General features: G+C 48.5%; 1 protein-coding gene across 4 annotated transcripts; it reads right to left on the bottom strand.

Moving 5' to 3' along the window:
• Window positions 1-39,009: 39,009 nt before the first annotated feature.
• Window positions 39,010-53,232, bottom strand: SPRY4 (sprouty RTK signaling antagonist 4). 4 transcript variants are annotated; one of them, XM_027081752.1, is made up of 3 exons: window positions 53,048-53,232; window positions 49,925-49,989; window positions 39,010-43,590 (listed from the first exon to the last, which is right to left on the bottom strand). In XM_027081752.1, exon 3 carries the CDS (start codon window positions 43,541-43,543, stop codon window positions 42,644-42,646), a length of 900 nt encoding a protein of 299 aa, XP_026937553.1. In that variant the 5' UTR covers window positions 43,544-43,590; window positions 49,925-49,989; window positions 53,048-53,232; the 3' UTR covers window positions 39,010-42,643. The 4 variants fall into 4 exon arrangements, with proteins under 4 accessions (XP_026937553.1, XP_026937552.1, XP_026937554.1 ...); XM_027081751.1 differs by lacking the exon at window positions 53,048-53,232 and having other exon boundaries at window positions 49,925-53,017; XM_027081753.1 differs by lacking the exons at window positions 49,925-49,989; window positions 53,048-53,232 and adding an exon at window positions 43,808-47,318.
• Window positions 53,233-71,170: the final 17,938 nt, after the last annotated feature.

The raw sequence follows: 71,170 nt of genomic DNA, 5'->3' as shown, positions 1-71,170 counted from the left end.
AAATGATTATAGACACACGCTAGCATGAATTGCTTTTTCCCGTTCACCCATTCACTCAATAAACGTGTATTAAGCACTTATTTTGTGCCAAGCATATATCACAACCTCGCTCAGTGACAAATGTCAGGTTTTCTTTTAAATTTACATTTTGTGTATTTTTAAAATTAGGTAATACTTTCGATGGACTGAAATTCCAGAGGTCACCCAGCTATTCAGTTAAAGCCTCTGCACCGGTGGCTACGACATTGTCTCTCAGCTCCAAACCCATCCTTTTATACTCAGCTTTTGGATGCTGCAGCTGGGGCTCTGCACAGAGCATTTCTGCTTTGTCAGCCGCCTCATGGGAGATTCTCCCAAGAGCGGTGTCCGGGAAATTGTAAGGTCAGAGGAGGCAGAAGAAACTTGCTCCTTCTGTGGGCTTCCTGTCTGCTTCCCGCTCTGTGAACAGCCCTCACTATTGCTTCTTCCTCCTGCCTTCCTGACACAGCTGAACGCAATTTTGTAGTTTTTCTAATACCAGCCTCCTGGTACTGCCCTGGCAGACACAGCACCAGCGATCGGTGCCCCCCACCTCAGAGGTATCCTGGCACAGGATGGGCGGTCCCCTCCCCAACTTCTAAGCTTGAATCATTCACTTAATTCCAACTCTTCCCTTGGTCCCCCCCATACCCACGCCAAGGGGTGGTGACAGCTTCCTGCGGTCGTTACTGCTATGAAACCTCCGAGTGTTTACATTGCAGTTACCTGGTTAACAATTTTACATCGTATTAACGATTCTTTATATTAAATTTTCTCAGATCAAATAACTTGTGTGGTTTCTGTTTCCTGGGTAGATGTTGGCTGACCTAGCTTCCTTCCCACATCTGTCCCCGCTTCTCCCTGGAGGCTACCAACAAACTAGATTCTTGTGTATCCTCCAGAGATCAAATGCATTTTTTAAGTCAAATAGTTTCATCAAATGTGGAATAAGATAGAAACCATCAAACTTTGTTAATAATTAAGGTAATAATAACTAACTTTGTTGTTAGTACCAGGTTCTGTGTGAAATGCTACTTTGTGTGGAAGATTTGATTGTTCACCCTATTTTACAGATGAAGAAACCAAGGCAAAGAGTGATTAAATATCCCACTCCGGCTCACACAGTTAGTAAGTGTCAGAAGCAGTGTTTGAATCCAGGCACCTTGGCTCCAGCATCCTCACACTTACCCACTTTGCAATATTCCTCCCCCCACGGTGGTGCTGAGAGTGTGGGCTTTAAATCTAAGACGGGAGGCTTGATTCCTACTTACTGGATTGTATCTTTGAGCAAAACTAACTAATCTCTTTGGACCTCAACCCCAATATGTGTAAAAAGGGGTAAAAATATCTACGTCATGGGGCTTTTACAAGATTATGTGAGACAATATATGAACGCATCTCATCTAATACAGCGTAGGGCATATAGTACTTACTCTGTAAATGTTAGCTCTTGCAGTTAACGTCATCACTATGCCTTCCCTATTCACTCAGTGGGTGTCTAGTTTCTCCTGTTTTTTTTTTTTTGTGGTACGCGGGCCTCTCACTGTTGTGGCCTCTCCCGTTGCGGAGCACAGGCTCGGGACGCGCAGGCTCAGCGGCCATGGCTCACGGGCCCAGCCGCTCCGCGGCATGTGGGATCTTCCCGGACCGGGGCACGAACCCGTGTCCCCTGCATAGGCAGGCGGACTCTCAACCACTGCGCCACCAGGGAAGCCCTCTCCTCTTTTAACACATGTATGCAGTGGTGTGCTGGTAAATGCTCAACAACCAGCTGTCTGAAATTAAAACAAAGCCCTAATTCGTAGCTTGCACTGATTTCCGGGGTGTTAAGACTCCCACCGTGGCCAATTTCAAGCTACCAACGCAATAACAATTGGCTGGGACTTCCCTGGCAGTCCAGTAGTTAGGACTCCACGCTTTCACTGCCAAGGGCACGGGTTCAATCCCTGGTCGGGGAACTGGGATCCCACAGGCCGCATGGCATGACCAATAAAAATTAATTAATTAAATCCTATTCTTTAAAAAACAAAAAACAATTGGCTTACAGATTTCTTAAAAATATAACATTCTTCTCTTGAGACCTGGTCTTGAGGGGGTGCAGCACACCACCCCACCTAAGTCTTGGTGAGAAATCCGAGATTCAAGCATTCTTTGTCTAATGAGAGCTTCAAAGGCATACACTTTCCAACCACTTAGGGTTCAGGAAGGCAAATCTGAACCGCTGAAGAAGCCCTGCCTTTTGCTCTTGCATTCATGTATTCCGCAGATATCCCTGGGTTCCTGCTATTTGCTCTATCTGGAAAGAGTTTTTATTCAAGAATGTAAACCTGCAGCTGCCCTACTGAACGGGCTTCGTTCCTGTCCAGGGAGCATCCTTTTCCCTCCTCAGCCTCCCTTGCTTCCTCTCCTCCCACCAGTATCTCCACCAGGAGCCTGAATTGCTGTCTCCCATGACTCCTCTCTGCCTGTGCTTCAAATCCTCTCATGCACTTGAGCTGTCCCTCCCAACTCCCCCAGTGTCCAGCTCTGTTCAGGGGACACCCTCACATTTTTCTGATTAACTATGTGTTTACCCAACCTCCTCTCCCTCTGTCTCCACCTCTCACTAACTGTGCCCTCGGCTTCTCTCTCTCTGCCCAGAGTGCAGTGTCACCCACCAGACATGTGGGTCCACTCCAGACCAAATGAAGACCTTGAGGGGTTGATGTCTTGTCGTGTAGTGGTTTATAGAAAGTCGTGTGGAGTCAGATGAACCTGGGATCAAAACTCAGCTCTGTCATTTACCAGCACTGTGAACTTGGGCGAGGCGAGTTAACTATTTAAAGCTTCGTTTTCTTTCTCCCTTCCTTTCTTCTTTCCTTTCCTCCCTCCCCCTACATCCTTCCCTTTCCCTCTTTCATTCCTTAAGAGTTGATGGCTATCTGAGTCTGTTCAGGTTGCTGCAACAAAATCGCACAGACTGGGGGGCTTATAAACAATAGAAATGTATTTCTCACAGTTCTGGAGGCTGGAAGTCTGAGATCAGGGTGCCAACATGGTCGGGTTCTGGTGAAGACCCTCTTCAGGATTAAAGACCTCTCACTGTGTCCTCACACAGCAAAAGGGACTAGAGAACTCTCTGGGATCTCTTATTAGGGCACTAATCCCATTCATGAGGGCTCCACCCTCATGACCCAATCACCTTCCCAAAGCCCCGCCTCCTAATATCATCACATTGGGCATTAGGATTTCAACATATGAATTTAGGGGGACACAAACCTTCAGACCATAGCAGTAGCCACACTTTTATGTTTTAGGTTTTTTCTTAAGTCAAAGTACCACCTGTACATAGTTTAGGTAGTACAAGTAGAGAAGTACAGAAGTAGAAGTACAAGTACTTGGCCTTCCCTGGTGGCGCAGTGGTTGAGAGTCCGCCTGCCGATGCAGGGGACACGGGTTCGTGCCCCGGTCCGGGAGGATCCCACGTGCCGCGGAGCGGCTGGGCCCGTGAGCCATGGCTGCTGAGCCTGTGTGTCCGGAGCCTGTGCTCTGCAACGGGAGAGGCCACAACAGTGAGAGGCCCGCATACCGCAATAAAAAAAAAAAGAAGTACAAGTACTTCTACAAAGCTTATTTTATTTTATTTTTGGCCAGGCCATGCAGCTTGTGGATCTCAGTTTCCCTACCAGGGATTGAACCCAGGCCCTTGGCAGTGAAAGCATGGAGTCCTAACCACTGCACCACTGGGGAATTCCCTACAAAACTTATTTTAAAATGGCAGGTCTCCCCTAACCCCATTTTCTCCTCCCAAGAGGTGACTACTTTGAAGTCCTTTAGCTCTTTCTTTTGGTAATTACCTCTGCATAGCTAAATAATATACTTAGATTGATGCTTCTTGATATTTCAGTTTTAGGCATTATCTTTGACTTTACCACTGTGAAACAGGACCATACGTATCATAATATAAACTGTGTTTTTCTATTTGGCAATACTTCCACGTGGAATAAAATCAGATCAAATAGTTATCTGAGAATTCTAGATGGGGACATGAGGATTGCTCCTTCATCCCATCTTCATCCCCTCCCACCATGTACACACTCCCTGCCCTGCCCCCCATCTCCCAATATAGTTACATCTAATATTTATTAGATCAGTATTCAGCATTTATACTATTATGACTGTGGAATGCTATTCACAGCTGAGCCATGCAGTATTCTAGGAATATTTTTCCTTTCCTCTGTAATTGTTGATGTTTCCCCTGGAGGTCATACTTACCCTAATTTTGTTTGTTTGTTTGCTAAGTATTTGATACGATTCTCATAAATTCAACCCAAGGAATCCCCAATTGTGAGTCTCCTGTCAATACATTAAAATACGTGAGACATTCTGTTGACTTCGCCTCAGTGAAATCCCCACAGCTCCTCTGACCATTGGGCCTGGCCTGGTTTTCTCTGGGCCTCAGGTACAACTATGGTCTTGAGGGCCCCCTACACTGTCATCCAGGGCTCCTGTCACTTTCCTCTGCTGCTGGATCCACTTTTGCCAGAATCTCCTGTCTCCTGGTAGATCACATCATTCAGCAGCTTCCTTAGACTGCACATGTCTGAAAATGCCTTATTCTACACTTACCTTTAAGTGATAACTTGGCTGAAGAATTCTAGCTTGGAAATCATTTCTCTGCAGAATTTTGAAGACATGGCTTTGTGTTTTTCTAACTTTCTGAGTTGCTGTTGAGTGACCTGATGTCATTATGATTCTTTGTCTGAAACTTGTTTTTTCTCTCTGGAATCTTGCTTTCTCTTCGTCCCCAGTTTTTAGAAATTTCACAGTGGTGTGACTTGATGTGAGTCTGTTTTCATATTCAGGGCACTCTGTGGACTCTTTTAATTAAAAATGTCCATTCTGATAAATGGTTGCTTTGTGCTGTGTCATCTTAGCTAAGCTGCAACCACGTCTCCCAGAACCCCATTCTCTATCTGGTGTCAAGCTAGTGTTGGCCACAAAGGACATTTTGTACCAAATCTGGAAGGTGAAAATAAAGCAGCAGCCATATTTGTATGCTCTGAATGTTGGCGTCCGGTGTCAGGCACTGAGGCATCTCCTAGCTCACCTGGCTGGTTTGGGACAGCACCTGGACTCACAGCTTCATTAACCCCCACCATATCTGTTCCTACAGCCTCTCCAACTTTTCTGGATGGTGTGTGTGTAGCTCTGTGGTGGTGAAAGGGTGCCAGATTCTTCTGTAGGTCACCCATGGCATTCAGGTTGGAGGGAGTGAGAGAGAGACATGGGTTCCAGTTTGCCCTCTTGGGTTCCACCTTGTCTTTGCTCTTTTCCACACCCAATTTTCCTTCCCAACTGCCAGTCTGTAGAGACGTTAGGCTCAACACTAGTTTTCAAAGGCAGCAGTTTGCATAGACTGCTCCACCAACTCCACGACGGTGGAGGGCCTAACTCCTGTAACAAATTCCTTATCCTGTATCACTTGTGGTGGTTCTGTTTCTCTGTTCAAACCCCGACTGACTGACTCATTTCCTTAATGATTGACTCTCCTTCAGTTTTTCTATTCTTTCATTCTAGAAACCCTGTTAACTGAAGAATGACCTCCTAGATAGGTCCTCTGCTTTTCTTTCCCTTTCTCTCTTACTTTCCACCTCTCTGGTTTTTATTCTTCATTCCAGGAGAGTTCTTCAGTTTTATCCTCCAACAATTCTACTGAGTTTTCAATTTATGCTATGTATTTGTAATTTCCAGGAGTTCTTTTCTATTTCTTGGTATTCCTTTTTTTGTAGCATACTGTTCCTTTTTCATGAATGCAAAAATTCTCTTAACACCCTGGAAATAGTAATGATAGTTTTTAAAAGAGATTTCCTCTTCATGTACTTTTTCTGCTTCCTCCAAAATGCTTTTTTTATGTTTGCTTTGGTCTCTACCTTTCATTTGGCTTTCCTCAAATGTATAGGGACCCTTGTTTGTTCATATTTAAGAATGAGGTATTTTTTTGGAAGCTCTGCATGACTGTGATCTTTGCTGTATGCTGATCTAGCTGGCTCCCTCATTGGGAAACTCCTGGTTTTAGTATTTTGTATCTTTCCTCTTGGGCTAGTCAAATTCCCCAGAGAAGGGGTTTCTCTTCTGTTAGGAGAGTACAAGACTGACTGCCAGCTTTCTGGGAGCCAAGGTAGAAAGGAGGGCTGGGGGCTCAGCATTCAATGTGTCAGTGTCACCAGATCCCTCTGTTTTCCCATGGTACCTTTACCCTCAGTTGTAGGGTTTTCTCTAATTCAGACCCCTCCCATTCTACCCTCTCCTGAGAAAAAAGCTTAGCCTTTTGTCCAGGTGGGAAAGAGGGAGTCACATGGCTGACTAGAGTGGGTGATGGGATCTGGGATCCACCACCTTCATCCTTTTTTTTTTTAAATTTATTTATTTTTGGCTGCATTGGGTCTGTTGCTGTGCATGGGCTTTCTCTAGTTGCAGCGAGCGGGGGCTACTCTTCATTGTGGAGCGGTGGCTTCTCTTTGTTGTGGAGCACGGGCTCTAGGCGTATGGGCTTCAGTAGTTGTGGCATGTGGGCTCAGTAGTTGTGGCTCGCAGGCTCTAGAGCGCAGGCTCAGTAGTTGTGGTGCATGGGCTTAGTTGCTCTGCAGCATGTGGGATCTTCCCAGACTAGGGCTCAAACCCATGTCTCCTGCACTGGCAGGCAGATTCTTAACCACTGCGCCACCAGGGAAGCCCCCACCATCTTCTTAAACTAACTTTTAAACCAACCAGTCCCCTGATTTTAGCTCCACCCCACCCCTACTTTAGGAGATAACTAGTGCTCCCTATTCTGACCCCTTGGGGAAAGTCTGAGCTGTAATCTGACTGTTGCTTGGCTTTCCACACAGCTGACTTAGGATTCAAATTTCTCAGGTCTGCAAAGTCCATTCATATTCATTTCAGCTTCCAAAAATTTTTTGGTGTGAGCTCAGTATCTGTTTTATTTACCTTGTAGGATTATTAATTGTTTTCATTTATTACTTTATTCATTTATTCAACAAATACTTATGAGCCTGTACTATGTGCCAGACATTGGTTGACTTTAGAAAAGATCAGGGTTTCCCTGGTGGCGCAGTGGTTAAGAATCCGCCTGCCAATGCATGGGACACGGGTTCGAGCCCCGGTCTGGGAAGATCCTACATGCCGTGGAGCAGCTAAGCCCATGTGACACGACTACTGAGCCTGTGCTCTAGAACCTGCGAGGTACAGCTACTGAGCCTGAGTGCCACAACTACTGAAGCCCATGCACCTAGAGCCCGTGCTCTGCAACAAAAGAAGCCACCTAATGAGAAGCCTGCGCACCGCAATGAAGAGTAGCCCCTGCCCGCCGCAACTAGAGAAAAGCCCACAGGCAGCAACAAAGACCCAACGCAGCCAAAAACAAAATAAATAAATTTATTTTTTAAAAATCAGTTAACTCTTTTAATGTAGTTTTAGATGGGAGCAAACACATTTATGTGTATTCAATCCTTCATTTTCACCTGGAAGTCAAAATCTTTTCTTTTTTTTTAATCAGTTAAAGAGGGTAATAATATTTATCCATGGGGTTGGGAAAGGATTCATTGAGATACTGTATATAAAGTACCTAACATAGTGCTCAGCAAATAATAAGTGCCCAGTAAATCGTAATCACTGTGGTTATCACTTTAGTTTTTACTTGTCTAAGGTAGACCCAGTCTGGATGGTTAGGAATTATATAGACATTTTGCTTTGTCTAGGGCAGTATGTTCAAATAGATCATGCACATTGTGGTTATGTTGCAAATGTTAAATTTTGGGGGGACCTCTCCCATTAGGCCATTAGAAATGTGCCCAGAGGACACAGTCTCAGCTTACGGAGAGCCTACGTGCAATTTGGATGGAGAGGAAATCTTATATAAAAATCCAAAGTCAGATAGACATCTGGTCCCTTTTTCTCTGCAATGCTATTAAATGGGAAGAACCTAGGAATCCTGAACTTCTATTGCGTAGTCATGATGAGGTCCAGGAAATAAATAGTTTCTGTAGGTCAGGAATTCAGGAAGGTCTTGGCTGGGCAGTACACACTTGCGGCCTCTTATGCCACTGCAGTCACATGTCAGCTAGAGCTGCAGCCATCTGAAGACTGGAGGATCCAACATGGATGACGCACATTCCTGGCACGTTGGTGCTGGCTGATGGCTTAGGGCTGACATGTGGCTCTTATATCAACTACCTAATGCTGCATAACAAATTTAGGGACTTACAACCAATCATCATTTTTTTAAAATAAAAAATAGATGAGGGCATAGGGTGGGTTCATTGCAAGATAAAACCTTGCTAGGAAATAGCCTCGATATTCATGAGGGCACAGACAACATGAAATGCTGACAGGGATGTGGAGCAACAGGAACTCTCATTCATTGCTGGTGAGGGTGCAAAAAGTTACAGTGACTTTGGAAGGCAGTTTAGCAGTTTCTTACAAATCTAAATATACTCTTACCATATGACCCAGCAGCTGGGCTCCTTGGTATTTATCAAAATGAGTTAAAAACTTATGTCCACACAAGAACCTGCACATGGATGTTGGCAGAAGTTTTATTCATAATTGCCAAAAGTTGGAAGCAACCAAAGTGTCCGTCACTTGGTGAATAGACAAACTTTGGTACATCCAGACAATGGAATATTCTTCACTAATAAAAAAAAAAAAGGGCTATCATGCCATGAAAAGACATGGAAGAGACTTAAATGCATATTACTAAGGGAAAGAAGCAGATCTAAAAAGGCTGCTTGCTATATAATTCCAACTATATGACATCCTGGAAAAGGCGAGACTACAGAGGCAGTACAAGATCAGTCAGTGGGTGCCAGGGCTCTAGGGGGCGAGAGGGATGGAGGAATAGATGGAGCACAGGAGATTTTTAGGGCAGTGAAACCATCCTGTGTGATACTGCAATGGCGGATACATGACATTAATGCATTTGTCAAAACCCCTTGTATAGGGCTTCCCTGGTGGCGCAGTGGTTGAGAGTCTGCCTGCCGATGCAGGGGACACGGGTTCGTGCCCCTGTCCGGGAAGATCCCACATGCCGCGGAGCGGCTGGGCCCGTGAGCCATGGCCACTGAGCCTGCGCGTCCGGAGCCTGTGCTCCGCGGCGGGAGAGGCCACAGCGGTGCGAGGACCGCGTACCGCAAAAAAAAACCCTTGTATATACAACATAAAGAGTGAATCTTAATATAAGCTATAGACATTAGTTAGTAATAATATATCAATATTGGTTTATCAATTGTAACAAATGTACCACACTAATGCAAGATGTTAGTGATGGGGCATTATGTGGGAGAGACGGAATAGGGCATATGGACTTTCTCTGTACTTTCTGTTCAATTATTCTATAAACCTAAAACTGCTCTAAAAAGTAATATCTATTAAAAAAAAAAAAAAAGGATGGGGATATGGGGTGAGTTGGTTGCAAGAGAAAACCTTTCTAAAAAATACAGCCCAGATGTCCCTGAGTGCTTTGTGCCAAATGTTCTCTGAGCAAATCAATTGTGTGGTAAAGATACTTTAAGGATAATGATGTATTTGGGGTAATACTGCACCATCCTTAAATGAGGTACTGGTTTGAGTGACTTTGAGATTGTTTGGAGATCTCTATTTTTAATACATTTGAGCCAGAGGAAAGAAAAGATACTGATATTCATAACTTTTCTCTCCCATTCTCTCTCACCCCGGCTCTGCTCTCTCTCTTTATTATTATTACCATATTTTCCTTCAAAACCTGTGCCATGAAGCCCCAGAGACCCAAAGGAGACAGGAACCCTGTTCTAAAAAGACAGAGTGAGTCATGCTCAGTGAATAGGGATTCTCACAGAGGGGCATTGTTCAAAGCCAGCACTGATACCCCCAGCCCCCATACCCACCTTCATGACTCACACCATCACCTTTAGATTGGAAGTGCAGCTGAGGGCACCGAGCCCAGAGAGCTTTCCGGGAGGTTGACAATACCTCAAATAACCCAACTGGCCACTGACGGTTGGTACTGCTCCATGTACACCTCAGGGAGGACCTGTACCGGGCAGCGGCCACAGGACCAGTCCTTGACTGGGGCAGATCTAAAGCCCCCTCCCTATACATGGTGTTCAGTGGTCACTGAATCTCATATAGAATGTTCCCACTTCAAAATTTTGTTCTTACTTGCTGAACACTTTCTTGAGTTCCTTAGACAGACACACTCTGTGCCTGTGTATCAGGGGTTTTGCTAATCATTGGGGTACAAAAATGAATCAGGAACAGTCAGTGTCACCAAGGGTTTACACCTTTCTGATGTGCTTACAGAGACAAATGGAGTCCCAGAGCTGGCATGGGAACCATGTGAGACTCATTGCCTGCATTTTCTGATTGTATCTGTAGCATTGATTCCATTAACAGTCCTCTGATAGTCCTGTGGGCCAGTTGTGCCTGCCCGTGCTCAGGTTTGGGTGGCATTGGCCAGCAAGCCTAGCTCCAGGGGTAAACCCTGATTGGCCTGGATCAATCAGTGTATCCCATCCCATGACCATGGTCATTGTTTGGAGAGGGGCAAGTGTCCCCAGTTTAAGCCCAAAGCAGAGAAGGAATCTTAACCTGTGTAGGAGCCACTAGAAAAACGCTCTTCCTTCTCCTCGAGTGGGAGGTGTAAAGGCATATGGTTTGAAACTGTGTTGACCATTTGGCTACTATGGGAGGGTGAAGCTGACACTGTGGAGGCAGAGCAAAGAGATGGAAAGATATGAAGTCTTTCTTGATGTCATTTGAAATGCTGGATCAAACCTCACCTGAAGGCAAATACTCCATGACATTTTTAGCTACATTAGCCTATACATCCTCTTTATTGTCTGAGCTGTGTTTTCCCATCATTTGTAACTGAATGTGTCATAATTTATGGTGAAGAAAGAAATATACGGAACAGGATAAGAAAAGTGGTGGGTGATATTCTATTTGTCTCCAAGGGGCACAAAGAATTTGTGCATAGGTAGCCAAGGAGTTAGGAAAAACCAGTGTGTGAAAGTGATAGAGCTCCCTGAGGCTACCCAGCATGTGAACCCCCTCCTATGCTTGGGGATCCCCCACTGTAAGAATCCTGATGGTGGGATCTACCTCCTGCTCCAGAAGCCCTCCCCATCCCCTGGAGGTCAGGGTACGGCCAAGTGAGTGACACTCAGCCAATCACATGTTCCCACTGGGGCTCAGGGTCCAGGATAGGCAAAGCAAAGAAGCAGGAAAAGAGAATTCACCCCAGGCAGTGGCAACTACATCCAGTTTGCAACAGCAGCAAAGTGTTCGACGGTGTGGGGACAGCATTGGTGTCATCTGGTGGGCGACTGGTCCACCTGGATTCCTGCTTGTTTTCCAAGCTCGATTCTTTACCTTTCTGGAAATTTTGTGAACTACCTTGTAACCTCTAAATCAATCCCTGTTCTGCCAAAACAATCAGAATTCTTTTCTGGTGTTTGCAAATGAGAAGTGACTCACCGAGGCAGAGGTCAGTACAGCTAGGAAAAGAGGGACTGGTCAGGACTGGTCGGGAGAGGAGGCTGTGAAAGGCTCCTAGAGAGAAACAGCCTCCGTGTCAAGTGCCAGGGATGTGGGGACAGACGCACCTGGATTGAATCCCAGCTCTGTCATTTACTCCATGACTCACTGTGGACAAGTGACTTGATCTGTCGGAGCCTTGGTGTCTCACCTGTGAGAGGGGTGTGGCAGTAGGACCTACCTAACAGCCCTGTTGGGATGATTAAATGAGATGATACAAGTAGCAGTCTCAGTCCGGATTCTGGCACAGACCCGGTCTTTAGGGACTGGTAGCTATTGTAATTACCTGTAGCTCAAGAGGTGACCTTGTTCACATGGGACTCCATTGCTCCCTTTTTTTGAGCCCACACGTTCTTCCTCTTTATTCTTCACTTATGGTGGGAAGGGAGAAAATAGTCCTGATGTGCCGTGGAAGACATTTCAATTGAATCCAGGCACGTGTTTGCTGGTAAGTGCTTAACAACTAGCTCCCCAGGGAAATAAAAGCACTGATTAGTAGCATTTGCCAATTTCCACAGTGTAAATACTCCCAAGCAGCCAACATGATGTTGCTAAACATGGAAGTGGGAAGAGATGTTCTCTAGCCATTCTTATGAGCTAGCACTGGTGTACCACTCAACCCAGGGAAAGATATCTTAAAAATGCTGGGGAAAATAGGGGTTCCTAAGCTCTGACGCAGATTGTCAAAAGAAACTCCTTAAGTACTGTTGACAAGATGGGGGATGGGCCCATATTGTAACTTGACTTAAAACTCGAGAGTTCTCTTTCAGTCAGCGGTCCCCAGCCTTTTCGGCACCAGGGACGGGTTTCAGGGAAGACAATTTTTCCACGGACGGGATAGGGTGGGGGGAGGATGGCTCAGGCAGTAATGAGAGCAATAGGGAGCAATGGGGAGCGGCAGATGAAGCTTCGCTCACTCACATGCCACTCACCTCCTGCCGTGCAGCCTGGTTCCTAGCAGGCCGCGGACCAGTCTGCAACCCGGGGGTTGGGGACCCCGGCTTTAAATGATACCCTTTAACATCCAACACTTAGAGCCAGTCGGCTTCCATCCCCTGACTATTCCTTATTTAAAATCTCTCCTACATCCATCCACCCCTTCCTCTTTATGTCCACAGTGGCCACCCCTGCCCATGGGCTCACCTTGTCAACTCTGAAACATTAGTCCATTCCTTCTATACTAGAATGGACCGAGTCTGCCATCCCCAAGCCAGCTTTCAGTATATCATCCCCACTCAAGGTTTACTGTCCCATCCACTGTAAATGCTGCTGCCAGGCTGTTGCAGCCTTCCTCTGGCCCCACTGGGTCTGGAAGCGGTCTGAGTGCGAGTGTCAGATCCTCTGCTTACTAGCTGTGAGCTCCTGGGCAGATTACAGAAGAGTCTCCTAGCCTTAACATCCTTACCTCTAAAATGGTCAACATGGATGTGGGAAGAGATGCTCTCTAAAATAGTGAGAATAAAAGAACTTTCTGAGGGTTGTTTTGAAGATGAAATAAAATAATTCTGTAAAAGGTTTGCTATAGTACCTGGTCCTTGGAAATGTTGCATTGAATATCAGCTCTACGGTGGTGATAATTGTTATTGCTGCTTTTGCTAGTGGAAAATGGTAGCTAGTGGAAAGATGATTTTCCTCCCACCTGGAGTTCTACCCCACTCTCCTTTGCTATTCCAACACCACTTTCTCCTCAGCTTTGGTTCTTTTTTTTTTTTTTTCCAATATGCTTTTCCTCTGCCCTCATTAGCTCTTTTTCTCTGAGCTGCCAAGGCAGTTACACCCCACCATGGAACATTTAATTCAATACTGTCCCTCACTGTTCCCCGTTGATGCCAGTCATGTCTTCCTGTCTCCTCTGTAATCGCCTTGCAGGGAGTGGCCTGTCTCCGGCATTTTCTTCTCTGAAGGGTCTTGAATCAGCCAGCACAGCGCAGCGGCCAAAGTGGCCGATGCTGTTAATGGCCCGGAACTGTGCCTGATATCTTACCTGCATCATCTCCTTTTATTTTTTCCGTTCAACCAAGATTTATTTGAGCGCTATCTATGTGCTAGGCCGTGGCGCCGCACAATGAATGAGTCTCGGTCTTCTGCGAGCCTGCAGCCTACTGAGCGGAGCTGGCCTTAAACACGGGATCACGCAAATCGGGGTCCAGTGATGGATGGGGCCAAGTGCTGTGAAGGGAAAGAAGAAGGTGTTGCAGGAGGTTGAAACAGGGGCCTGATTTAGAGAGGGCTGGGTTGGTTAAGTTAGAATTTAAAACTGGAAAGAGTTATCCAAAGAGAAGATTTTCCAGGAAGCTGGTACAATGAGTGCTGAATGGAACGGCTCAGAGGGCTGATGACCTAGATAAGACCAGAGAGCCTGAGGTCCAAGCAGGAAGGACTGTCATGATGGGCAGGCACGTAGCCCAGGGCCTGCTGGGCTTCCTAGGCTGGGTTGGGTATTTTGGTCCCTCTAAGAGTGGGAAGCACTTTTGTCCTCTCAGAAATCTTATGAGGTAGCTGCTATGATCAGCCCCATTTTCCAACAGAGGAAACTGAGGCCCAGAGTGATTGAGTCACTTGCCTGGGGTCACACAGCTAGTTGGCAGCACAGCCAGAAATGTCATTTTTGCCCAACGTGGCCGGGACCCCTAACAACTGAGTGACTGATGGCGATGCTGACCACTGTAAGACCCACCAGCCTCATCCTTCCCACAGGCTATTTGGAAAGGGCCCTCTAGTTGGGGCTTTTCTCTGGGGAGAACCAGCCTGACACCAGTCGGGCACACAAAACCAGTCTGATGGGAGTAAACTGTCAGCAGTTCTGATGTCATAGCCGGGTGTGTACAGCGCCTGGCTTGGACGCACTGCATCCCACGGTCACGTCCATTCCCGGGCTCTGCAGAGCTCAAGAGAAACTCTGCCTTTTTTTGTTTTGTTTGTCAGAAGTCTTGGGCTGTGGAACCAAGACAAGGAGGTGATGGTTTAGGGCGAGCAGATTTTCAGAAGTTTCGCTGGGATGGTCTTGGCCGAGAAGCCGAGGCACAAAGGGGCCTGAGGAAGTCTCATGGAAACAGGATGTGCTCGGGAGTCTGAAATAGGCAGCGTTTGTCCTCACAACTCCTCTGAGTCCCCTTTGGTCTAAGACCTCCTTCCTTTCTCACCGCCCCCCGGGGAGATTTGGTCTGGAGCCCCTTCCTTGGGCCTCCCTTACTGCCTCGGCTCCCAGCCTGGCCTCCACGGCCCCTCCCAGAACATTAAAACTTGCTTAAGTTGCTAATAGGTGATAATGACACCTCCCAGGGCCTGGGACCCTGGCGGTAGTTAAGAGTGGGAATTTCAGGCACCAAATGGAGCAGGCCTTTTGGTCCCCCTCAAGTCACCCCGACACCCCTGGCAGATAACCCCTTTTATTTCCAGAGTCTTCTGTAGTTGGGATAATTCTCTTCATCCGTCAGGAGCCTCCCAACCCCCAGCCCTTGTTTTGTGGAGAGGAAGGGGCCTGCAGTTCAGTGAGCAGAGGGGCCGTTGGACCAGTGAGAGCCGGGAGGAGAACAAGGCAATTGAGCCTCTCGGCGGCTTCCTGCCAAGGAAGGTCCCTTTGTTCGCTCTGAGCCTGGCCCTTTGGCCGCGACATGACCAGAGGCCTTTGGGTCAGGAGGCTCGCCCCCTTTATGGCCTTCTAATGGACCTTCCTTCCGGCCACTTGACCAAATGCCCCTGCCTGCCCGGGAGGGGGCGGCCCGCAGCTCTCCCTGGTTTCCCCAAGGACCCCTCGCCCCAGCCTCACCCTGTGAAGAAACGAGCACCTTGGGGGCTGGAAGAGGAAGACGCAGCCTGCTTTCCCACGGGCTCTTTTGTCAGATGGAATTGGAAGATTCCCTGTCTCCCTAGCCCTAAGGAGGTGGCCTCCGTGCCTTCCTCTTTCTTGTTTGGCTGTCTATCAGTTCACAGCTTCTCCATGATGTATGTTTTCAACTCCACCCACATTTAGCCAGCACAGGTTGGCCTGCAGTTTACATAATGCAGAAATGGTGTCAGCAGGTCCCAGGAACCACTGGTTACCCCCAAACATACATCCCCCAACAATACCTTCAGCTCACTCTAGCCTATCCCCCTGCCTTCTTTGGGTCCCCCAACATGCATCTTGTATCCTTCCCTCCTTTTTCCACTCTCATAGCCACACTCTAACTGAGCACCTACTTGGCTAATCTCCGATCTAAGCTATCCTGTAACTGGCTAGCACATCTGTTTACCTAATCACAATTGCTACCTCTAGGGAGCCCTTACTAATTGCAGCTAACATCCTGTGACAATGTCCCCTGAGTCAAGAAGTGTACTAGAAACTCACATCAAGCTGCCCGGTATTACCTCCACTTTGCACTTGAGGAAACAGACCAAGTCACACAGCTCGTAAGTGGCAGAGCCAGGATTCGAACGCAGTGAGCCTGGATGCAGAGCCTGCCTCCTAACCGACATTAACACAGCATTTAAAATATTTTCCCTAAGTGTTTATTATGAAGAAAGCCCTAGCGGAGGTCCTGAGGGCACTTAAACAGGAGTAGACGAAACGCGGGGGAGGTGATGATAACAAAGGTCATCTGAGAAGATGAGTAAGGCAAGTCCAGACATGACCTACAGCAGGAGAGGGAAGAGTACGTGCCACAGAGAAGATACACAGAGGGCCTTTGGTACAGAGGACGGAGAAACCGCATCCGTTTGGGAGACTCAGGAAGTCAGCAAGAGTTCCAGGGAGGCCGCCGGGTGGGGGATGGTTTGGAAAGACAGATGGGGTTTGTGGCATGGTGCTGGGGGTGAGGAAGGGCCAGACTGGAGTGGAGGAGGGCGGTCTGACGCCTGAAAACTGCAGAATGAAGGGTGAGAGAATCAGAGCCGGGGTAAAAGCGTCCTGATTACAAGACACAGATCCCTGAGAAGTGAGCGTGGTAGCTGAAGACAGTGCACTCCCTGGATTCTAATTTCTGCTCTAGGACTTGCTTCCCAGCTCTGTAATCAAGACAAATAACCCCTCCCCCATGTACCAGTTTCCTCATCTGGAAAGTGGGTATAATTCAGGGCCAGGACCAAGGTGAGGTAGGTGAGGCACTAGACCTGAGAACAGAATTTAAAAGGTGCCCCACCTCCTCTACCCCATCCCTGCCAAAAGTTCAGAGATCAAGACAAATAATAGTGGCTTCCCTGGTGGTGCAGTGGTTAAGAATCCACCTGCCAGTACAGGGGACACGGGTTCGAGCCCTGGTCCGGGAAGATCCCACATGCCGCTGAGCAACTAAGCCCGCGAGCCACAACTACTGAGCCCACGTGCCACAACTACTGAAGCCCGCATGCCTAGAGCCCGTGCTCCGCAACAAGAGAAGCCACCGCAATGAGAAGCCCGCGCACCACGACCAAGAGTAGCCCCTGCTCGCTGCAACTAGGGAAAGCCCGTGCATAGCAACGAAGACCCAACGCAGACAAAAATAAATAAATAAATAAATAAATTTTTTTAAAAAGACAAATAATAATTTCATGCAATGTTTTTCAAGAGTCAAAATCAATGCTAAAAATCCATGATGAACACATTGTCAAAAATGTAAACAAAGAAGGACCACACAGAGCCATATTGGAGCCTAAGGCAAAAGAAAACATCAGTAACACTGATCCTGGTTTTAGTTAAGATAAAGGCACTCAGCTTACCCTGGTTCTGGTCCTGATAACAGCACTAGGCACTGGGTGGCTGCAAGGATTCAGTGAGCTAACACATGGTGAGTGGCACGGCATCTGGCCAGGGAGTGCCTTGTAGAGTCTAGGAGTCTGAAGCCAGTGGCTGGGGGGAGATGGAGCTGTTGGAACAGCGCTCTGCAACTTTGCCCGTGTGCGACCCGGGTGGCAGCCTGTTTCCTCATCTATAAATGGGGACAGCGTCTTGCTCATCGGGCTGTTGGGTAGCCTGGGATGAAAGATGCTTGGTGCTTCACGCAGTACTCGCACGTGGAGACCAAGAATCCCCTGTGTTACTCAGTAAGCAGACCGGCACACCATACAGGCTTTCTGGATGTTCTTGGTGAATTACTGTTTGTTGGCTGTTTTGTTTTGTTTTGTTGCGGTACGCGGGCCTCTCACTGTTGTGGCCGCTCCCGTTGCGGAGCACAGGCTCCGGACGCGCAGGCTCAGCGGCCATGGCTCACGGGCCCAGCTGCTCCGCTGCACGTGTTATCTTCCCGGACCGGGGCACGAACCCGCGTCCCCTGCGTCGGTAGGCGGGCTCTCAACCACTGCGCCACCAGGGAAGCCCTGTTGGCTTTTTTTTAACTGGTTTTCATGTTATTAGACGCTGGGGGGAGGGATTTAGCTTTTTTCCGTGGTCCTAACCGCCAACCCCATGCCTTGCTCGTATCCTCTGGGGCATTTTCCTCCACCACCCTCTGTGCTGCTGCTCCTGACCTGACTGTGAGGGATTCCAGGACCCTGACTCCTGGAGTTCTGCTGCTCTGACTGTAGCCCTGTCCACTCCTGCCCCTTCTCTGACCACGTCAGGATGGGTTCTGGATTATCTGGGTATTATCACTTGAATGCTTGGGGGCCTTGGCCTGGCCCTTCCTGGCTCTCCCTCTCCCTCTCCCCTCCCTCCCTGTCCCCCTCTCTGCTGCCCCTCCAGTGGGAGCACTGCCACTTGGGCACTGACAGCCCATCTTTGATGCCCTGTAGCACCCACCTGTGTGGTACGGTTGATAGTGCTCTTCTCTGGTGCTTAGACTGAACCCCTGTCATTCAGTGACCATTGTCATTAAAATGACCCCTTTAAAATCCATCCCTCCCACCACCTACAGTCAGACTGTTGCCTGTGAGACTAGCAGAGCCATTTCCCACTGGGTGACCTCAAGGCCATCTCAGAAATGTGGTCTGATTCCCGTACAGGAAGGTGACATGGTTCCTCCCCTCCATTATACCGGTTCCCAGAGGTAAGGCAGTCTGGGCTAGAACCTGGCCTCCGCTTTCTACTGGTTGTGGAACCGTGAGCAAATCATTGCATGCCTCTAGCCTCAGTTTCCTCATCTGCAAAATGGTGCTAATCCTGATGGCTTGCTGTGAGGATTAAGTGAAAAATCAATGGCTGCTCCCATGTTGGTTATTTATATTAACTCACTTGGTTAGAACATGAATTGAGTGAATTCACTCACTGGGCATGTACTATGTGCACAGTAATGTTCTAGATTGTACAAGGAAATACAAAGATAGTATACAATGCCTGCACATAGCGGTTATATGGAGAGGGAAAGAAACATGAGCGGAAGATTGTACTGCGAGAGTGAAGTGTCTGACAGGGTAGGCGCACAATAGGCATTTGTTGAATAAATCAAAGAAAGAAAACTAGGAAGACGTGAAAACTTAGGAGAGATTTCCATGGTGCAGTCAGGCAAGCTTCCTGGAAGAGGTTGAATTTAAGCTGTCAGTATGTCAACATAGTATTAAAAGATCTTTTTAGCGGGCACCAGAGATATAGCAATACATGTTACAGACAATACCCATGGCTTCAAGGAGTTGACACTTGAACAGGGAAGACAAATCATAGCAAATATTTAAGAATAACTCATCGTCACAAGTGTAAAGAGTGTTAGGCAGAGATGCGGGGGGACCATCAACTCCTGGAAGATAGGAACAGTGCACAGGAGTTTTCTTTTCCCCTGTGCTTATATAAGCTAGACCTGAAGGAGAAAAGTTTTTAAGTTTACAGATACATTTTAAAGTTTATGTCTTTTTTGGAAAGGTATTACTTGCACGTGGTCCAAAAATTTAAAAATGCCAAAGGGTGTATAGTGAAAGGTCTCCATGCACCCCCTCCCAGAGAGGAGGATGCCACAGTGCCTTGGGTATCATCCCAGACGTCCAGCCATAATCCAGCCCTGAGGAACCACAAAAGTGGGGTCACGCCATCCTTACTGGTTAGCACTTACCTTTCTGTTGGAGATTGTTCTAAACCAGTACATAATTTTTACGGCTGATTTGTTCTATCACAATTGGTGGACACTTTGTCTTTTGTTTTCTTTTTTACACTTAAAAGACTTTATTTTTTTAAAGCAGTTTTAGGTATGCAGAAAAATGAGCGGAAACTACAGAGCTCACACGTTGCCCCTTCCTCAATTTTTCCTTTTATTAACACTTTATATTAATGTGGTACATTTGTTACAATTGATGAGCCAATATTGATACACTATTATTAACTAAAAAGTTCATAATTTACATTAGGGTTCACTCTGTGTTTGTTTTACATTCTGTGGGTTTGGACAAATGTGTAATAACATGTAGCCACTATTACAGTATCACACAGGACAGTTTCACTTCCCTGAAAGTCCCCTGTGTTCTAACGCTTCATCCCTCTCATCCTCCCTGAAAACACCTGGTGAAATGTAGTTTTTTCCAATCAAAGTTATTTGTAGTTCAGCTTTCAGAGCCTTTATAACCTGCTTGCAACTCTCTTTTCCAGCCTCACCTCCTGCCTCTGTACTCTGGCAGCCCAGCCTTTCTCCTGCTCGCTGAAACACACCAGGCACTGAAACATACTGAGTGCCCTGGCCCACACTCCTAGGGGCTGCTATTCCTGCAGGGTACACTCGCATGCCACCTTCTCTAAGAAGGCTTTCATGGTCCAGTCTTACCTCCCGGCTCCCACAGCAGAGTCAAGGTACCCTCTTCTGTGTGATTCTTTTTTTTTTTTTTTTTTTGTGGTACATGGGCCTGTCACTGCTGTGGCCTCTCCCGTTGCAGAGCACAGGCTCCGGACGCGCAGGCTCAGCGGCCATGGCTCACGGGCCCAGCCGCTCCGCGGCATGTGGGATCTTCCTGGACCAGGGCACGAACCCATGTCCCCTGCATCGGCAGGCGGACTCTCAACCACTGCGCCACCAGGGAAGCCCCCTGTGTGATTCTTATGTTAATTTATTCATTCATGCAACAGATACTTAGGGAGTGCCTTCCACATGCCAAGCAGGGCACTGGTGCTAAGGATCTGGAAAGGACTTGGGCATAAGGCCCAGCTCACAGATGGCCGAAAGTTCCTTGAAGAAAATAAAACCAACTAATGCCACGAAAGATGCCAACATGGTCAGGGAAGGACTCTCGGATGTAGTGACATTTAGGAACCAGAGGGGAGAATATTCAATGTGGAAGAAATAGCATTTGATGCAAACCTGGAGGAACACCTATGATAGCTCACAGAGCGGCCTCCCGTACTCTTCACAGGAAGCGAAGAGTCCCTAGTCGCGAGTTAACCTGTGTGTGCTCAGTGACCAGCACGGGGTCAGGGACGCAAAGGAGAGCAGGGGGCCGGGCGGGGCCTGTCTCTTCCCAGCACCCACTCCCCACCTCACTCTCCCAGCTGGGCGCTGGCAGCTTTGTTTGCTGAAGCATCTGAGCCCTGGCTACCAAACCCCAATTACCTGAGAGAAGGTTATTGCCTCTTTAAAGAGTTCAAAAGCCCCAGACTTCTTTATAAATAGCTCGTATCCTTTCACCAGCCCTTAAGACTTGGATTTACGGCCCACTTCCCCAGAGGCAGACGGACCAACAGACAGGTTACTTCCCTTGGAGTCCGGGTTCCTACAATTGTGGGATGCTCCCACTTCCTCTTTGCATTTTATGACCTCCTGGCTGGCTAATCCTGAAATGGGTTACACGGGAAGGAGGTGAATTGTGTAGGCCTGCAGCTGCCTCGGAAGCCAGAGGGCCAATGCAGACTCAGGAAAGGACTGGCAGGGGTGGGGAGGCCCAGGCAGCTAGGCCCCTTGTCCACGCTGGCTCCTCTGGTTCCCAGGGTCTTTCTGCAGCAAGACACCCAGAGCAGAAGCCTCACTGTGACTGGTCCCGTGTGGAGTCTGCCCCAGCGGAACAGACAAGAGGCAAAAATAACCGTGGTTCAAATATCACAATCTGGTGGGACAATGTGGCAAAATTAATGAGGAGTCTCTTGTCACCAGGAAACATCACTCTTTCCCTTTTAGGGCCCCGGCATATTCCTTGTTGCCCTTGATTTTGTTCTTACAGAGCTTGGGTGAAGTAGATCTGTGACATCCTTATGACAGACAAGGAAACTGAGGCAGAGACTAGCCCTGGTTGCACAGCCGAGCGGTGACAGGTCCAGATTCTGATCTTGGCTTCCAGTGTAGGGTTGGGGGTCAGAGGCACCAAGAGCAGTGGGAGGTCAGGAGAGGGAGTGAACTTTGGGACAGGTAGGTCAACTTCCAAGAGACCGTGAGAAGGGCCGGGTGTTCTAGGAGGGAACACAGCATAAGAAAAGGTGAAGCCTGTCGTGGGACAGAGACATTGGGCTGGAGCAGGGCTTGGGGAGGCACAGAGCTCCAGAGATTTCTCTGCAAGTCTCTTCCATTGACCGCCGGCCTCTCCTTTCCCACAGCTTTTTCTCTAGTTGCTGACCTTTCACCCAGAAGAGCGAGGCAGTGGTCAGGAGCACGGGCTGTGGGTTCAAATCCTTCTCACCAGCCATGGGACTTTGGGCGGATGGCTGCACTTCTCTGATCTCTAGCACAGCTTGATAACGGTAGGGCTGGGGTGAGCCCAGGGCTCAGCAATGAGAGCTGACATTATATTCTTTCTGGGGTTGTTGTCCCCCAGTCAGAGCTTCTCTTTCTCAAATACAGCTCCTAACTGATCATTTGCTCTGCTCCAAAAACCAAGACTGCATGTGCTACTTTGGCACTCCAGGCCCCGTGAAGTCTGATCCTAAACTCCCCCCACAGCTGGACCATCTGCAGATGGTCTGAAATCCTCAGGGATGGGGACGTACTGTATTAATTCCCTGTGACACAGCGGAAGGAACGCTAGCTTGGGTGTCAAGGAAAGCCAGTGTTCAAATCCTGGCTCTTCCAGCGGTCCCCGTGTGAGGGGCACCTGGCCTCCCAGAGTCCAGCAGCCTTGCCTATACGGAGGAAGCCCTCGCTTCCACTGGCAGATGTGAGAGCCCAGGACCACGAGGTGCTTCATCTCTGGAGTATTGTGGGCGCTCCTTCAATGTGTTTCCTTTCCTTCTTTTCAGCAAGTAGCCTGTTCACGTCACAGCATCTCTGCTTTTACCCATGATCAAGGGGCTCACCAGCAGAACCCGCACCACGCCCCCGTGCCTGGTTTGTCTCCCCAGCCAGACGGCCCGGCTTCCCCAGGGTGGGCCCCAGGCCTGTCTTGCTCATCCCAGATCCTGGCCTGACAAGCAGTCAGTGCTCAGTAAATATTTATTGGATGAATTAATTTTTGAAGAGAAGACCTGAGCGCTGTGCTCAGTGTACAGGAGGCATGTTTGAAACATGTGCTATGAATCTCAAAGGCCTCTGAAAGAAAACGCATGCTCCTAAGAGGATGCGAGGGAATTAGAATCAACAGGTACCTTATGGCCACGGGCTCTGGATACTGTGTTTGCAGTATGGAAGGGGATCCCCTTATGTGGGTGACTATCCTCCACTTGGCCCTGGCCCTCCTGGCTCAGGGTCCCCCTCCCTCTGGCGAAATGAACTAACATGTGACAGTGCACCTACTATGTCCTCTGTCCTTGGCACTTTACAGCCCTCATCCCTCTTAAGCCCAACAACAACTGTGTAAGGTGAGAATTACGATCCCCATTTTTACAGATGAGAAAACCAAGGCAAAAAAAGGACAAACAACCCATCCAGATTTCCCAATCAGTGGGTGGTAGAGTTGCGATCTGAACCCAAGGCCAGACCCCAAACCCATGTTCTCTGACTGACTACCCCATCCTTCCTGCCTCGGCCAGGTTAGACTGCTGTGGCTTTCAGACTGTATGTCTATCACTTGTTTTCTTGGCGCCCATTTCCCAAGCTAGCAGGGCCCCTTTTGAAAGACAAGACCAACCCATCAGAGTTTGTGCCCAGCTTCGGACAAGCCCATACTACTCTGTGTGCTGGGTGCTGGCAGTGCTCAGCTGCGTGCTTCCGACAGCCCCCGCAGGGGGTTGAAACTCAGGGCAAGCGGGAACTTCCCCCAATGTGGTGTTCAGAGATGGAATTTTTTTTTTTTTTTTTTCTCTTTTCCCCAATTTTGAAACAGTCAGGGATCAGGGCTACATTCCGGCCTGGGCTCCTCGGGCTGGATGATTTATTCATCAGGTGGCTTTGGTACGTATATTTCCCCACAGGCGTTTTCTGTAGAGGGAAGTGGAGATACGAGGAAACCCGGGGACCTTGTGACCCCCCGCCCCTCAACCCTCGCCCAGAGGTGAACAATGACAATTCTCCGGCTCTGCGTCCGAAGCCGGGCGCTTGATTGCTAAAGAGATAGCATCTGGGCAGCAGGAAGCAGTTAGCTGCCATTGTATTATTTAGGCTGGAGCCAGAGCCAGGTTAGGGACTGGGTGGGAGATTTGTAAGTTTATTAGCTCTCTCCTTCCGTTTCACACACAAGTGTACACTAATCCCCTTGAGCTCTGAGTTGGCTAAGCCAATAGTAAGGTCAAGTTGATTTCCTTCCTTCCTTCCTTCCTTCCTTCCTTCCTTCCTTCCTTCCTTCCTCTTTGAATAGAAGTAGCTGGGTTTACCACTTATTTGGGTGGCAATTTGCTTAAACATTGAAAGCCTCAGTTTCCTTATCTGTAAAATGGCAAAACTTATAGTACCTCGGGAGTCTGTTGTGAGGCTCAGATGAGTTCATCCATTTTAAGTGTTTGGCACTTGGCCTGGGACATAAAGAGGACGTACTGAATGTAAGTTTTCACTCTTACTGTTGTTGATTAGCAGACAGTGATTATTAGCCCACCATGCGCCATGCATTGTGCTGGTGGTTAGAGAGGGTCCACGCCTTCCAATAACACCCAACTAGCAGGAGGAGGTGGCCCATTAAACAGCCAATTACAACACAGAATCGTGAGGGAAATGACAGATGGAAGTGGAGTGGGAAGCCAGGCAGACCCTACTGGGTGCCAGAGGGGGGCCTGGCCTGCCGGGGCAGGAGAGGCTGCATTGAAGAAGAGATGTCTGAGTTGACCTGGAAGGTCCATTAGGCCAGGAAGGCCGAGCAGGAGTGAGCAGGGGCAAGGGGAACAGCATCTGGGGCCCCTTCTGCTTGGGGCTCACCCTGCTGTGGAAGGTTCCGGGCTTGGCCTGGTTTCCTTTGTCTTTAAAATGGGAGCCCCACTTAGTAGTATAATGATTTGAGGACTGAACAAAAGAGTGTGGAGTATGTAAAGTGCCTGCCAGGGTGTCAGGGTGTATGAGTGCTCATTCAATTCATTCATTCATTTATCCAGCCAACATGTTTTTTTTTTTTTTGATGTGGACCCTTTTTAAAGTCTTTATTGAATTTGTTACAATATTGCTTCTGCTTTATGTTTTGGCTTTTTGGCCTCGAGGCATGTGGGATCTTAGCTCCCTGACCAGGGATTGAACCTGCATGCCCTGCATTGGAAGGTGAAGTCTTAACCACTTGACCGCCAGGGAAGTCCCCACCCAACATATTTTTATTAAGTACCTGCCATGAGTCAGGCATTGTTCTGGGCATTGGGAATATAGTGGTGAAGAGAACAACCTTCTCGTCCTCATAGAGCTTACAATCTAGTGGGCAAGACAGAAGATAAACAAGTAAACAAAAAATGCATATGTAATATAAGAGCAGGTAATGGTGAAATATAAAACAGGCTAAGGGGAGGCAGGAGGTTAAAGGGGGGACTATTTGGGACAGGAAGGTCTAATAAGGCCTTTCCGAGGAGGTGACAACTAGGCAAAGACCTTAATGATGTGAGGGAATGAGCCATGCAAATACCTGGGCAAAGGGCTTTCTGGACAAGGGACCAGCAAATGCAAAGGCCCTGAGGCAGAAGAGGCTTGGTGTGATGGCAGAACCTCCGGAAGGAAGGCCGTGTGGCAGGAAGGAAGTGAGTAAGAGGAAGGGGAGTTGGAGGAGATACAGTCAGGGACAGATCACATGAAGTCTTATGGGCCAGAGTGGGGCCTTTAGATACTGTTTTAAATGAATGAGAAGCCACTGGGGAGGGTTTGAGCAGAGGACTGACTTCTGGTGTTGTGCTGGGTGGTAGGTACGGTCCGTGACTTCTGGCAACACCCAATCTAGTGGTTAGAGATGACTCTTAGAAAACTGGTTACCATACAGCATGATGAGGGAAATGACAGATCATACAACTAAGACTTACTATGTGCCAGACACTCTTATTTCATTTAATCTTTACAACAGTCTCACAAGGCAGGTACGATTATTTTCTCTCTTGTTTAGATGCAGAGACTGAAGTGCAGAACAGTGAAATCACCTGCCCGAGGCCACCTAGCTGGTAAATGTTCTCAGCCAATTCGCTCTGGCCAACTGCACGGAGAATCAGTTAACTGTCGGGGCTACAGGAGACAGCTGGGAGACCAGTTAGGAAGCCGGTGCAGTAAGCCAGAGGAGAGAGATGGTGGGTGGCTTGGATGGTGGCCGCGGCAGTGGAGGCGGTGACAATAGATCAGATTCTGGATATATCTGAATGTAAAGCTACACGATTTGCTGCTGGATCAGATGTGAGGTGGGAAATCAAGAGAGAAGCCAAGAACGAGCCCAAGATTTTTGGCTGGAGCTGTTGGGTAAATTAAATATTTACTGAGATGGGGAAACCTGCAGGAAGAGCAGGTTGGGAGAGAAAGTCAAGACTTTGGCTTTGCTTAAAATGTGTAAAAATGTTTACTGAATGGAGGAAGCTGGCTGCCAAATGTCCCATATCCACCCTTCCCACACTCTTTCATTATAGTTGAGGGGCATCTGTCGTAGTTACAATGGTTGAAAAGTGCTTTTCAGTCAAGTCCTTTTCAAACCTGCCACCACCCCAGGGTTCCAGAGAGAGGCCCATCTCTCCGTGACCTTCTCACTTTGTTTTTACACCTTTAACTTTGTTTTGGCAGCTTGGACCTGAAGAGAGCAGTTTCAACTCAACTTGTGCTCGGGGTCAAGGGGAGGCATCCTGCCTTGAACTCTTCCCCCAGCTCCCCCTGGGCTCCCCCCGCCCCCAAGCATTTTTTTTGTCTGTAGATTATAGTCCTGGTGGCCTTGAGGGAAGGTGGAGGCGGGTTGGGGGGGCCTGCAGGGCAGGGAAGTGTGAAGTCCCCCCCCACCCCTGCAGCTGTCAGAAGAAGCCCTGGTGATTCCGTGAGCTGAGGCGTTAGCATTAGGAAGGAAACTAGAACACAGCGGGGAAATCTCTATCTGGGCCATTTGTCTGCTGCCCCCTCCCCGCTCATGCCCTGGGAGGGGCGGGCGACTGAGTTCTGAGGAACTGCCCATCCAGTTCGTCTCAGGCCTGTTTCATTTGGGCAGTTCCTGCAGATTTTTCTTTGACTTCTCTTTATGGTGTGTGCGTGTGTGTGTGTGTGTGTGTGCGCGCGCGTGTGTGTGTGTGTGTGTATGTGTGTGTGTGTGTAAGGACCCGGGTCCTGGGAAAGCCTGCGAGCGAAAGACCATTTCTTTATCCTGAGGCTCAGACCTCAATTTCTCACTGGGTTTCAGCTCAAAACATGCCTCCCTCAGAGAGGCCTTCCCTGACCACTCCCTGGGTCATTCTCCACTAGGTCCCCCGATTTCTTTTCCCTGAAGCACTTCCCACTCTCTGAGTGGACCTTGACCATCTCTCTCTGACGTGGGCCTTGTCTGTCCTTCACTGTGAGCACTGTGATGGTGTTGCGGTGACTAACCCCGGAGCCCAGGCCTGTGTCTGCGCGTGTGCAGCCCTCGGTCCCCGCCGGGGCCGGCAGAGTCCTGGAGCAGGGCCAGTCAGCAGGCACCTCCCCCCACCCCCCTGTTGGAGCTCCGCTTGCTGTGAGAGTCCACGTGAGATAGTCATTATTGTGCCCACTTTTTAGATGGGGGAATGTAGGCTCAGGGAGACTTGGTGACTTCTCTGTTGCTACAGCCAGTACGTGGTCCCGCCGGGACTGGAACCCAGGTCCTCTGAGGTTTATACTCTGTGCTGCGACATGGTGCTGACAGATAACAAATGCTATTCCGTGAGAACATGGGGATCTCAGGTCCACCACTCCAACAGGCTTCTAAGCAGGGAGAGAGGAGGAGTGAGGAAGTTGAGGTGGGGCAGGCCGAGAGGGTGTCTGGATGTGTGGGCTGGGGGTCACACCCTGCGGTCACCCCCCACGCACACTCTGCCTCTCTGAGTCCTGCCCGAGGAGAGAAGTGGGGAGCCCCTTGGGTCTCAGGCCAGGGGCTGCCTGAAGGCCTGTTTGGTTTTTTTTATAACCCCAAGGCCAGAGCAACTGGGGGAAGTTAGAGCTGAAAGGGGAGAGGCGGGTACGAACTGCCTCTAAGTTCATCTGTGACAGATGTAAGTGAAAGGCTAACTCCAGAGATCCTTTTTTGGAAGGAAGTGGTGAGGACAGGAATAAAACTCTCTTCTTATTCAACCTAACAGAAATAGGAGCTCTTCAAACTTTCAGGAGGGTTGAAAGGCCAGGATAGGTCAACCTAAACCACCATCTCCCAGGCTGCATTTTCAAGAGGAGTTTGGGGCAGCCTTGGAAATAGCGACTCCCCAGCTCGCCGGGCAAGCAGAAATGATTGTTAGAGAGTAAGGGGAAAAGGCACCTAATGCATTACACTCCCAGCCTCACCCACTGAGTGGGCTGGCGATGGTTATTTACAAGCCTGGCTTATTCATGGCCACTGAAGCTAGGAGAGGGAGGATGGAGACAGAATCGAACAAACGAGTTATTTATATCTACATCCCAGACCTCAGAAGGAAAATTCCCATACTTAGACGTTCCTAGATGGCCTGTGACACAGGATATTTAAAGTAACAATGGGCCGAATTCTTGCTCACATTTTTGGCAGTGCGCCAGTCTGAAAGTCCGCAGGAGAAAGACTTGTTGGGCTGTGTAGCTTTAGCGGGGTGGAGGGAGAAAAGACTGTTTCTAATTCGGGACTTATTTAAGATCTGACTTCCCCCCTCCTTCCTGGAATTGCAAGGAAAACATGATTTTGATTATAGAGACAACAAACCATGTAATCGACTTTGGAAGATTTGGGGGGATGTTAAAGAAACAAATAGGATACACTTTGAAAAACCCTTGAACTCCTCCTACATTTCTTTACCTGAGGGTAGAAATAGCCACTACCTGTGGGCAGCCTAATAGCTAAACTCTGAATGCTGCAGACGACTGTACAGAGCTGGATGGACACGGCTCTACAAAACAGCCACTGGCCCACTTAAGACATGACTTTGTGGCATTTGTTCCAAGGAAAATCTCAGAAAGGATTGAAAATGGTGACTTCTTGTACTTACACAGTTGAGATTATAGTCAAGATGACGTCTTACGGCCCCTCCCAAGCCTATGATATTTCTAAACACCAGCCTTGTAAAGAAGTAGAAAATCTACCAGCTCCATCAGTGAGGATGCCTTTGACTGCAACCTCAAACTGGCTTAAATTATACAAAAGATTTATTCAGATAGATAAAAGAAGTCTCCAGGTAGAATGACTTCAGGATTGGCTAACTAGGCAGCTCAGTGATGTCAAAAAGGACCCAGGTTCTTTCCCTGTTTTCTCCCTGTTATCCAACTTCTAGCCTTTATCCTCAGACCACCTCCATTTATGGTACTAAGAAGACTGCTGTTCCAGTGTCATAAGACACTACAATGTGTTCCTTTCTTCTTGGTTTGTCATTTTAAGAATGAAGAAACTTTTCCCAGAAGCCTCCAGCAGATTTCCCTTCACATTCTATTGGTCATTGCTGTATCACATGTCCATACATGAACCAATCACTAGCAAAGAGACTGGTCAACATAATTTGATTCCACTCCTTAGGGCTTATCCCTGCAGCTGTGAATAGTTACTTTTGCCAGAACTATATGGCAAAGGGGTGAACCCTGGAAGAAATTTTGCGCCACAAACAAAAACAGGGGATGGATATCAACCAAGGTGTCTGCCACGTTAGCTATGAGAGCAAAAATTTGGAAGCAACTGGGGCTTCCCTGGTGGCGCAGTGGTTGAGAGTCCACCTGCCGATGCAGGGGACACGGGTTCGTGCCCCGGTCTGGGAAGATCTCACATGCCGCGGAGCGGCTGGGCCTGTGAGCCATGGCCGCTGGACCTGTGCGTCCAGAGCCTGTGCTCCGCAATGGGAGAGGCCACAACAGTGAGAGGCCTGCGTACCACAAAAAAAAAAAAAAAAAAAAAAATTTGGAAGCAACTTAAATGTCCATCAATGGGGGATGAGTTCCTTTATAAAAAGGAAAAAGTTATTGATAACCAGTATGCCAAGTACTGTCTAGACCTGCAGATATAGCAGTGAATAAAACTGCCCTTAATGGGGGGAGACAGATAGCAAATAAGTAAATGAACACCTAGGTATATCATGGCAAATTAAAATAAGCACAGTGAAGGGAAAGACCAGGAGGACAAGAGACAGCCCAGGAAGTCCTCTCTGAGGAGGTGACATTTCAACTGAGAGATGAGAGAAGTGAGCCATGCATAAAGGAGTGGAAGAATATTTTAGCAGGAGCAAGAGGCAGTGCAAGGGCTCAGAAGCAGGAAGGGGCTTCTTGGGGTTGGGGGCAGAGGGTCAACAAGATGAGGGTGGGAAGGCCAGATTAGGCAGGGTCTTGTGGGCTTTAGTAAGGAGCTTGATTTTCATTCTAAATTCAGTGGCAAGAAACTGAAAATTTAAAAAGATATATTAAAAACCTTTTGTAAACATTTTAAAAAATTATTTTATTGAAGTATAATTGATTTACAATGTTGTGGCAATTTCTGCTGTACAGGAAAGTGATTCCGCTGTATATATACATATATATATATATATATATATATATATATATATATATATATTCTTTTTCATGTTCCTTTCCATTACAGTTTATCACAGAATGTTGAATACAGTTCCCTGTGCTATACAATAGGACCTTGTTGTTTATCCACTCTAAATATAATAGTTTGCATCTGCTAATCCCAAACTCTCAATCCATCCCCCCACTCCCCTCCTTCCCCCTTGGCAACCGCAAGTCTGTTCTCTATGTCTGTGAGTCTGTTTCTGTTTTGTAGATAAGTTCGTTTGTGTCATATTTTAGATTCCACATATAAGTGATATCATATGGTATTTGTCTTTTTCTGGCTTACTTCACTTAGTATGATAATCTCTAGGTCCATCCGTGTTGCTGCAAATGGCATTATTTCATTCTCTTTTATGGCTGAGGAGTATTACATGGTATATACATACCACATTTTCTTTATCCATTCTTCTGCCAATGGACAGGTTGTTTCCATATCTTGGCTATTGTGAATAATGCTGCTATGAACATAGGAGTGCATGTATCTTTTTGAATTATGTTTTTGTTGGGATATATGCCCAGGAGTGGGATTGCTGGATATACGGCAACTTTATTTTGAGAAAAAACTTTTTATTTTGAAATAATTTTAGATTGACAGAAGAGTTACAAAGATAGTACAGAGAATTCCCTATATTCTTCACCCAGCTTCCCCTAATGTTAACATCTTATATAACCATAAAATTAAGAAATTAACATTGGTATAATACTATACACACTACTCAGATTTCATGAGTTTTTCCACCATGTAGCATGTCTTCTGTCTTTCTTAGTATGTGACAATTTCCCACTCTTTCCTTCTTTTTCATGGCCTTGACATTTTGAAGAGTACTGATCAGGTATTTTGCAGAATCTCCCTCAATGTGAGTTTGTCTGCTGTTTTCTCATGCTTCAACAGAGGCTGTGAATTTGGGGAAGAATAGGAGAGGTGACATGCCTTCTTGTCACATGATTTCAGGGAGTATATGACATCAGCGTGCCTTTACTGGTGATGTTTAACCTGGATCACTTGGTCAAGATGGCATCAGCCACATCTCTCCACTGCAGTTACTGATTTTCCCCTTCCATGCTCTATTCTTTGGAAGCAAATCGCTAAATCCAGCTTACACTCAAGAGGAGGGAGGAGCTGGAGCATTTTAAGGGCAGTGACAATAAAGGATTGGATAAATAAACAATGGTCACTGTGGAATACACATCTCTAAGTAGTGCAGACCTGGAGCTGCCAGCCCAGTGAAAGCTGTGTATCTTAAAGACAACTGCCTTTCACCTTCCCTCCTGTTCCCTCCTGTTTATTTTCATGGTCATCTTTAAGGTGAATGCTGCACTACCTAGGATTTTGCCCTATGTTGGAGATGTTTCACTTGGCAGTTCTGGGGAGAGAGGACTTTCCTGTGTCCCCCAGTGATGGCCCCAATGGGCTGCCCTGTGTGAAGCCCTGCCACCCACCTTGCCCCATCACACACACAGTCACGGCCCAGCGAGGCTCCTGTTTTTTATTTTTATTTTTTTTGCGGTGCGCGGGCCTCTCACTGTTGTGGCCTCTCCCGTTGCGGAGCACAGGCTCCGGACGCGCAGGCTCAGCGGCCATGGCTCACGGGCCCAGCCGCTCCGCGGCATGTGGGATCTTCCCGGACCGGGGCACAAACCCGTGTCCCCTGCATCGGCAGGCAGACTCTCAACCACTGCGCCACCAGGGAAGCCCCGAGGCTCCTGTTTTTGACCAATAATCTCCTTGGGCAGGGTGAGCAGAGGGTGTGTCTAGTGTGGTTTAGCTGAGGTTGGTGGCTCGGTGTGGAGAGCAGAGCATATCAAAGGGGAGGTGGGAAGAGGAGCCTATGAGGCATAAAACAAAATAACACGCAGCAGCAGCTATTCAAAGGGAGAAAGTGGAGTGACGGAGGTATGGAAGAAAGTCCAGGTGTGTTGTTGCGTGAAAAAAGCATTTTGCAGGGACAGCTTTGTGCAGTGTGATCCCATGTATGGCTTTAAAGGTGGAAGGACAGTCCCTAGCACATAGTAGACGCTCACTATTTGTTAAATGAACGAATGGTATATAGCAAAATGTTAAACTGAGGCTGGGAATATGGTGGGGAGTGGGTTTTTTTCCCCTGTTGTTTTCTTTTTTGCAACATTCCTGTTAGAATTTGACTTTTTAAATTATTTTTAAAAATTAAATACCACCCTGATTTTTTTCCCTGAAGCTGATCGGTAATAGCTCTCATGTTGGCCTGGTCTGAGTGGTGAATATTCAGTACTGACCCTTAATTAATGCTCCTGGTAACCACACCTCTTCTAGGAGGGCCAGGAGAACCAAATAACATATGTTCCTAAACTGACTTCCTTTTTTCCTCCTTGGGGATGTTCTGTGACAGGCAAGTGGTGAAGGGAGCAGAGGGCTGGGAATTTGCCAGATTCAGGTCTGCATACTCCTGGCCCCCAAGATCTTTGCATTCCACGAGTGCTTCTGCAGCAATGCAGCCAGGTCTTCCTCCTCTGTAGCCAGGGCTCAGGCCTCTTCCCACACATCAGCCATCCCCATAATTGGCTGGCCAGACACCTTGCTTTGCCTCTTCCCAGTGTCCAGGGGTGGGATCACAGGTAGGAAAGCAGAGGCTCTGTAGTCAGGCTTGTGTGACCTTGGGCATATGACTTCACCTTCTAGAGCCTCGGTTTCTTCATCTGTAAAATGGGTACAGCCGCCGAGCGAGGATGAAAGGAAATCATGGATCAAAAGCACTCGGTTGGCACCAGGCTTTAAATACTCAAGTGCTAATCACACGAGGTAGAAGCTGGTCCTATTGCTTACATCATTCTGATCACGTGGTGGAAACCCAACATCCTCTCACGTGGCCAGCTTTAGGAACAGAAATAAAGCCTGAGGCCATTGTCCCTTCCCCTTTGACTCTCTTCTCGGTATATCATTAATTAATTAACACGTTTAACAAATATTTATTGACTGCCACTCACGTGCCAGATGCTGTGCTGGAAGCTTCCCAAGGGGCGTGGTGTATATGGAAATACTGATCCCCATGCTCAGGCCAGTGGGTGTGGCTGGGAGAGGACAGAGGCCCAGACCCTGGAGTGCTGCCCGTCCCTGGCAAGTGACCTGCGGGTTTACCGCAGTGGAAAGCTTCTGTGTGCGCCGTGACAAAGGCCAGGCAGCCCTGAAATCATGAACAAGAAGCCTCAGAACAAGGGCTCATCTCTAGGGGGGAACAGACAGGCTGTGAACAGACAGGTGTGAACAGGTCATCACAACGTGTTGCAGGAGGGCAGGAAGGAGACCAGTGAAGATCAGAGAGGACCGGGGCGAGGCTGAGGGGGGAGGGGGTGCTGGTAGCATCATTACTGTTGATGTCACTTTTGGGGAATTTTTGGTAGGAGACACTAGATTGGCTCACAAGTGCTTGAAAACCACAGTTTCCTAGAGAGACAGAAAGCCTGGCTCCTCTTCTTGGCGTTGCAACCAACCCATCGCGTGACTTGGACAAGCTGCTTTCAGGGCCTCACCTCCCCGTCCATATGATGGAGGTGAGTGGATTGGACCAGTGATTCTTCACATTTTGATGGGTCACATACCCCTCTGAGAATCTGGAAAGTGTCTCTCAGACAAAAAGCACAAACAGGGGCTTCCCTGGTGGCGCAGTGGTTGAGAGTCCGCCTGCCGACGCAGGGGACGCGGGTTCGTGCCCTGGTCCGGGAAGATCCCACATGCCGCGGAGCGGCTGGGACCATGAGCCATGGCCACTGAGCCTGCGCGTCTGGAGCCTGTGCTCCACAACGGGAGAGGCCACAATAGTGAGAGGCCAGCGTACCGCAAAAAAAAAAAAAAAAAAAGCACAAACACACAGAAATTTATCTACAGTGTCAAAGGGCTCCTTCTACCCCGCCCCCCTACCCCCAAATCCTAGGCTAAGAAGCACCGGCTTCCATGACCTCAGATGTCCTCTCTGGGATTATGATTCTGGCACCTGTGCCTGAGTGACATGCCTACAGGGTGGGCATCCTTAGGAAGCCCTCTAGATGGGGGTTGGGACATCTTGTTTTGGGTTTAACTGCCCAAGGAGACCAGTCAGACTTGACACCAGCTGGTGTCAGGAGCAGAGAGCAGGCAGATGATGTAAAAAAGAGAAGCAGACCGGGCTAAGGGACATCAAGGTACAAACACCATGATCAGTGCCAGCTGGCACTCAGCCCAGGGGACTCGGGCAGTGAACTGGGGTGGGGGGGATACTATGTGAGAGTGAGGGGACCCTGCCCTGTGAGCAAAAGCCCGTTAGTTGCCTTTCAACTCTGACCATTTGCTGCAATGGGGAGCCCAGAGCAGCCAGCGCTTTTTTTTAAAATTAATTAATTATTTACTTTTTTGGGCTGTGTTGGGTCTTTGTTGCCGTGCATGGGCTTTCTCTAGTTGCGGTGAGCGGGGGCTACTCTTCGTTGCGGTGCGCGGGCTTCTCACGCGGTGGCTTCTCTTGTTGCGTGCAGAGCACGTCTCTAGGTGCGCGGTCTTCAATAGTTGTGGCACACAGCCTCAGTAGTTGTGGCTCGAGAGCTCTAGAGCGCAGGCTCAGTAGTTGTGGCGCACGGGCTTAGTTGCTCCGAGGCATGTGGGATCTTCCCCGACCAGGGCTTGAACCCATGTCCCCTGCATTGGCAGGCAGATTCTTAACCACTGCGCCACCAGGGAAGTCCCCTGCCAGCGCTTTTTATTTTTCATGAGAAGTTTTAGATCTGGGCTTGGAAACCTCTTCATTTTCAAAGAACAACCAACAGTTTTTGAAAACACTGTGGGCTGTAGTCTGTGGTCTCCTGCCTACATGGTCCACACTTCCAGGCTGAAGACGGAGAAACTGAGGCTAAGAGGAAAGGAGGCTGAGTTCTTCTATTCTCCGCCGTCCTATGAGACATATTTTCACCTCTGAGATATTGGTAACAACGTTTATCAGTGCTGCACACAGCCATTGTCGAATCCTCCAACTGCTGTTAGAAGGGCAGTGACCCTCCCGAGGTCACACTAGAGAAGGTGGCAGAGCAGGGCCCTGGGCATTGGGACCATAAGGCTCAGTTGCTCTTCCCAACACATGGCCCTAAGAGGAGAGGCCTGCGGAAGTGGCAGTCACTTCTCAGTGAGGCCCAAGGCCCTGGCTGTGCCCCCTCTCTGGGAAACGGCTCCGTCTGGATGGACACTAGTTCTTTAATCCGATTAGATCCGGCACCTCAGAGAGCCTTCGTAATCCAGGGCTGGCTGGAGCATTGCCTGGAAACTGGTCAAGCAGTAGCCTGGGGGGTTGGGAGGAACTCAGCATGTAAACATGGGGGTCCCCAGACCCTAGCCCTGCTGCCTTCCACTCCACCCGGGCTGCTGTGGCCCTGGTCTGTGCCCTCTTTGTACTTTGCCCCTGGAAGCCCAGAGGGGGACCTTCTCCCTTAAACCCCGTGTGTGCGTCTCTCCCGGAGCAGTTCTGCCGCCCCACACACCCACAAGCCACCAGACTACACTTCTGAATTAGCTGGGTTAAGCTCCCCCTCTCCCCCGTTAAGCTTCTTGTCTCTGGCCACCACAGCCCAAATAATTCCACAGGTCTGGGGAAGCAATTCCTCTTTTAATTGCAGAGGAAGTGAGGAAGGCTGGCCAAGAGCAAAGTAGGGAGGGTTGTTACAATGTCATGTGGTAACGCAGCATCCTTCCTGAGATCAGTTTGAGGATGGGGCCGCAATATTTCATATGGGGTGCTGTGAAGCGGTGCTGATACCCAGGTTCCAGTCCCATCCCAATCAGTCTACGTATTCTTGTTTAAAGATCACCTACTATACTGACATCTACATAAGCACTAGGGGGCATCCCAGGGGAGGTGATCTTTGGATCGGGTCTGAAAGTTAGAATAGGACTTTAGCATGCAGTACACAGGCTGTGGAGGAAGGTCTACCACTTATCAGCTGTGTGGCCTTGGGTGAGTGACTTACCCTCTCTGAGCCTGGGGGGGGTTCTCCTCTATAAAATGAGACTGATTATATCAACCTAATTTGATTGTTTTCAAGACTGGAAATGCTAATGCAGTGTCTCTGCTCAGACGCAGTAGCTTTTGTAATGGTTTCCTGAGGCCACTTGACCTTTGTTACTCTGTGAAGGCTTTCTAGAATACTGCAGGTATTCCAACTACTGACTCCACTAGAGAATCACCTGAAGCTCTTCTCTTGCTTTGTCACTGGTGGATTTTCTTTTCAGCGTCCGAAGCCACTCCCTCCCTCACCACGTCCAACGGGAGTGGAGTCAGTCAGGAGGCTGGTTGCATAGTCTCTTCAGGTACAGGAAAGAAAGAGGCCAGACCCAAGGGAGAAAGAAGGTCGGGGAGGAAGGGAGCAGGGAGGGTTCCAACCCTTGCAACAGTTAAATGTTAACATAGGTGTCGGCGTAGGAAGTGTCTTCTAATGACAGAAGGAAACTAGGGAGTTTTTCAATCATCTCCTGCTTAAAAGATACAGATGTATTCATAATTATCCCTTGCCTCAGGCCTTGAGGCCCAGGTGGGCTCCAGAAGGCCTGTGTTCCTGCCAGACAACAGTCCTTAAGGAACATCATGTAGACAATTGGAATGCCGTTTATCGTGCAAAACACAATAAAACCCTGAGCTCTCTTCCTGTCTCAGAGACCCATAAATTATGAAAATTATACCTGCCCCAGGCCATGGACATATTGTTTTATTAAAGTTCCGATGAATAAACTTAAGACTCTTAAAAATGTCCTCTCAGCTTTCATCTGGCACACACCTCCATCACGGAGCTGTCTGCCGGGGTGCATTCGATGAGCTCACAAACCAACTTTGGGAAGTTGAGCTCATTTCAAGGTGCGGATTCAGCAGGGCGCAGGGGCCAGCTGGGGAGCTGCAGGAGGGGCTGGGGGCCTCCTGGCCTGATGACAAAGTTGCCCAAGGGGTTCTGGTTGTCTGCCGTCAGAGTTGGGACCTCCCCACAGCTTGCCGCCACTCTTCTGTCGAATGTGCGTCAGGCTTGTTGTGCCCTCGTAGGAGGTGTGTGGTTATGGGTGTGGAGAGGGTTGAAATTCTTCTTCTTCCCTCTTTTTTTTTTTTCCAAATTCTATCACTGGGTAGTCTTTTTATTCCATCCTGTGCTTCTTCCCCAAATTAGGCTGCTAAACCTTCAACTTTCCATTTTCCCGTCTACCCTTCAACCATGTAACTAGCAGGCATGTAACACCTTCTCTGACCCTCAATTTCTGCATCTCTAAGAGGTAACTAACAATGGTTTTCGGCCGAGTGTGTTCAGTGCCTGGCAAAAAGGAACCATTCACTACATGCTAAGCCACCTAAGTCATTTCATAACTGGGAACAAAGAGGAACAGGGCCGGTCAAAGACAGACAGTGGAGGCACATGTGGAACTTTTTCTCTGGAGGCTGTATTTTAAAAAACAAGCTCCCATTTGTTTAGCTCCCATTTCCTCCAGAGTATTTGGGCGAGTCTAAGCAATAGAAAAAAAGTAAAACCAGGGGCAGGCCTGACCCATGTCCCCACCTATCAGGACACCCAAGACTTAAAGCCTGGTACAGTATCTGGGACTGAGCCAACGAAAAAAAAAACCACCTCCAAGTGTCAGTTACTTAGCTTGTCAGTGAAGGGAGACGCCATCATGCAGGAGTGGGACAGGCCACAAGGTCGGGCCAAGGAGCAGACAAGACCACAACGAGCAAGGACATCTTTTGTGCCTTCTTGGATGGTGACCAGGGAATCCTTGGAACGCAATGTGTTTGGAGATCTCGATGAGGACCCCGAGGCTTTCACAACGACTTGGAAGACACCATAACCGGTGACCCCAGAGAAAACCAGAGCTGGACCCAGGGCTCCTGATCTCACCTCTCCCTCCAGCCCCTTCCCCCCACCATTGCTGGCTGTCGGACCCCACTTACTGGTAACAGAAAAATGTCTATTTCTCAATTCCTCTTTCAGCAAACAAGAGGTATGTGTTCACATAAAAGTCAAACGTTCCTTGTGATTGGCATATGAATCGAAAGCAGATCATCTGAGAAGTGGCTGCGTGGTGGGGAGATAGAGGGATAGATAGACGGAAGGTGCACTGGAAAGGCAGAGGCAAGTCATCTAATAGATACAAGTCTTTAGAGGTCAGAGGGGACGGGTTTGTGCAATATGCACCAATCTAGTGAAAATAAGGAAGATGCCAAGGGCTTTTGTGTTTGCCTTCCATAAGCCTGTAGGTGTAGGTACGTGAAAATCTGCTCGGGGGCGCCAAGGCTAAAAGGAGTTGCAGAATTTTTGTCAACTGGGCAGGTCAGATGAACCTCTCCCACTTCCCAGTTTTGCTGTCCATCTGTTATCAATGCACCCTCGTGTAGGGGAGGGCTTGCCGGAGGACTTAGCACCTGGCAGCATTCAGCTTCATAAGAGAGTGAAGCTTTCCTCCACCGACTCTCAGGTCATCCTAGAGGAAGGACAAGGGCCAGGAGCCCTCTCCCTCTGCCTCTTTGTCTGCCAGAGCTTGGCTAACTCTCTTCCATTTGTTCTTTGACAAACGTGCCACCTTGCTGGGTGAAGATGTTGGGAGTGTGAACACACAGACACACAGACAAACGGCAGTCCCGTGTATATTTAACAATATATATTTATATATATTTTCTAGATCAGTACATTCAGTTTTTAACTTGCTTTTTCTTCACAAACAGAAGAACTCTTACAATAGTAGACTTTCTAAAATAAATACTATTAAAATAGAGCTTCAAAATAAATATTCTATACAAAGGAAACCTTCTGTGGTAACTTTTGATGTGGGGTGAGAAGGGGTTACAGTGAAGAGGGAAAATGTGCCAGGGTGGGACCCTTGAACAGCTTTTCTGTTTGTAACATGAAACCAAACCGTGGGGCAGTGAGAAGAGAAAGCAGGATAAGACACCACACAGTTACCCACAGCAAAACATGGCAGCGCAAGATTTGTCGTCACCTGTCACAGTAAGCAGAGGGCATGAAAATGCTTACCGAAGGCATGAACCAGAAGGTCAGTGAAGCTTGCGGGATGCCCTGGTGACTTGCGCCGTGTCAAGTTGTGCTGCCTACACCCCACCGGACATCCCCTGGGGCAGCACAGAGACCGTGAAGGTGACGGGATGTGGATGCTGGTCCCAGCCCACACTTTCCACATTTGGACTCCATAATCTAACTGGGCCTCGCTCGATGCCCAACAGGGACGCACGCAGACTCCAGAACACGTAAAGAACCGGGCGCATCACGTGATGGTCTTCCATCTCGATCAGCTGTGAAGGGCCCGTATCAATAGCAGGGACTGGTCTTGACTCCTCCCAGCCAGGGACCTTCAGAAGCCTTGGTTGTACCCCGTCTACCTGCGAGGGCTGGGCTCTCCTAGACCCAGTTCCCAGGGTGCCGGCTGGGGTGTTGGGCCTTCACAAACCCACCCTTGAGGGGAAGCAGCCTCGGCCCCTTAGGACAAGCATCCTGGACCCAGGTTTGTGGATCCCACCCCCGGTTCCAGGCAGAACCACCAGCCACCCCGGTTGAACAGAAGTGGGAAGCAGCTGGCACTCTTCAAAAAAAGGTCAACACGAGGCATAATCCAGCCAAGCAGGCCACTGGTGACAGGACACGCAACCAGCCAGAAGCAGCCACAGAAATGGGTCGTGTTACTGAGAGCTTGGTCCCTCAGTGGCCCTTGACTGGCCCCCGGGGGCCACGGGCAAGCCGGTTTTATTTTTTCTTTTTGCCAAGGAAAACATGCTGAGGGATAGCTATGCAACAAAGCTGGGTGAACCGAAGCTGAGCACACAGGACAGAGTTCTGCAGACGTCCATCTAGCAGGCTAGATGCAAACCAAAAAGAACAAGCCAAAACAGGGGAAAGGGAAAAGAGAAAGCCAAAACCCAGAAAAATCCATGTTTATAACTATATACACAAAAAGTCAGGGTTCAGGAGGCTGTTTGCCAGGTAACAGGGTCTATGTAGATAGAGACGGTGGGGTAGGGGTATATGTGTGTATGTGTGTATGTGTGTGTGTGTGTGTGTGTGTGTGTGTGTGTGTGTGTGTGCGCGCGCACACAGCTTATGTAAGTCAATTCTCCACAGAATGTGCGTGTAGAACTCCAAAGATCACCAAAGTGCAACTTGCCACTGGGTCAAGTTTCCCATGGAGACATTTGAGGGAGGGGCTTTGGGAAAAGTTCTGAGGTCTCACCAAGCGAGGACGTGTGCCCTCTTTTTTGGGGTAACCTCTGCACACCTGTTCTGAGAAAACATCTCCAGTCCCTTCAGTACACATCTGATACATTCAATTAGGATATGTGGTTGGCTGAATGTGTTTCTTCTACCATCCCCTCTGATTTGTGCGAGAACATCCACACATCCATCACGACTGTGGCAAAGGGAGCTACAGGAATCAGCCTTAGGAAACGCAGATGCAGTATTTCATATTTGCCTTTTACAAGCCAGCATATGTTATATAAATAAAGCCTAAAATAATAAGACCCTCCCCTCCTTTCCACCAGTCAATAAATACCTACGGTTACAATTAACTTATTCTAAATCATAAGATGTTACTACTAGTCTTCAAGAAGGAAAAAAAAAAAAAAAAAAGTCCTTGAGAAGCACTGGGTGCATGACCATCGCAGCTACCTGCCTCCTTGCCTCCTTCCTGGAGGCTGTTCTGTTCCTACAGAACAAACTGGAAATGCCACAAACGCTGTGCCTAGTGCACTTCCGATATCACCTGGGGTAGCTTTTCTGACCCAGGCTACTTCCTCTCATGGGGGGAAAGAGAGGGAGGCACAAAATACCACACTAAGCGAAAACCCCGCACGATAGCTAGGGAGGAAGGACTGGACACACTACAGCTTTTGCATGCAACAAGTACCTACCCACCGGACGAGCTGCACTTTCTGTCCTTTAGCACCTTGAGAGAAAGAGTTGCTACGTCTTTGGGGGCTGTTGGGAGGGGCTCATTGTAGCCACGCACAGAAGCAGGGCTCAATCCCAAGAAGCCCCTGGAGAATCTTTCCCCCACCCGCATTCTTCTGACCCCCCCGCCAGGGCTTCCTAACACTAAAATAGACTCTTTTTTCATCATCTGTCTATTTACATTAAAGATACAGACACTGTACACAAAAGGCTATGACAGCAAGCAGCAGAATCAAGAGAGAAGAAACCTACACCCAGCTCGCCTCAACTCTCACTCTGCCAATGGGAGGTGCCGCCTCTCTTCTTTGCTGTTAAAATCCTCTTCTTGGTGGGGAGGGGGATGGTGTTCCTTGAGGTTGCTCGCCCCCCAGATTTTGAAATCAGCCCTTCCTGGGGGTGGCCCAAAAGGAAGCAAGTGTTTTACTGTTATTTCTTAAAACACCGTTAGCATCTGGTTTAATGCTTCTATAAAAACATAATGACTGGATCCAGAGACCACAGCCTCAGACTCATTGGCAAAATGCTATTTGGTCTCGAATTTGCCGCCCTGGCCTTCTCTACCCATAAAGTTTCTGGAAAAGATCTGGGTAGAGAGAACTTGGGACACGTAGCGGGCGGGTGAGTCTGTGACCCAGTAAGAGCCGAAGGACGGTGTTATGAGTGGAACACCCCCAAGAGTTAGTGAGGAAGCTGGAAGGGAGAAAAGGTACTGTGCAGTGGTTCCTAGATCCATCCGTGGCTCCGGGCAGAGCGAGGAACGAGGGGGCTCCCAAGTATATACAACAGGGATCGCCAGGGTCTACACCTTCCCCAAGATGTCGGGGCAAACCAGGGTAGAGGCTGGGAGAAGAAGGTATAGACGGTAAAACTCCAAGGGTCTTCTTCCAAGGTCCCCTGGCCGCTCAGTTACCGATTCCTCCCAGGCAGCCAGAGAGAATGCAAAAGAGCGGGGAGAGAGGGAGGGAGGAGGAGGGCTGGGAAGGCATTCAAGCAGCTGCAACTTCCGGATATGTGTCCACATCTGTGTTCCATCTTCTGAAAAAGAAAAATCGCCCCCAAACCACACCACGCCCCTGCCACTATCTGTTTCACACAAGTTCCAGGACCCTGAAAAAAAAAAAAAAAACCCCAAAGTGCTTCTTCATCCTTTTGGGGAAGAGAAGGATGGGCGATTGTGGTCTCTGTTTCTTCAGAAGCTGGGGGTAGGGAGTGGGCAGACTGGCAGGGTCAGCCTGAGGATGCTAAAACCTCTGGCCTCACTGTGGTGGTCCCCTCTCAGGTGTGAGAAGGGAACCAAGTTTCCAGGGGGAAGCGCCGGGACTTGACCCCAGGTGTCAGAAAGGCTTGTCGGGTCTGCTGGCCTTGGCGTCCCCAGCGGCTGCCTTGCAGATGACGCTGTTCGTGTGCTTGCAGCGGCATCCGGGGCGGCGCAGGCGGTCATAGCCGCGCTGGGCCAGCTTCACGCAGCCGGTGGCGGGCAGGTAGCAGAGCAGGCAGGGCAGCACCAGGGAGAGGGCGCCCATGAAGGACCAGCGGGCGCAGCAGTTTGAGCGCGAGCAGGAGCAGGGGTGGTCGGCGCAGGAGCCCTCATCGTCCTCGTTGGTGCAGTGGTAGAAGACGCCCTGCACCAGGCACATGCAGGTGCTATAGTTGACCAGCGTCTGGGCGGAGCACAGGCACTCCTGGTTGCAGACCCAGCAGGAGGGCAACGTCCGGGGGGACGCACACTCCTTGCACTTACACTTCCCGCAGGCCTCGCACAGCAAGAAGTGCTTGTCCAGCTCTGGGGGGACGGCCGGGCCCTTGAGGTCCAGTGGCTTGCAGTGGATGGCCTTGGGCTGGATGCGCACGGCCCTCGGGGAGGCCTGGTCAGCCACGGGCGGGGGGGCCATGTGGTCTAAGAGGCGCTGGTCAGAAGACGTACTGCTGCTGCTGCTCACAGAGCTGGGGCGCCCGCTGAAGGAGATCCAGTGGTGGGTGATGTCCTGGTCACAGCGGGCAGGTGTCAGGGCCAGCTCTGGGGCTGCACCCCGGGTCCGCTTGGGGCCGGTGGGGGGTGCCAGGCCAGGATTGTCGATGTAGTCGTTCTCCACGTGGCTGGTCTTCATCTGGTCGATGGGGAGAATGGTGAGGGGGTGCTGGAGCCGGCCGTGGGCCATACGGCTGTCCAGAAGGGGCTGGACCATGACTGAGCTGGGAGTCAAGGGGACGCTCTGTGGGATCGGGGGCTCCATGGGGCCAGAGGTCCTGGGCTGTGTAGAGAAGCAGGCTTCTAGGGGCCCTGGAGTCGGGGGCGGAAGAGAGAATGGATTCCAGACATCAGTATGTGGCCTGTTAACACCCCCCACCACCCCCACCCCCGTCAGGTCCTTGGGAGCCCAAATGAAATGGGAACTGGAATTCCTCTGGTGGACTCTCCAGCATTATGGCTTAGATGATTAACAATGACAGCAACAACAACAATAGTAAGTGGCAGAAATAACTTATTTAGTACTTACTATGTGCCAGGGACTCTTCTAAGCACCATATTTATTACGTCATTGACTCTTCACAATAAACCTAAAATGTAACTACTATTATTATCCCTTTTCTAGTTACAGGAAACTAATGTTCAAAGTAACGTGTCCACAGTCACACAAAACCATCAGGAGCAGAACTAGGGCTCAAAGCTGTGCCGTCCGAGTTCATTCTTATAACCCCCATGAAACATGCTCCTGATTTAAGACAGATACAGCTTAGCAGTTATAAACACAGGCTCTGGAATCAGATCCAAGTTCAAATTCTCACCTCTGCCTAGCAGCGTTGCTGTGAATGAGGTTCTTGAACCTCTATGCCTTAGTATTTTCATCTGTAAAATGGGTTCTTGTGAGGACTAAATGAGAAAATGCATATCTAGGACCTAGCATTTTGCCTGACACACAGCACATACTCTAATTTATCACCATCCCAGAGAGCAACAGTTTAGATTTCCTGAGCACTAATAAGCACGAGTATTAAGTACCAAGCGATGTGCTGCATGCTGAGGATGTGGGGACCATGACAGACAGTCCCTGTATGCTCCCATGTCGTTTATCAGCTGGATAAACAAAAGCCTTTATTTCAGATAATCACAAGAGAAGGAAGAGCTGTATCTGATGCCTGCACATCCAGGATATTAACTTATTACCACTACTTCTGAGAGCAGCAACATCTAGTGGCTAATAACGCCTGGGTAGGTGCACCTCTGACAACTTGGATGGGAAATCCTCCCGAGGGGCACTCACATCACCCATTGCCAAGTGCTGAGCTGAATATTCAGCCTAAATGCTATTTACTAGAATAGCTAAGCCAACCCTGGATCAGTTTCTAATTTCACCGAGAGAGTGCAATTTTAAGTTGGAATCCGGCCAGAGATTCAACTGCAGTGCCTGACACGGAACCCCAGGAAGTCACTTAAATCAAAGAGCGGAAACGGCTTGGTTCAAATTTAGAAAGTGCACATTGTTTTCTATTAAAGTGCCATTTCCTCGCCTGCTGACCTTTACATTCAGAATTCGGCTGGAGATCAATTTAAAGAAATAGCAACAGAGGCCAAGACCCCTGCCCAAGGGGGCACGATTTGGAATCCCAGAGAAAGATTAGACTCTGGGAAGATTCCACCGGGCTTGGGAGTGGGGGACACAACAGATAGCCAGGGTTCGGATAAAAGGGAAAGATAACCACCTTTGGCGGGGGGGGAAGACCATTGGATTAACGTGCTACGGGATGGGGTTTCGGTAAATGCTTTTTCAAGACGCTAATGATGTTCTGATTTGGAGAGCTGACCCTGTACCTCCGTTACTAGGTTCACCTTGCCTCAAAGGTGATGCTTAAGAAGGGGATGTGGATAGGTTTCCACTTCCAGTTCTAACCCTGTATCCCTCCAGACTTGGGACACACAGCTGGTCATCCCAGTATTCCAATCACAGGAGAATGACACCTGCCCCGAGTGACACATCCATACTTATCAATGTCTCTATAGTAAAGAATGAAGAGAGAAAAAAAAGGCATTCAGGGCAACTCTGTATTATACTTCCCCTGCTTGGAAACAACAGTTTGATCAGAAATGGTTAAATTGGGGAAGGGCCTCTTTAGATGCTTTCCAGCCTGTCTGAAATAAAGAGCTAGGTCTAGATGCGAAGTTCATGAAGTGGATGAAAGGGAGCTTACCCACAAGGTTCTCATCTGTATACTGCAAGGAAAAAAGCATTAAGTCTTTTCTGCAAGGTTCATTGCTCAGTCAACTGATACTTCCCCTTCGCAAAGCCATGAACTATGGGCTCATGAACAAGGGCTTTGCTCCCACAGTCCTATCTACTTAAGAGAGATTTCTGTGCATAGTTTCTCCCAACTCAGAGGATGTCTGCCTAGAGGTAGCCTGCCTCCTGCCTCTGTGTTCCCTCCACATGTCAGGAGAGCATCGTCTTCAAAGAAGAGACTTCCCCGTGGCAGAGTTAGACTTAAGTGTCTGGCAGGTCTGCCACCAAGAAACAGTCATCTGCCAAGGCAGCCTGCTTTGGGGATCCCGGGGTCAGGGCTGGATGCGGGGGGATGTTAGTTAAGCATTCAGAGAGAGGAGTTTTTCCAAGGATCAAGTTGGCCATGGGGCAGAACTTCAGGGGATGCTACCTCAGCCCACTTTATTCTTTGCAGGCAATCCAAAGCCTTGCTTCTAGAATAAGTGGGTTTGGGGTCAAGAGAAGGTTAGGAGCCACGGGTCCCAGACCTTTGCCTGGAGGAAAAGGTGTGACTAGGCAGAAGAATGGAAAATGCTGACAGAGGCACAGGAGACGACTCTGGCGCCAGCCAAGAGGTGCCTCAGCCAGAACCCCCCAAGCAGGACAAAGACAACGCGATTCCCTCATTCCAGAAGCTCAGGGTCCTGCCAACAGAATGTCGGTGGTGGTGTGAAGGTTGTATTGCCCCATGTAGTTGGGCTTTTTGCCTCTTAGGACTAGGATTGGGACTGGCCATGCTGTGGGTACTCCCCCTCCCCTATACAGTCTATCCACTCTCCTTCCCCTGGTTCTATTCCTGGGGTTCTATAAGAACGGGCACACTTTCTATGGAGGAAATAAAAGGCATGGGCAGTGCTTGGGGATTTTAATAGGCCCTGGAATCACAAGGCAGATTCATGGAAAAAGTCCCATGGAAAAGTCCCACCAGGAAGCCAGGGTGGGCGCAGCGCCTGCAGGCGATGGGGATATTGGCATTAGCAGGCTCCCATCACTCTCCAGAGGCAGCTGTCAACATCTGGGCCTGCACTCAGGGCCAGACATGGGGGTGGGAGCTCAGTCCACGATGACTCAGCTCTCTTGGGACACGCTGCATCCAAGATGGCTCCAGCAGGCATATTCTAAAATGCATCTTCCCTATCACGACCCTGACGGAAGATGCCTTCCGGCCACCAGGGGCTCAGAGCTGTACCACTCCAACCTTCTCAGGCTTCACGGCCTCACCTCCCAATTAGCCGGGACCCTCCACAGGAGGGTGGAATTCATTTGGCTGACAAGAAAAACAACCTCCCGATAGCCTGTTTGATAACCCCTCAACACAGCTAGACGGTGTCTCAAACCCCGCCCCCCCAAGTCCGCTTAGAAGATTGATCCCTGCTCACTGGGACACACCCACCCTCCAGTCTGAGCAACGCTGCCGAACTTAAGTGCAGTTTAATATGTCCTCTGCTTCCCCGGCAAGGAAGGAAGAGATTTATAATACAAATAGGAGAGAGGAGGCTTTGCCTCATTTAGGCTGGGAGACTGATGGCCAATTTGGAAGACTGTGGACAGAGAAACAAAGCCAGCAGTCCACTTAGCCAGAGACGCACCTCTATCGAATTTTCGATGGCAGCCTTATGGATTAGCACGAGGAAGGGAAACTTTTACCTCCGTTCCAACCTTCTAATAATAATAATTAATAATTAGGGGAGGGCTTCCCTGGTGGCGCAGTGGTTGAGAGTCCGCCTGCCGATGCAGGGGACATGGGTTCGTGCCCCAGTCCGGGAAGATCCCACGTGCCGTGGAGCGGCTGGGCCCGTGAGCCATGGCCGCTGAGCCTGCGCGTCCAGAGCCTGTGCTCCGCAACGGGAGAGACAGCAACAGTGAGAGGCCCGAGTACCGCAAAAAAAAAAAAAAAAAAAAAATAGGGGAGCAGCAAGCATTTATGAAACATTTCTTGGTGTCAAGCTCAGTGCTAAATCCTCAATGATTTTCTCCTTCAATCCTCACCATCCCCTTGGAGGATAATACCCATTTTGCAGAGGAAGAACAAAGGGTCATAGAGCAGGCAAGTGGTCGGGGCAGGATTCGAATCCAGGCAGCAGAGGCTCCAGAGGCTGCAACTTCAGCCCTGAGACCCTGACTTGCAATAACTCCTGGGTATTCATGGAAGGGCACAGAAGCACCCTTCTCTCTTATAGCCATGAACTCCGCCAGTCTCCCAGGTCTGCCACCAGCCCTCAGGGAACCTCATTGGGCCATCTTCGGGTTCTTACCCAACCAGTCTGGAAATGAAGCCAGACAGGGCTGACATCAGACTGGCCCCCAGTTAGGGGAATTTTCAGTGTGGAAAGCAGAGGCTGGGGGGTTGAAATCTGTCATTAAAGGAAGGGTCAGAGCGCAAGACATCTTCACTTCCATTTTCTTTGGCATCCCTTGTGTCACCTCACACACCCCCATTTTTCTAACAGTTTTCATTTTCATTTTTCTTAAGGTTGAATGGGCCTCATTTGTAGGATCTCACCACAAAGCAGTCCCTAAAAGGAAAGCCTAGAGTGGGCGGGAATCCCGTCTCCTCCCACCTATAAAGTTGAACTTAAGGGTCCCTAGGGCACGTTCATGGATGCGGCTTCCTGGTCCAGGTCTGTGGGGAAGGGAAGGAGGAGCTAGGGCAAAAGGAAGGCAGAAGAAGAGAATCCTAGGATACTGAATCAGCAGGATATCGAAAAGCCCAGAGCACACTGTCCTGTATTTGCGGCTTCGTCTGTGAGCCTGACATTGCATGTGTACCTGTGGGGAGGGGCTGAGCATCAAGGCGGCAGACAGCTCAATGCAGGCTGGCTGGAAAGAATCAAGAGGCATGTTAAATGTCTGTTCCACCCATCCACCCCTTCCCCTGGACTTATCCCAGGGAGAGGAGTTGGGAAATATTAGGAAAACCTGACAGCTGTACTTTGAAAACTACAGGTCAGCTAATGCCAAATGGCAAGGGGCTCTGAATGAAAGGGTAGTTTCTGCACTGGCCCATTCAGTCCCAGCAGGTGCCTTCAGGGAAGGCTGTTCAAGCCTTTAACAGTTCAGAGAAAAAGGTCTCAAGGCTTCACGAGAGCCCGCCCACCACTATCTACCACTCTCGCTTGGGTTCTTTGGGACAACACTCCAGTTTAGTTCATTAAGCTCCAACTAAATAATGACTTATTGCTTCAAAAAGACTTTTTAAAGGGGGGGAAGGGGGATGAGGGAAGCCAGGGACTTGCCTTCCCTACACCCCACTGAGGGAGACAATCTCTGCTGCAAGTAAAGCATTTAGGCAGCTGGATTTGCCTGAGAAACCTTGTTCCTCCCTGCCACCCACCACTAGCACTAAGGAGCTGACCTCTGGCCACAACCTGTCAGAGATCACAAAAGCAGCTGCTTTTCCTCACGTTGTCCCATCCCCAGTTATCAGTTCCCAACCCTTTTCTCTTCTTTTTCCACAACCAGCTGAGCTCCAAAGCCCCGGTGCTAGGGTGAGTGGGAGAGGTCTTGCTGTACTTGGCTCTGGGCTATTCTAACCGGCTACAGATTCTGGCTTCGATGTATTCCCCTCTGAATTGTTGTCTGCTCAGATCCCCTTAAAGAGGGATTAGAAGTCAAGAGTGAGAAAAGAATGGGGCTAGAAGTCTGTTAACTACTGGTACAGTTGGGGAATCACTGGCCCACATGGAAGTTTGGGATGGGGCACCAGAAATCTAAACCCCAGAGGAGGACCCCCCGTCTCACTGACACCAAGATCATTTTATTTGTCCACTAAGAATTGGACTTACAATAATAGACGTTAGCTTACTCCTGGGATGGGGCAGGAAATGACTCCTCCTTCCCCCCAACCAGAAAGAGACAAGGGAAACCACTTTTCTGCAAATGGCCACCTGCCCCAGAAGGGCCCCTTCCCTCCTCCGTGAGATCCAGCACATCTGTGCTCCCTCCCCGGTGCCCTTGCTTCCTCCACCGACTGTCCTTGGAAAGAACAATCATGATCACAGCTGAACGGTGGAGCCTCTTAAACCCAGCCACATGTCCCGGATACATCCCCAGCCTTGTCAGCTGTCCGGATCTGCAGGGTGGCCCCAGGCCCCCTCGAGAGCTAAGCATCCTTCGCCTCTTACATCACACAGCACCCCACATCTCCTGTGGAGGAAGGGGCTCCCTTACAACCAAGCCCTCCTTACTAGGCACCCAGTAGTAACAAGGGGCACAGCCCCAGCCCTACACACTTGCTAGCTGCTCAGCTGGCCCTGGCCCCTCGGGAGGAGTTTCTTCTCCCCGCTCTGCAGATGGGGAGACTAAGGGCCAAGCTTAGCACATTTCCTAGCCCCTCATCTGCTTTGACCCAGCCCCTACCTTGGTCTGGAAGAGGTAATACAGTCTTCGGTTATGTTGCCCTTCATCACCTTCTTCCTTTGGCTCTTTTGAGAGAGTAAAAATATATTCCAATGAGTCATTGCTTTCCCCTCTGTCAGGTAGATCCAAGTTGACCGTGAGATGGAACCTTCTCCACTCTTGCCATGTCGACATCCTAAATCCAAAATTTTTTATTCTATCCCTAGATCCAGAGGCTTTCCTCACAAGGGAACTTCCACCTCAGTAGGGCTCAGATGACAGACAACTCTGGATGCAGAACCACATTGAAAGCCGTAACTTTCTAAGAACACTGACCTTCTTCTCTGAAGAGAAGGGGCTCCTCTCTAATAAGCCTCCCGGTACCATCACCCGGGCCCTACCCAAGAGGACAGACCGGGGAAAGAAAAATACTCGTGGGGGCCGGAAGATGTCACATGAAGGGACTAATAGCATTAGACATTGGAACAGAATCCCACACAAAGGATTTATACTTTGGTGATACCAAAGTATTAAACCCCAGAGCAACACACCTCAGGGACATTTCTGGAGGTGTTAATGGGTGTTTTTTCCTCCCTTAGTTTTAAAATCACTGACTTTCAAATTCTGCACTGAAAGGCTGCCTTCATTTGTTTTTCAAGTCAGCCAAACCTCTGGGCAGAGGCAATGTCAGGTTTACCAGAGTGGGGGGGTGGAGTTCCAAAGAGCCCATCTCTCCACCTATTCTGGAAGGATGAAAACAAAAATGACATCTGTGAGCTCCAAATGCCCCCAGCCTCTGCCCTGCTTTAACCGGGAATCATACTATTCCATGTGATCAGTCTCTGCCCACTTCACCCTACCAAAGCTTTAAGGAGATGTTGCCATTTCAGAGAGTAATTTGGTAAAGGTCATGGGAATGAGCAGGAGAGCACTTACTCTAGAGTTCAGAATCTACGAAGGAAGATAACCAAGAGACATCTTTAAAGTCTTCCTCATCAAGCTGACCAACATTTGTCCATCAAGGAGATTTTAGAAATCTGCCACCAAAATGCCCCCTACCCAGTATTGGCCACGCAGCTCAGTTGGTCAGGATGTGCACTGCTCATATTAGAATTCGTCTGGAGCCTTCTGGCAAGTGAGGACCCTCCCAAGGGCTAGGAAAGACAGAAAATTTGATTTCACACTGGACACATCTACAACTTCTTTCCCACCCTTCTGCCGAAAGAGAGAGAAGGAGACAGAGAAAAGAGAGAGGGAGAAAGAGAGCGCTGGGGGCGGGGGGGTGGGGAGAGAGAGAGAGGTAGGTGTGGGGGGCATTGTCAATGGCTGCCCTCCCTTTCCTAGTCCTCCCCACACCCACACACTAAGGGAAAAACTGAAACTTTCAGATGTTTATGCTCCATTAGTATGAAGATCCGGCGGAACGCTAAACATTGTGAAATCACCAGTGCAATATTGGGTAGGGCCTCAGGCCAGACAGTGCTTATTAAGAGATTGATAAACCCACATTTCCTAAACGCTCTGGGCCTTCACCTGCCAGCTTTGTATCCCCCAAGAGGCTCAGAGAGACTGGAGAGTCTTGGTCAGCTAACCAGACAGAGATGCACTTGCTCTCACCCCTCCCCAAACTGGAGAGAATCATGCCACTGGTTTGGAAGCAGGAAAGAGGGGGTTCACACTGGGTCTGGGCGCCCCACCGAACCCACAACCTTCCTTTCATCGCGAATCATGCTGGGGTTGGGGTGGGGGAAGTGGTCTCTGAGCCTTGATGAGCCAGAAGGCAGCCTTCTGCCCTCATCCAGGCCTGGCAATATGGATACCCATCCAGCAGCCGGTACAAGAGGCAGCCAGCAGCTCTTCCCTCTGCCCACCATCCAGCCCCTCCAGCCCAGTTCGCTTCTCCCGTCCATCGCTCAGCCCATCAAGCCATGCAACCATTTTCCGCCTCTCCTGCCTCCTCTGCCCACAACCCCCAGCCCCCAATCAAAGAAAATTGAGAAACCGTCTTCTTGCACAAGAGCAGCTACTGTCTAAATGCTTTTTGATCGTCTGTATGAAGGGGAAACTGGGCAAAGCCCTGGTCCCAGTGATGGAGCCAAGCTCCAGCTGTCCTGGCTGACCAAATTTGCCCTTACCCCCCTTCATTGCCCCCATAGGCTTGGCGATTCAGAATTTTCAGAACGTACCGTCTCTATCCTTCTCTCTTCTCGGTGATGTCAAGCCTGGTACCACCAAGAAGGAAGGAGAGAAAGCGGGAGCCTTATCTCTCCTACGCACGCAGCCTCTTCCTCCCGCTCCCACACGCCCGGCGTTATGGAAACGCACCTTCAGCCCCTACCACAGCCCCAGCGCGGCCCGGGGGCCCCGGGACCTGGCACAGCTCGGTGCCCGGAGATAGGGAGGCACGAGGAGGCCGAGGAGCCTCGGGCCCTGCAGAGGCCGGGGAAGAAAAACGCAACTGCAAGGCAGCTGCACAGCATAAAATGCGGCAGCAGAGCAAAGGTCAGACGGCAAGGAACCGCCTCGCCAAAGAGAGAGAGAGAGCAGAAATGCCCAGTCCCGGCCAGCCCCGCTCTGACCATCGAGGGGGAGGCAGAAGGGAAGAAAACCCAGTCCCTCACGGCTCCGAAGGGGAAAGAAAAACCTACGTCGAGCATAGGCCGCTGCGGCGGGCTGGGGAGATCTACGGCAGAGCTGGCACCGTGGGCAGCGAGCCCGGGGTGGGCGAGCCGCCCAGGGCGAGGGCGCCCGCCGGACCCAAGAGGTGGCTCCTGACGGAGCCTAGAGCCGCCTGTTACAGCGCCCGAGGCCGGTGGTGGCAGGGGGAAAAAGGCCAGGCCAGAAGCAAACTCCCGGGACACGCACGGAGCTTCCGAGTCGTGGAGAGTGGGGAAGCTGTGCTTGGCAGTGCCCGGGGGTCGGGAACGCCGGTGCCAAGCTGTGAACACCCCCGGCGCCTTGCCGGCCCACCCGAGGGCGTCAGGGAGCTGCGGCGCACCGCAGCGGCTCCAGGAGACGCAGGGAGAGGGAAGGAACACTGAGGCGCGCCTAGAAATAGCGCACCATTTGCCCCAGCCTGAGGGGGAGTCGCGTCGCGACTCAGAGAGGGGCAGCTTCACATCCCGAAGCCGGTCGGGGACTTACTTTGAGGAGCCACAGAGTCACAAGCATTGCTCCACCTCTGTGTGAATTCCCGAACCCAAGTGGGTCTGACGCCGCTGTCCTCACAGACGCCGGCCGGAGGAACCGGCACTGCTCCCTGCGCTGCTCAGCGCCAGCACCGCGCTGTCAGCCCCTCTCGCTGCCTCCGCGGCGATGTTGCAACCACTGCCTGGGAAAATGGCTTTTTTATGAATGGGAGGGAAGGGAGCTCCTGTGCGCACGCGCGCAGTTCGCGATTCTATGAATGGGTGGGCACAAGAGACCCCGCGCGCGCATGCGCCGCGCTCCTTTTTTTATGAATGGGGGGCCGGAAAAGAACTTAACCCGTGATTGCTGGGGCTGGCTCTCGCTCCTCCAGGGGCCGTCGTTCTTTTACAAAGAGGGGTGGAGGTTGTTGTTGCCTTTTTTTTTTTTTTTTTTCCTTTATGAATGGAGGGCGGCGGCGACTGCTGCAGCTGGCTCAGCTGCGCGGGCTGTACCCCCTCCCAGCCTGCGAGAGGAGGTAAAGGCCACCTTCACGCCACTGCGGGCCTGGGCTGGAACCGTCAGTGTTGCTGGGGGGCGGGGGGGCACTGCGGCCTCAGGATCCTGGGCTGAGAGCTGGGTGGGGGAGGACACACCTAGATCTAGGGATTTCTACCCGCCGCAGGCAGTCGGGAGGGCGGGGGAACGGGAAGACCCCTGCTGAGGGCCTTCTCTTTCTCTAGACTAGGGGCGTCGGGGGGCGAGGGGTCTTGAAGCTGCGTTTACCAAAAATTAAGAAAATGTCAAACGTCCATGTCAAAGAAGGGCGGAGTGGGGATTGCTGAGTGAATCTGGTTCCTGACGCTGAGTCTCCCTTGAGTAAGCGCAGACCACCCCTCCCCCCATTTCTTGGGTGTGGACAGCGACTGGGCCGAGGCCTCTTCCGGCTCTAGTACCCCCCAGGGTGATACTGGCTACTCAGCTAGAGACCTGGCTCTCGCCTGGCAGCGCCCCCTTCCCCCCCACTCCAGGGTAATGTCCGCAGTGCTCCGGCGTCCGCCCGCCCTCAGCTGCCCTGGCTAGTGCTCCCCTCTCCGTGCGTTTCCCAGCCCTCACGGGACGCGGGCCTGAGGACCCTGTGTCCTCCGAAGGCCACAGCCCTTTGCTGCTGTAGGCGCCTCTCCCCAGCCACCCCTACTTGCGCCCCTCCGGGGAAGCGGGAGCGGCCGAGAATTGGCCAGGTGGATGGGTGGAGCCGTCCGCGCCGAGGATGCTGCCGGGGTGGCCACGGGATTAAATAACAACAGAGCTCTTGAGCCGCAGAGGAAATGGAAATGGCCGGGATCTTTTCTTTGCAGTTAATGATGGGGCGGCGGGGGCGGGGGGAGCGCATCAACCCTGGGCTGTGAAAAGAAAAGCCCCCGCCATTAGGCCTGACTCTGGGAAGGCGGGGAGCCCTCGCAGCAGGCCCAGCTCCGCCCAGGAACGAAGGAGGCTGTAGCCTCCGGGGAGTCCGGAGTAGGGGGTGGCTTTGATGCGGGGATAAGAGCTGGGCCAGGGTCTGAATCCCCTGTAAGGTTTGTCTTGATGGTGTTTTCGCTTCACGGGGAGGTTGTGAGGCAGGTTTTTTCTTCCTACGCCACCATAGATCTGTGCTTGGCTGTTGTCAAGGGAGCCGATGAAAGGCTTCCAGCCCAGGCCAGAGGTCTGGCCTTGGGCTGGATCTGGGGCTGGGGCTGGTGCTGGCGCTCTGGAGACAGGCAGAGGGAGAGACATTTTGCAAACCCAGACCAGAACCCAAGGTCACCAAGTCCAGGCTAAAATGGCTTCTCGCTACCCAAACGCACCTTTGCAGTGTGATTTCCTTACTCAGCTCCTGGGGGCAGAGCAGGCTCTCCCCCTACGAAAGCTCAGTCTTCCTTTCAGGGCCAAGACCTTACTTAATGCCAAGAGAAAAACTCTTTACTAGGACAATAGAGTATTTTACAGTTGTTCAGGTCTTCCCTTTACAGGCATCCAAGCTCAATATCATTATTCCTATTTGTCAGATGTAGAAATTGAGGCCAAGGGTCCTGCACCTGATAAATGAAAGATCTAATAAATGGTGGTGCTGATTTTCTAGATCTTTGCAACCCGGATCTTTCTACTTTGCTACCACCCCATCTTCATATCACAAGCCTAAAAACTTGTTTCTTGCAAGTCACTTCAGCATGTTAAACAAGGAAAGTTGGAGCAGTGATTTTCCAGCCAGTGGTTGCTCATGGGCCTTGCTGGAACAAGTAAAAGGATGGGAATAAGGAAATCCTTTCTAAACTATGGAAGAAAATCAAGATGAGGTAGGGGGTGGCTGTCCTGTGTCCTTAATTAGAGGAATTAGCCAAGAGACAGTGTTCCTTCCATTCCTGGTCTGTTCTCAGCTTTCCTGAAGGAGAAGTGAGGAGACCCCAGCTCTGGTGGGGCTCCATGAAGGAGCCCCCCATCCTGAGCTGGGAGGAGTCTCTGATGCCTGAGCAGACTGTGACTCGGTGTCTGGGAGGGCACTGGGGACCATATTCCACTCTTCCTTGGAACCTAAAGAGAGGAGAGGTTTGGGGGTAACTGTTATGAGAAATCCATCCATCCAGTCAGTCATTCATATATTCTGCCCTGGGGCCTGCCCTGACTCTGAGGCCTTGGTGGTGAGAGACAGACAGCCCTCCCTGCCCTAGTGAAGCTCACAATTTGGGGGGAAGACAGACTATGCAATTTGAGTCTATGATAAGTGCTAGGAGGGAGATGGAAGCAGGATCTGAGGGTATGGGGAGAGCTGCGAAGGACCTGATTTTAATTTGGGCACCAGGGGGTCTCTTTCTGACAGGGGGCTGTGGTTATGAGTTGAGACTTGGAGACTGGGAAGACGTGACCTGAAGGAGGATGAGGGGACAGGTTGGGAAGCGTCTGCATGAGGAAAGGCTGATGTGAAGGTGCCTGTGGGGAGGCATCTCTGTGGCCGACACCCTCTGGTTGTTTGTGTTTTAATCCTGTCTGCAGCCCAGGGGCCAGAGGTTGGGGGAGAGGGGACAGAGTGAAAGATGGTGGGGAATGCAAAGCATTTGTGCCTTCACAGTTTAACGGTACCACCTTCATTCTTTGGATTGAGTGGCTGGTAGGCCTGTGCTGGATTTTTTTTTTTTTTTTCCTACTTCCTGTGACTTTGTTCATTCCAAAGCTGCCCTGTCTCTTCCCCAGGTATAACTCTTCTGCTGGAGGCGGACCCTAACAGCCCTGCATTCCCGCCCGTGCTAATTATAGTCGTTTCACCCTATCACCGTCTTCACCCCTACCAGATCGTGTACAGGGGAGTCCAGTGGCTTCGGTTCTGGGCTTTGCCCTCTTATCAAGCTGGGAGCTGAGTGCAGTGGGAGTGAGGAGAGGCAGGAATTCTAATTCAGTGGCAGACATTTACGGAGCATTTACTGTGTGCCATTCCTGTGCTCGGCCTGTTTTCATATGTCATGTAGCTTTAAAAAGCTGTGCTCTGGGTCTTATCTTCCCTCCTTTTCAGATAAGAAGTCACAGGCTCTGTTTTCATTATTTACTAATTCCACAAAACATTATTATACACCTCCTATGCATCAGGCACGGTGCCAGGTATTGGGTTTACAGTGATAGATGCTATTTTTGTCCATATAGAGCTTACAGTCAGTGGTGACACCATGGTGTCACGTATAATCTTCATCAGCACCCTCATTTATTTCTGTATTCAATTGACCTTTCTCACCCTTCTATCAAATAGGAAGCACTGAAACCAAGCCCCCCCAGTACAAGTAAATGACCTGCCCCTACCTATAAGGAAACTCTGGAACTGCTACTGTTTATATAGTCAGGAGGGGAGAGAGAGATGTTAAACAAATAATGATTTATTTGTTTCCAAGAATGATTTAATTACAGTTAACATCAGTGGTGCATTAGAGAGTACAGGAGAGCAAAGGAGGGGCCACAGCCTGGGGGCCCTGGAGAAGTTTCCCTGCATTTCGCATCTGCAGAATGCAGACTCAGCCAGGCAAAGGGGTGGCAGAAGGAACCTTGGGGAGTGCTAGTGCAAGCGAAGATAGCCAGGGCGATGTGTCACCCCCGAGGTTAGAACTCTGTTCTGGCAGTAGCCCCTAGGCTTTCTGGCTTTCAGCTTTGGAGCCTGGAGGACTTGAAAGACAGATGTACAAACACTGACCGCAGACTGCTGGGGTTCAATCTCACCTTTACAAGCTCCACAGCCTTGGACAAGTTACCCAAACTGAATGTGCCTCAGTTTCCTCCTCTGTCATATGAAAACTAATAGTAGTACTTAGCAAAAAGGTCTGAGTGGACCTTGAATAGAATAATGCACATTAAAGCCCTTGGAACAGCGTCTAGGTGCTGAATACACGTTTCGATGATTATTCAACATACCCAGCCATTTTGATGAATGGGAATAAGTTAGAATTTTAAGAGAAGCCTATTTATCTGTGCGCGTCAAAACTTCAGAAAGTGGAAAACACTCTCAAATGCAAACAAAGTTTTCTTTATCAAGAAACAGTTCAAACAGTCATACTGTGCTGTCATTGAGGCTTTAACTAGTACAGTTTTTGCAGGATAAAAGTTATATTTTTAACGGTGTGACTGGGTATCTTAAATAGTTCACCAAAGAGTTGATTTTAGATGCTTGGATTTCAGTGGTAGCAGATAGTTTGATATAAAGCTGGGAATGATGATTCTCTTGTATCAGTCTTGGGAGGGGCGGTTGTTAAACACTTGGTGACTTTACATAATTCTTAATCTCTTCAGATCTCTATTGTAAAAAGGGCGATAGTCATAGTATCTGCTTCAGGGGATTATCATGAGCCCTAAAGGGCAAGATATTTTTCAAGTGATCTAGCTGAGAGCCAAGTGCACAGCGAGTTTTGAGGTTCCTCTAATTGCTCTGTGTAATAGGGAAATTTTGAGGATTTTAGTTTGGTTACAATAATACAGGTCACTAGCTTCCTCTTCCCCCATTCTTCCTCCAAGACCCTTGGTTTTCACACTTTGCTGAACAGGGCCGTGGAAGGTTATGCAAAAGAAGCTTTCCTGAAGACCTCACATAGTCCAGAGTGGTTTCCTCATAGGTGTGACTATAAAGTCAGATTTGCATTGTTTCAGTTTTGGCTACTGAATCAAGGTTTTTATGAAGGTATTTAAGTGGCACAGTTCAAATTTGCACTAGTTCACATCAAATGAAGCACACTGCTCATTTCAGATGTGGGAGCTAAATCCAGAGCAACCACTGAGAGCAGTAGGAAGAGAAGAAGGAGAAAAAAATAAAAGATCAAGAGGAGCTCTTTTGGTCCTTGCTTGCAAATCACAGAAATTCCCTGGTAATCTTGAAAACTCAGCTGATGCAGTGATTGGTGAGCTATGACTTTGGGAGTGGACATATTTAGACTTTGCCCAAAGAACTGCCACTTAATTGCTGATGGATCTCAGGTGAGTTACTGATCCTTTAGACTCTCGATATTATATATTTAATGGGCATGATAATTCTACTCCATAGGGTGGTTCAGTAAATACCTCATAAGTGTCTGTGTCCTTCGTACAGCAGAATGGGGACCCTGAGAGAAGCACAGGGATAAGGAAGGGATATGTGGACTCTGGAGGGGTCAGCAATTTTCTGGAGGCTGAACTTGGCTTTCACGTTCCATGAGAGGGATGGGGGGTTGCGTGCTTCTTTCTGACTTGACTTGTGATTTGGGCCACCCTTTCTCCCCTGGCCTCCATTCATGCCATTTCATTTGGTCAGTCATTCATTGGCTGATTTCATTCAGCCAATATTTAAGCAGCTTCTAGGTACTAGGCACCATCCCAGGCCGTGAGGGTACAACAGTGAACAAGTTATAGGAATCTCCTGCTCTCATATACCTCTCATTAGTCCAATGAGGGAAGCAAATAATAAAAAGTAAACACCCAAATAATAACATAAATTCAGATGTCGGTCAAATCCATGAAGGGGATAATAAAGGGATGTGACAGTGATTGGGAGGTCAGGAAGAGCCTCTCTAGGAAGTCTGAAGGCTGAGGAATGGGAACCTTGCAAGTGTTTAGGAAGGAGGCCACAGTGAGTGCAAAGAGCAGGGCAGGTGTGACCTGGTGTGTTCCAGGACCACTGACACCTTGGGCCTGAGGTGGAGAGGCTCATCTCTGCTCGAGGACATTCAGGCCTCCTCCAGCTGACTTGCACTACACCAGGGCTGGCTGGACTCCAGACTCCGGGGTACACGACCACGTGCACCAGCCTCAGGCCCTGGGGAAGAATTTACTACCATCCTGGGCCTGTTTACCACCTGCCAAAGAACACTTGGAAGGCACAGGCTCTTTCTCATAACTAGTTTTTTCAGAGCCACATATAATACGAAGCAATTCAACTGGGTAGGATTTATTTTTTCTTAAGTAATCCTCTCATTGAAGTATAACATTTTAGTTGGGCCATGTGAAGTTGCTAATATGCAGCGACTTTTCATGGACAAAGTGGCATTTCATATGATTCAACATAAATATATTGTTTTACAACATAAAAGTGTACAAATTAGAAGTATAGAACTGAATGAATTTTCATGAACTGAACACAACGGTAGAACTAGTGTCCAGGTCAAGAAACCAAACATTACCCAATTCGGGAAGCCCCACTCATGCTCTTCCCATCCCAAACCACCACCGTGCCCCACCTCCACCCACAAGGGTAGTCACTATTTTGACTTTTAGCAACATAGATTAACATAGTCTATTTTTAAAAATCTTTCTTTAAAGGGAATTATACCGTAGATACTTCTTCTTGGTGAGATTCAGCCATGTTGCATGTAGTTGTACTTTCTTTTTTGTTGCTGTATAACATTCCATTTTATGACTATACTACAATGTGTTTATTTTTTAATTTTTTAAAATGTTTTGGCCGTGCCATCCAGCATGTGGGAATCTTAGTTCCCCAACCAGAGATCAAACCCACACCCCCTGCATTGGAAGTGTGGAGTCTTAACCACTGGACCACCAGGGAAGTCCCTACAATGTGTTTATTCATTCTGCTCGATGGACATTTACATTGCTCCAAGCATTTGGTTTTAAGAATGCTGCTTCTGTGAACATTCTTGTACATGGCTTTTGGTTGAACACATATTAATATATCTGTGGATATAAACTGAGGACTGGGTCAGTGTTAGTATTTCCAAACAGTCATCCAAAGCGGTTGTACCAGTTCATACTCTCTGCACTGCTTTATTCAATGCCTCCTTGCTGCCTAGCTCTTGGGCCAGGTTCAATGTAAAGAATGAATATGGGGGGCTTCCCTGGTGGCACAGTGGTTAAGAGTCCATCTGCCAATGCAGAGGACACGGGTTCCAGCCCTGGTCCGGGGAGATCCCACATGCCGTGGAGCAACTAGGCCCGTGCGTCGCAACTACTGAGCCTGCACTCTAGAACCCGCAAGCCACAACTGCTGAGGCCCGCGTGCCACAACTACTGAAGCCCACGTGCCTAGAGCCCGTGTTCCGCAACAGGAGAGGCCACCGCAATGAAAGGCCTGTGCACCTCAACGAAGAGTAGCCCCCGCTCGCCGCAACTAGAGAAAGCCCGCGCGCAGCATGGAAGGCCCAACGCAGCCAAAAATAAATTAATTAAATAATTTTTTTTTAAATTTAGCATTTCTTTGGGAAAAAAAGAATGAATATGGGGGTAGTAGTGGGGAGGATACATGACAGGATTCATGGGATGAATCTCAGTTTGTGTAGTGATTAAGAGCACGAGTCCTGGAGCAGCTAGGCCTGGTTACGATTGTCACTCTTCTCCTCTATTTACCCTCTGCCTCTGTGACCTTGGGCATGTCACCCAATGTCACTAGACCTCAGGTCCTTCATCTACAAAATGGCATAAGTATAGTAGCTCTTATTGCACAGTGTCTGTCACCCATTTTTTTTTTTTACTTGAGAAATGTTTGTGGAAAGCCTGAAGTGTACTAGGCTCTGTTCTGGGCACTGAGAATTCAAGACTGAACAAGATAGATGGGACTTTGCTCTCATGGAATGTATGTTCTAGTTAGGGGAGACAGATAATAGTGGAGCTAACAAAAAATTAAGATAGTTTCGGATAGTGATACATGCTACGGCAGCAGTAAAACGGTGCAGTGATGGAGCAATGGGGTGAGGGGTGTAGGGGAGTCAGGGAGGTAGTGACTGAGCTGAGACCCACGTGACCAGCAGGAGGCAGCCATGCGGGGATCTGGGGATGAGCACTTCAGGCAGAAGGGCTAGCTGGTACAAAGGCCATGAGGTAGGAACAAGCTTGGTGTCTGTGAGCTGCAGAAAGAAGGTTGATGCTGCTGGAGCTGACTGAGGGGAGAGGCCGTTTTAGATAAGACAGCAGAAATTATATTCCTGTAGGGCCTTGACTGCAGAGGCAAGGAGTTTACATTTTATTTTAATATCAAGGGGAGTCATTGGAGAGTTTTAAGCAGGGGACCAACATGAGCTAATTGACATGAAGATTGAGATATGATATATATGTATGTATGTATAAAGAGCTTAGCACAGAGTCGGGCATAGAGTGATGTTCGGTAAATGTTAGTTGCTGCTACTGCTATTATTATTTATTGATGCTCTTAAACAACCTAAAAACTTTCATCCTTATTGAGGATGAGGAAGCCAAGGCATAGACCCATTACCATCCACATGTGAAGTCAATCAAATCAGAGAACAGGATGTAGATTTGAATAATCAAAGGAAATGCGTTTGGTCCCTTTCCCAAACGGGAATTTTGAGGCAGAGGATTTTTCGCTGTGGTTAGCAATTATCTGGAGCCAACCAAATGCAGCTCCTTCAGCTCCACTTTGCCAAAATGGCCAGCGTTCCATCACTTGGGTGCCATTGACTGTGGCCCTGGCCACCGTTTAGGGCCCTGGGAAAAGCTCACGGTTGATTGTTTAATCCATCTGCCTTTGCTCTGGGTCTGATGGGCCAAGAATGGGGAGGCACTCCCTGTTCACCTTGAGGGCCCACCGGGTTTACTGAGATGCCATCCACTGCCCTGGCTTGGAGGCTCTCCCACCACGTTCTTGCCATATGTTCATAAAAGGCTTTTGAAGGAAGCTGCCCTTTGTTATCTCTGACACAGAGAAGTGGCAAGTAAATAATCTGTGAATGAATGAATGCAAATTGTGTAACAAAACTAGGCAAAGCTTCTTAGGGTATTTAACACTCGTTTTGGGGCAAAGTGTCCTTCTCTTAGTAAGGATGTTTTCATTCCTTCATTCATCAATATGTATTGAGGTTTTGCTAGATGCCAGGTGCCAGGCAGTGTACAGTAGTGAGCAAAAAGGGTGCCATTCTTGCCCTCATGGAGCTTCCAGTCTAGTGGGACACACCTTCATCAAATACTTGTACAAATATGAATAGAGAATGACAATAGTGATACGTGCTCTGCAGGAGACATATTAATGTCCTGAAGGTATATGATGAAGGTGGAGCTTTGGGAAAGTTCCTCCAGTACGTGGCACTTGAGCTCAGCCCACAAAGATGAGTGGGGATAAGAGGATTTAGAGGGTAGAGTGAGAAGTATTCTAGCCAGAGAACAGCATATGCCAAGGTCCTGAGGTGGGAAGGAACATGCATGGTGAATCCAAGAATATAAGAGAAGGCCACAGTGACTAAAAGGCTGAAAATGAGGTGGACCCTGGTCCCAGTAAAAGCTGGCGACATGGCAGAGAAGACAGGTCACAAAAGGCTTTGGAGGCTATGTTAAGGCACTTTTAGCCATCTCAAGGACTATGGGATGCTCTTAACAGACTTGAAGCTGTAGATGTGTATGAGTGAGTGTGTGTGTTAGGGAGTGTGTCATTCTAGCCACAGTGTGGAAAATGGATTGGCAGGAGCCAGAATGGGTTCTCATAACTGCCTGGCCCTCCTTGGCCTTTCAGTGCTAGAGGTGGTAACAGAGGCCTGTTTTTCCCAGTTCCAGGGTGTTGTGCTTTCCCTGTGGTTTCCTTACACTCTGCCCACGTGTTTGCAAATAGTTCCTTTATCAAACTCTCGTCACATGACCAAATTTGTTCTGATTGACTTTATGGAAAAGTCACATATGGACAAAGCAGGAGAAAACTTCAGCAGTTCCCTAACCTAGCTCTTTTACTTTATTTGTAATAAGCTCCTATTACTGGATTTTGTTTTCTAGCCATTCTGACAAGCTTTGTCTTTTCAATGCAGAGCAAAACATTTCAGTTAGAATGTATTTACGTAAGAGCTAGAAATTACTGAATTAGTCAGATTTCTCTCTATCTTATTTTGTGCTGTTTGTCCTGCGTGGTTTTTTTTGTTTGTTTGTTTTTAAGACGTAATTTTTTCAGAGCAGTTTTAGATTTATAACAAAATGGAAAGGAAGGTACAGAGAGTTCCCATGTACCCTCTGCACCTACACATAACTTCCCCTATGTCCTGGTTTATTTTTATTTTTTCCTTCCACTTTATCTTCTTATGGATTGAAGTTTTTAATCACCCCATTTTTTCCCCATTGATTGCCTTGGAAGTTACAGTCTCTCTATTTATTCTTTTAATGGGTCCTCTAGATATTAAAATTTTAATCACAGGGACTTCCCTTGTGGTCCAGTAGCTAAGACTCTGCATTCCCAATGCAGGGGGCCCGGGTTCGATCCCTGGTCAGGGAACTAGGTCCCACATGTTGCAACTAAAAGAGATCCCGCATGCCGCAAGGAAGATCCTGTGTGCTGCTACTAAGACCTGGCGCAGCCAAATAAATAAATTAATATTTTTTTAAAAATAAGTAAAATTTAATCACAATTTTTACCCTCTTAAACAAAACAATAAGTGACCTTAAACTACTTTAACTTAAACTCCCCCCATCATTTATTTCCTGTTGTAGTCCAGTTTTTTCACTCTTTTTTTTTTTTTTCAGGACAGATGAGACATCATTGTTTCTTTACACAATCAAATGTTGTTCATTGGTGGCTTACAGAAGTACCAATCTCTTTGTTCACGGTTCCTTTTTATAAGAATATCCATCTGAGATTGGCTTCCCTCTGCCTGAAATTCATCCTGCAGTATTTCCTTCAGCGAGAGTCTGTTGGTAGTAAATTCTCTTGGTTTTTGTGAGTTTAAAAATGACTTTCTGGGCTTCCCTGGTGGCGCAGTGGTTGAGAGTCCACCTGCCTATGCAGGGGATACGGGTTCGTGCCCGGCTCTGGTAAGATCCCACATGCCAGGGAGCGGCTAGGCCGCTGAGCCTGTGCGTCCGGAGCCTGTGCTCCGCAATGGGAGAGACCACAACAGTGAGAGGCCTGCATACCGCAAAAAAAAAAAAAAAGACTTTCTTTCACTATCATATTTAAATTCTTGGATGAAATTCTCGATCGCCAGTTATTTTATCTCAGGACATTGAAGATACCGTTCTGACTTCCACTGTGGCTGCTGAGAAGTCTGTGGTCTAATTGTAGTTTCTTTGTCATTGATTTGTATTTGTCCCAAGCCCTGTGCACTTTCACTTTGATGTAAGTACACATGAATATATTTTTCTTTATTCTTCTTGGGATTTCTGAATCCAGAGTTTGGTGTCTTACAACAATTTGGAAAAATTCTCAGCAGGGCCAGCACTAGTGTATAGCCAGTGAGGGCATCAGATTTAAAAAGATGCTCATTCTTGAGTTTGTATGAATGCAGGATTGGCTCTGAGAGTGATTGTCTAAAATAAATTTTAGGCCCTAGGCCCCTCACTCACCTCACACTAGTCCTGGTGTTGACTCTACAAGTACCTCTTCTTCCTTATTCTTTCTTCTTATTTTCTTCTGTAAAGACAATTAAATATATATTAGACCATCTTATTCTATCCTCCAATGTCACATATGTAGTCCTTTTATTCTTTATCTCTTTGTATCCCTGGTCACTTTCTAGATTTCTTCAGGTCCATCTTCCAGTAAATGAATTCTGCCTTTAACAGTATCTAATCTGCTATGTAATCCATTCTAGTTCCTCCCTGCATACCCCCACACCCACACACCCACACCCAAATTGGCTTCATTACTTTTTATAGTCTTTTAGTCTTTTGTTCCTGGCTCATATATTTAAGGCTCACATTTATTGTACTCGATAATTTCTATATCTCAAATTTTAGTGAGTCTAACTAGTTGGTTTTTGTTTCTGCTGGTTTTCTTTATGGTACCTTGTTTCCTTGTATGTTTTGTGAGTTTTAACTTTAGGCACAATTTATTAGCACTTCATGGGCATTCTTTGAGGCATGAGTTGAAATTGGAGTCCTTCAGAGAGGATTTGTATTTGCTCTTACCTGTTACTAGGATTCAGTTCCCACCTGAAAGCTCCTTAAATTAAATTTTATGCTTGACATTTTTCAGATTATATAGGGCAGCGGTCTTCAACCTTTTTGGCACCAGGCACCGATTTCATGGAAGACAATTTTTCCACGGACCTGGAGGTGGGAATGGTTCAGGTGGTAATGCGAGCGATGGGGAGCAGCAGGCTGCATTCCAGGACCTTGGCCTTAAGCTCATTCTTTTTATTTGGCTGGGTCTTGTGGTCAAGCCAGGGAGAATAGGACATCTTTTCTCCTAGGAATAGAGGGAGAGAAAGAAGTGAGAATGGAGTGATGTGAGGTTGGAGAGACCTTGGGAGTCACTTTGCAATTTTCTTATCTGCCCATCAGAAAGGAAGAGGTTATTCATTCATTGATTGGGAAAAAAATGTCTTAATTAATCACCTGCTCTGGACTGGGCACTGTGCTAGGCGAGGGGGACAAGTATCAGTGAAGCAAGTATCAGAGATTGATTGACTGCTTATGTAATGCCAGGCCCTGTGTTAAGTGCTTGGTGTGCTTCCTGCTCTCAAGGGCAGTATAAGACAGGGACTGTTGATGTTGCTTTGGCCTTTTTTACAGGTAGGGGAATGTCCTAACTGAAGCTTAGGATGGTTTGGTAACCCACTGTGGGTCACAGACATATAAGTAAGCAACTTAGACCCAGCCCAGGGGCACTTTTTCCAGCCCTAACTTCTCCCAGGCCCCTGGGGCTTCTATCAGGGTACAGTAAGTGGCTGGCTTAGGGTCCTGCATGAATCAGGCCAAGCTGGGGATAAGCAGTCCGAGTTCCTGCCGTTCTATCCTGTCCTTGGCCTGAGAAAGGAGGTGGCGGAAAGGGACGGATGTGGGCTAGGATAATAATGCCGAGTCACTGACGATGAAAGCCCTGTGTATTCCCCTCCTCCTAGCCACCACCTAAAGCCCGGCTCAGCCACTGTCTTTGTTGTCACACTCACATCCCTCCCGGCCCCACTGACAACAGCTGGGATTGTGTCTCACGAACCAAAAACGTGTTTCCTTCCTTCTCTGGAACTTCCTCAGAGCTACCAGAGAACACAGCCAGATTCTGAAATCCCATTCCCCATTGCCAGGGATTTCCCCTGTGGTCCCAGAGAGAGGGAGGAACGGGTTCTGTGACTCGTATTGCGTGAGATCCTGAGGAAACAGTGCAGTGACCTCTTTCTTCTATTCTGAGGTGAGGAGGAAGGTGGTCCTGCTGCAGTGAGTCAGTGGGTCTCGGGACTGAATGCTCAGTGTGAGTGGAGAACTCAGGAGGTAGGACCAAAGGGGAAGAATCACCCCCAGTCTGCTCTAATCTGGCAATCAGAGGCCTTAAGGACTTAAGGAGTCCACAGATTATATATATATATATATATATATGTGTGTGTGTGTGTGTGTGTATAAAATACATATGTATGAATATATATATAATTTATATGTTTATGTATTTATATATACATACACACACACACATATATATTCATCACAGTGTTTTAGTAGTAGCAACCTACCGGCCCATCTGTAGAGGACTCATGAAATCAATGAAGGTTGCTCTCTACAAAAGAAGTCTAAGTTGTCATAAAGTAGTGTGTGCTGTACCTATCAAGTGTGGCTATAGACTGTTAAGTGAGTAAAGTAAGCCACAGAACGGTGTATGTGTGTGTATATGTTTCAGTAGCCATGGATGATTTCTAGAAATACTCGTGAGAAGCTGCCAGTTGGTTCATTCCGAAGAGTAAGAATGGAACTTTGGATGGGAGGCAAGACGTTTGCTCTTCACTTTACACTCTTATATACTTTAAAAAGATTTTTTTTTATAATGAGCATGTATTACTTTTATAATACAATGAGAATGAGAAAGAAAAAGTAGAATAAAGAAAGGCATAAGAAGGTTCACAAGCCAAAGACACCTAAAACTTTTCAGCGCTGAATCCAGGAGTGCTGAGGGCAGGAAGAAAAACAAAGTGGGGCCTGAGATGACCTTGCATGATGGAACTTGCCCCGAGCCACCGTCTGTAGGGATATGCTTTGACCAGCCAGGGGTGGATACAGAGGTAGGGACTGGCAGGAAATCCCTGTTTGCAAGGCTGACTCAGTGATAGAAAGTCTAAAATAAAATCAAGACCAAAGTGCAACTTCAAGAACAGGGATTGGAGTCTCTTATAACCCTGGCTAACATATATTGAGTATTTACCATGTTTCAAAGCAATGTACAAATTGCTTTACTTAGTGTTATCTTAATTTATCTTCCTAACAACGCTATGAGTTAGCACTGCTCTTATCCCAATTTTACAGATGAGGATACTGAGGCTCAGAGGGCCCAAATTACTTGCCCAAATACACACAGTCAGTAATTGGTTAGGCTGGGATTGACCCAGGTCTGTCTGTTGCAGAGGACACCTCTCTTATCACCTCCTGAATACTACTATGTGTTGAACTCTAAGGGGCCCTTGGGTACAAGAACAGGACATCCTTACATCTTTGCCATCAAGGAGCAGCTGGGCTAGGTGGAGAAGTCCGCACTAACCTATGTAGACTGTATAGTGATTTATTTATGTATTTATATAGATTTATTTATTTATTAATTTTTATTTTTGGCTGCATTGGATCTTCGTTGCTGCAGGTGGGCTTCTTCTAGTTGCAGTGAGCGGGGGCTACTCTTCATCGTGGTGCGCGGGCTTCTCATTGCAAATCAAGCATACGATAACACTGAAACAGGAAAGAGTAAGAGCTCATGTCCGTGCTGGAGGTGTTCATATGGAGGGACAGGAAAGAGGAAAAGAGAAAGGGGAACATGGCGCACACACTCAGGAGTGCTGTCTCTTGTTGCAGAGCACGGGCTCTAGGTGCGCAGGCTTCAGTGGTTGTGGGACGTGGGCTCAGTAGTTGTGGCTCGCAGGCTCTAGAGCGCAGGCTCAGTAGTTGTGGCGCACGGGCTTAGTTGCTCTGCGGCATGTGGGATCTTCCCAGACCAGGGCTCGAACCCGTGTCCCCTGCATTGGCAGGCGGATTCTTAACCACTGTGCCACCAGGGAAGCCGTGTGTAGTGATTTATATAAGGCATCCATCCGGATTTAATTGTGCTGCAAAGATAATAAGCACTATTTGGATTTTAAAGTTGGAGAGATCAGCGAGACCTGAAGTTGTCGATGAAGGCAACTTGGAGGAGGAAAGATGTACATCAGGTCCGGAAGGATGGTTGGAATTAAGAGAGGGGCAAGGAGAACATTCCAGAGAAGAGAATGTGCAAATTGCGCAGGAGCCTGCTCTGTTGTTTCTGAGACAGTGAAGCATCTTGCCTAATCAGAGTGAAAGTTATATATGTGTGATAAGCGAGCTGGTGTGTTTAGGGAGGGAAAACAGAGCATTAGAAGTCATTCTGAAGGTTGAAAACTGGGAGAGGAGTGATGACTTAATGTGGAAAGAAATTAAGAGCCTCCGAAGGCGTTTTAGACAGTGAAGAGACACTATGAAAAGTAATGCTTCAGAGAGGTTAATCCCATAGAGATGTCAAAGTGACAGAGTGAAAGAGGGGGCCATGTGAAAACCTAGGTGTGGGGTGATGGGGACCTTGAGGGGTGATGGGGACCTTGAGGGGGGTACCAGCAAGAGGAATGAAACAGGAGGGCTGGTGTGAAAGCTGCTTGTAAAGGGAGAGGAGGCAACAGGACTTGATGATTGAAAAGAAACAGACTACGAAGGAGCAAGTCTGAGCCTAAGAATTCCAGGGCTTCAGATACAGATGTCCAAGGAAGGGAACACCTATATCTGGAAAAAGGAATTGGGAGAGGGTTTTGGTTTGCTATTGGAGGTGTGGTGGGAGGAGATGATGAATTGTGTTTTCATTCCAAACCTCTTTTTTTTCCCCAAGACTGTAAGACAGCTTAGGGACTTTTTTTCGCTTCATTTTCTTGGTAGTATAATGCATAGGACTTCCTTTGTCTGGACTAGTTCATTCATTCAACAGCTGTTTATTAAGCTGTCTTATGATTTGGTTGTTGGGAACACAGCAGTGAGCAGGGCAGACCTGGTCCCTGTCCTCATGGAAGATAGATATTGAACAAGAAATTATAAGGGTTCTTTCTGTGCTCCTAATATCAAGGTGGCATTTCTTCCCCCAGACCAATTCTGTTCTATACCTGCAAAATCTGGAGGATGCATCAACTGGTAAGGGCATTTGTTAAACACTTTATTATAGATTGTATCTCATAATAAAGAAAAAACATTGCAACCATTCATTTATTCCTTTGCTCTACAAATATTGAGTGGCACTGTGGCTCTGTATTTTTAGCCCTTATGCTCACAAACTAGTGGAGGACAGAAACAAGTAAACAGGTAATGATAATATGGTGTAATAAGTGTAATGAGGGGGTAAACACCAGGTGTTGTGGGAGCACCTAGGAGGGGGATTTATCTGGCCTTGGGGGGTGCAGCTGGCTGGTCAGGGAATTTTCCCTGACAAGAATAATGAGATGTTAGCTACACAAGGGCATGGGGTGAGGGTGAGGGTATGTGTTCCATGCAAAAGTAACGTCTAGTTCAAAGACCTGGACACTGGAGAGGCCTAGACTTGGTGGGGAATGATTTACAACCTAGAATTTTATACCTACCAAAACTACCAATCAAACTGTGAAGAAAGAATGAAAGGAAAGGCGTGATCAGATATGTAAGGTGACAAAAAATTTATCTCCCATGTGTCTTTTCCCAGGAAGCTAGAGGAGGACCTGCAGCAACAAAACCAAGGCGTAAATCAAGAGAGTAGACACCATGGAAATAACTGCGTGGCGCTCAGGTAGGCAGAGACTGGATAAAAAGGGTTCTATAGGCATAGTGAGGAGTTTGGACTTCATTATAATGACAAAATTACTTAAAGTAATAATAGAATGAGGGACTTCCCTGGCAGTCCAGTGGTTAAGACTCTGCACTTCCACTGCAGGGGGCGTGGGTTCAATCCCTGGTCAGGGAACTAAGATCCTGTTTGCCACGTGGTCTGGCCAAAAAATAAAAACTAAAAAAAAAAGAATGATATTCTAAAATAGTGCTTTTTTCCCCCAAAACTTTGAATTCTAGGGACCATTTTAAGCAACATTGTGATTGGCTTCAACCAGGAACCATAGTTTTAATCTGTTTTTCATATTTTGTGTTCCTTTGAAAAGAATGCTGCTGAGTTTTAAAGAATTTGGAAGTCATTGTACTAGGAAAACCTAAACATGTGTGTAACTACTTCTTAAGCAGTCTTGGGCAATTTGGCGGGGCCCCCAGAAACTCCCAGGGTCAAGAGGTTGTAGAAATTTTATTTTATTTTATTTTTAATAAATTTATTTATTTTTGGCTGTGTTGGATCTTCGTTGCTGCGCATGGGCTTTCTCTAGTTGTGGTGAGCGCGGGCTACTCTTCACTGCAGTGCGCAGGCTCCTCATTGGGTGGCTTCTCTTGTTGCGGAGCGCGGGCTCATTAGTTGTGGCTTGCGGGCTCTAGAGGGCAGGCTCACTAGTTGTGGTGCATGGGCTTAGTTGCTCTGCGGCATGTGGGATCTTCCCAGACCAGGGCTCGAACCCATGTCCCCTGCATTGGCAGGTGGACGCTTAACCACTGTGCCACCAGGGAAGCCCGAAGAGGTTGTAGAAATTTTAAGGCCTATGTAGGTGGCCATAGGGCTATGAAAGTTCCTGGAGCAGTGCATTGTGGGAGAGGGGACAGTGGTATAGGGAGGTGATAAGGGCCAGCTTCCAAATTCCAACAGAACTCTTCACTGGTCAGCCTTCCGCAGCAGAGGAGATCCCTAGA

Source organism: Aethalodelphis obliquidens, unplaced genomic scaffold (assembly GCF_003676395.1).
Source record: "Aethalodelphis obliquidens isolate GAN/ISIS:26980383/991018 unplaced genomic scaffold, ASM367639v1 scaffold45, whole genome shotgun sequence".
Lineage (NCBI taxonomy): Eukaryota > Metazoa > Chordata > Mammalia > Artiodactyla > Delphinidae > Aethalodelphis > Aethalodelphis obliquidens.
The sequence above is the reverse complement of the archived record's forward strand: the minus strand, read 5'-3'. Positions and strand labels throughout refer to the sequence as shown.

Coding starts and splice junctions, on each gene's coding strand:
- SPRY4 (XM_027081752.1), bottom strand. CDS start 43,543: ATGGAGCCCCCGATCCCACAGAGCGTCCCCTTGACTCCCAGCTCAGTC.